Source organism: Rhizophagus irregularis, chromosome 2, assembly GCF_026210795.1.
Source record: "Rhizophagus irregularis chromosome 2, complete sequence".
NCBI classification, from domain to species: Eukaryota; Fungi; Glomeromycota; class Glomeromycetes; order Glomerales; family Glomeraceae; genus Rhizophagus; species Rhizophagus irregularis.
This window is the reverse complement of record NC_089430.1, coordinates 576,945-639,440: the sequence shown is the minus strand read 5'-3', so window position 1 is coordinate 639,440 and position 62,496 is coordinate 576,945. Positions and strand designations below refer to the sequence as shown.

General features: G+C 27.0%; 7 protein-coding genes across 8 annotated transcripts; 3 read left to right on the top strand and 4 right to left on the bottom strand.

The window, feature by feature from the left end:
• Positions 1–22,975: 22,975 nt before the first annotated feature.
• OCT59_011581 (uncharacterized protein) lies at positions 22,976–24,246 on the bottom strand (the record flags this gene model as incomplete). Of its 2 annotated transcripts, XM_066133844.1 has the most annotated exons (7): positions 22,976–22,981; positions 23,050–23,322; positions 23,397–23,426; positions 23,545–23,628; positions 23,701–23,939; positions 24,030–24,107; positions 24,198–24,246. In XM_066133844.1, 7 exons carry the CDS (start codon positions 24,244–24,246, stop codon positions 22,976–22,978), a joined length of 759 nt encoding a protein of 252 aa, XP_065989165.1. The 2 variants fall into 2 exon arrangements, with proteins under 2 accessions (XP_065989165.1, XP_065989164.1); XM_066133843.1 differs by lacking the exons at positions 23,397–23,426; positions 23,545–23,628; positions 23,701–23,939; positions 24,030–24,107; positions 24,198–24,246 and having other exon boundaries at positions 23,050–23,265.
• Positions 24,247–25,357: 1,111 nt separating this feature from the next.
• OCT59_011580 (uncharacterized protein) lies at positions 25,358–25,869 on the top strand (the record flags this gene model as incomplete). Its single annotated transcript, XM_066133842.1, has 2 exons — positions 25,358–25,410; positions 25,722–25,869. 2 exons carry the CDS (start codon positions 25,358–25,360, stop codon positions 25,867–25,869), a joined length of 201 nt encoding a protein of 66 aa, XP_065989163.1.
• An 820-nt stretch (positions 25,870–26,689) lies between these two features.
• OCT59_011579 (uncharacterized protein) lies at positions 26,690–28,872 on the top strand (the record flags this gene model as incomplete). The annotated part of the gene is made up of 5 exons (XM_066133841.1): positions 26,690–27,343; positions 27,422–27,482; positions 27,552–28,004; positions 28,161–28,284; positions 28,368–28,872. The coding sequence occupies 5 exons, from the start codon at positions 26,690–26,692 to the stop codon at positions 28,870–28,872; spliced, it is 1,797 nt and encodes a 598-aa protein (XP_065989162.1).
• A 9,022-nt stretch (positions 28,873–37,894) lies between these two features.
• OCT59_011578 (uncharacterized protein) lies at positions 37,895–38,406 on the bottom strand (the record flags this gene model as incomplete). Its single annotated transcript, XM_066133840.1, has 3 exons — positions 37,895–38,042; positions 38,149–38,259; positions 38,354–38,406. 3 exons carry the CDS (start codon positions 38,404–38,406, stop codon positions 37,895–37,897), a joined length of 312 nt encoding a protein of 103 aa, XP_065989161.1.
• A 2,540-nt stretch (positions 38,407–40,946) lies between these two features.
• OCT59_011577 (uncharacterized protein) lies at positions 40,947–42,112 on the top strand (the record flags this gene model as incomplete). Its single annotated transcript, XM_066133839.1, has 5 exons — positions 40,947–40,995; positions 41,086–41,163; positions 41,248–41,492; positions 41,565–41,797; positions 41,872–42,112. The coding sequence occupies 5 exons, from the start codon at positions 40,947–40,949 to the stop codon at positions 42,110–42,112; spliced, it is 846 nt and encodes a 281-aa protein (XP_065989160.1).
• Positions 42,113–50,006: 7,894 nt separating this feature from the next.
• OCT59_011576 (uncharacterized protein) lies at positions 50,007–50,781 on the bottom strand (the record flags this gene model as incomplete). Its single annotated transcript, XM_066133838.1, has 4 exons — positions 50,007–50,012; positions 50,094–50,364; positions 50,433–50,665; positions 50,734–50,781. The coding sequence occupies 4 exons, from the start codon at positions 50,779–50,781 to the stop codon at positions 50,007–50,009; spliced, it is 558 nt and encodes a 185-aa protein (XP_065989159.1).
• Positions 50,782–50,820: 39 nt separating this feature from the next.
• On the bottom strand, positions 50,821–51,267 carry OCT59_011575 (uncharacterized protein; the record flags this gene model as incomplete). The annotated part of the gene is made up of 2 exons (XM_066133837.1): positions 50,821–51,152; positions 51,252–51,267. The coding sequence occupies 2 exons, from the start codon at positions 51,265–51,267 to the stop codon at positions 50,821–50,823; spliced, it is 348 nt and encodes a 115-aa protein (XP_065989158.1).
• Positions 51,268–62,496: the final 11,229 nt, after the last annotated feature.

Below are 62,496 nucleotides of genomic sequence, written 5' to 3'. Positions count from 1 at the left end.
TCTTAAAGTTGCAGAAAATTTAACTTGGAAATCTTCATCTTCCATGTAGGGTGGCGGTGGAAAATTAATTTCTTCTGAAGTAGTTTGTTGAATATCTTCTAGTATTTCTGAAAAATCCATTTTTCTTCAAGCGGTTTAAACTCTTTTGTCAACTTATCCGCATCTATATATATATTTTAAATTTCTGTAGATCATTTTGCTGATTAGATTTTTGTTTATTTCTGATAAGATTTTTGTATTACTTGTCATGTTTCACCACATCTATCAGTTATTTTTAGCGCTTAAATTATTTAACCGCGTTTTTTTTTTTTCTATTTTAAGATTATTTTTCCTTGTTCTAAAAATATCTTCACATTTTTCTCTAGAACTTTCCAGAAATATTTTCAAAAGTGATTTTTGCGCGTCTTATGCGTCCACATTTTTCATAATTTTTCGCGTCGTGATTTTTCGTGATATTTTTGTTGTGCCTGATTTTAACGTGTTTTCGCGTCGTGCCTATTTCTTATATAAGGTCTAAATTTTTCCCTTTCTCTTTTTCTTATCTTCACGTAAAATCTTTGATATTATCCCAAAATTTTTCCAAAGTTTTCTTTGTCTACCTATCTATCTAACATGACCTGTCGTCGATCTAATACCTCACGTCAGAAATCTCGAGCAAGATTTCAAAGACTTAAAGAAGCGCGTAAAATGAAAGTTCGTCAACTTGAAGGTGGGTATTGTACGCAAGGTTCTTAAGATGTCTCTTGAACGGTATGATTGCCTGTAGACAGGGTTTCGACCTTATATCCGGTTCTTGAAAGGTTGATTTTGCGCAGCTTGTAGACGGGGTACTTGTACTTCTAGGATATTTAAGTCTTGAAAGGCCTCTACCTGTAGAACTTTTTTGTACTATCGACCTTATTCACTTAGTTTTTAACTAACTTGGAGTGACCATAAATCTCCATTTTTATTTCTAATAGAGGACCTTACGAAAGCTAAGGAAGAAAAAGAAGATCTTCAAGAGAAATTTGAAAACTTGCTGGAAATGGGGACCCATAAGAGTCTCGAGATAGAATTCCAAAATAAAATCTGGGCTGGAGAGCAGCGAAAATTATGGGAGGCCCAAAAATTAATTATCGACCAGCAGCGAACAATAGAAGGTCTTGAAGAAGGAGTTTGTCAATTAATTTCACATAATATTAGCTTGCAGAGTAGTAGAGGTCGTGCTGAAGCAGCATTTGAAGAAGCAAAACAAATGCTTTTTGAGGAATGTAATATAATTTTGTCAAACGGTTCTACTTCTAATCCTAGTTATGAAGAAGTTGATTAAAAAAAAATTTCTTCTTTCTGATTTTCCCTATAATTTTCTAATATATTTTTGTAATAAATTTTTCATTAAGTTTTTCACAATAAAATTTCTAAAATTTTTCATCTTTTTAATAAATTTTTCTGGGGCATTGAGTCGCAAATTCATTTTGATCGTCTGTAACACTTGTAAATAAAATTAACTATTTGCCACGAGTTGTAGATCTTAATCGTGACTAATTATACTACAATTATTGGTTCCCAATTTTGTCGATCGTGATACAATTTTAATAAACTTCCATTTACAGGAGTTCGTAAGACTTTTCCATCTATAGTTCGTAATTTGTACGCTCCTTTTTCTCCAACTTGATGAATATAGTATGGTCCTTTCCATTTTGGATTTAGTTTTCCAGTCCATTGCTTTTCTTTTGCTGCGTCATAATATAAGACTTTATCTCCAATAGAAAATTTTATTTGATGACGTAATTTTCTATCATGTCGTTCTTTTTGTTTTTGTTGAGATATTTCAATATTTGTCTTAGCTATTTCGATTTCTTGAGGTAGTTGGTCAACTAAATTTTCTATGTGATTTATTAAAGTTGGATTTCCATTATTTTCTAATGAATCAGTTGGTAGTTTAGCATCTCGTCCATATAATAAAAAGAAAGGTGCGATTTTTGTAGTCGAATGTTTTGTAGTACGATAAGCAAATAAAATTGGTGCAATATAATTATCCCAATTATCAATATGATCTGTTGATAATTTTGCTAAAGATTCTGATAAAGTACGATTAAATCTTTCTACAAGTCCATTTGTTTGAGGGTGGTATGGTGTTGAAAATAAATGTTTTATCTGAAATTTTTCCATTAATTTTTCAATTATTTGATTTCTAAAATGAGTTCCTTGGTCTGATAATATTTTTGCTGGACATCCATGTCGACAAATTATTTCTTCATAAATAAAAAGTGCAGCTTGTTCTGCAGTAGCTTCTTTTACAGGTCGTGCTTCTGGCCATTTTGTTAAATAATTCATTGCTGTAATTATATATTTGTTTCCATTTTTAGTTATAGGTAAAGGTCCTACAAAATCTATTCCTATTTGATGAAAGGACTTTCTACTGGAATAGGATGTAAAGGTAACTTTGTCTTTTGTTTTCCTCTTCGTTGACAAGAGTCACATGACATGACATAAGCTCTGATGTCATTGTACATTTGTGGCCAATAATATCTTGATTGAATTTTGTCAAACATTGTGTCAACTGAAAAATGCACAGCAGTAGGATCGTTGTGGAACATAAAAAGAACTGGTTCCAATTCATGTCTTCTAATTACTCGTAGTAAATTATTTTGTCTCTTTTTATCCTTTTTATAAATGAAATTATTTTTGATAATAAAATATACTGATTGTTTTTGAATTTGTTGTTGTTGTTGGTTATTTAATGTAAAAGGTAATTGATTATATTTTAAATAATTATATATGTTATTGTAATGTTCAATATCCATTTTTGAAAATTTAGGCTGTCTCGTCACGATGCGGACACTTTCGCTTTCACCCTTTGATACTTTGTTAATTATAATATGTAAAAGAGGTGGACTTTTAGTCCAAATTGGCAATGAAAGGTTCCAAAGATGCTTTGTAAACTGGTAAATCATTCATTAATCGTTCGATATATTTAAGATAATTGATATTATTTTCAAGTTGTACTGCTTGAGGTTCTTTCCACCATTGATTATTAATAAGGAATTTGGGATTCATATCTGGCCTAATTTTTCCTAAAGTGAATCCAATGATACAGTCGTGCATAGTAGTTCCATAAAATAGATTCTTCTTGCACATCGTACAATATGTATACACGTGATGATTTTCTGTATCACATTCCATAGTACATCGACTTCCACCATGATTGATTTGTTGACCGGCGATTACTTGTTTAATTTTTATATTTTCCAAATACATATTTTCTAGAGCTTGACGGTTCATACCACACATGGTCCAGGCGATATGTTCTTCAATATTAATCTGATTTTCTTCTGAATAATCAGAGAATGCATCTCCATAAATTTGTCTTTCCCACGAATTATTATATTCTTCTGTATCAATCGAATAGTTATCTTCATTACACTGACAAATAATTTCGTTACAACAACTATATGGTGATGGTGAACGGGCTGGAGGAGGTTGACAAACTTTACAAATACAATCTTCTGGATGAGGTCCATTGGGGTTGTCAAAATCATATCGAATTCCTGAAACAATATTAATAGGAGAGTTATTTTCAGATCGTTCTTCAATGTAGCTTTGCATATCATATATTAGATTATCACAACGATTTAACAAATCAATAGCTCTTTGAGCAGGTCTATCAGTATAATCATCTTCTGAATCTGCATCGTACTCTTCGTGTACTGGAGTAGAACTTTCATTTGCATTAATTTGTCCTTCTTTTTCGATAGAAATCATGAAACAACTAAGAGTTTGGCTATCTTCTTCAAACATTCTAGATAATGCATCTGCATTTGCGTTCGCTTTTCCCGCTCGATGCTTAATATTAAAGTCATACTGTTGAAGGTCCATGACCCATCTCGCACGGCGGCCTTTTGGGATTTTGGATGTCTTTAACCATTTTAGAGCAGAATGGTCAGTAACAATTGTGAAAGGTTTTAATCCTAAGTAGTGTTGGAAATGTTTGATAGCCCACACTATCGCAAGACATTCTTGGTCGGTTATAGGGTAATTGCATTCAGCCTTATTTAAAGATCTGCTGGTATAAGCGACTACATGTTCTTTTCCATCTTCTCTTATTTGTAATAACACAGCACCAAGTCCAGTACCAGATGCGTCTGTATGAATAATGAAGGGTTGTTCAAAGTCAGGGTATGTTAAGATCGGGGATTTAGCTAATCTTTCCTTCAAATAATCAAATGCAGTTTGCTGTTTCTCAGTCCAATGAAAAGGAGTTTCCTTCTTTAAAAGTAATAACATTGGTTTGGCTATTTTTGAGAAATCTTTGATGAACTTTCGATAGTAAGAGAATAAGCCTAATGCTGAGCGAAGTTGTGTTAGATTTGTTGGAACCGGAAAAGTTTTAATTTTCTCAATTTTTTCTGGATCAGGCCGGATACCTTCTCGTCCGACTACATGTCCTAGGAAATGAATATTTCCAAGACAGAAGTAACATTTCTTAAGTTTAATTTTCAAATTTGCTCGTCTAAGAGTTTCAAATACTTGTCTAAGGTGATCCAAGTGCTGTTCTAAGGTTCCTTTTGAGTAAATGATTACATCATCTAAGTATACTGCCACAAACTTTCCTAGATACTCCTGGAGTATTCTATTCATTAGTCATTGAAAAGTTCCAGGCGCATAAGCTAAACCAAAGGGCATTACTAAAAATTCATATAGTCCAAATGGAGTAATAAAAGCAGTCTTTTCAACATCTGCTGAATCCATAGCTACTTGCCAATAACCACTGGCTAAATCTAATGTGGTAAACCATGTTGCATTACTAAAAGATTCAAGCATATCATCAATTCGAGGCAATGGGTAAGCATCTGCTTTGGTGACAGCATTCAATTTACGATAGTCTATGCATAAACGTTTTTCTCCTCCTTTTTTATCAACAATTACCACAGGTGAAGCCCAAGGGCTGGCTGATTTTCGTATAAGACCTTGACTTTCCATTCTTGTGATTTCTCCTTGTAAAAACTCTCTATATTTAGGATTACATCTGTAGGGTGGTTGAAAGATGGGAGTAGCATCTTTTGTAATAATTTTGTGCTTAATTACATTTGTTTTTCCAATTTCTGTTTGGCTTTTAGCACAAATATCTGCATAGTCACTCAAGAGTTGTTGAAATTGGCTTTGTTGATGGTAGTCTAACGGTCCTAAATGTAAGTCTGGATTGACTTTTTCTCCACTATATACTTCTGCTTGAGCTAAATAAATGGCAGGATTTGATTCTTCCAATTCTTCATCTTCATTATTTTGGTGGGCAGGAGATACTTCATTTTCCCATGGGTTAAATTCAAGGGATTCTTCTGTTGAATAACCAGAAAAATCAGATATATAGATTTGAGCTTCTTCTAACTCTTCAGACTCATATTCTTCTTCGTCATCATACTCAAATGATTGCTTCATTTTAATAGGTTTTGGGAGAGTAAAAATCACAGGGACTGTTGTGGATCGTCCATTGTATCTGATAGTTAGTGTCTTCTTGTCCCAGTCAAGAGCAGCATTTACCTTTCTCATCCAGTTATTTCCTAGAATAAAAACACTATCGCTTGATTCTATGATTTGAACATTGGTTTTAATAATTAAATTTCTGACTTTTAGGGGTAAGTTTTGGATTTTTCCCAATGACCTAACTCTAGTTCCATTGGCAGTTTTAATTACATATTCTGAAGGTCCATCGATAGTTAATTTCAAAGTTTTCATCATGGCAGTAGTCATAATACTAACTGCAGCTCCACTATCAATTACTGCAATAACTGGTTGTTGGTTAATATGAAATTCACATTTAGCAGCGGTAGTGGGAGTTTCTTCTTCTGAGTTGGAGTCTCCATAGTAACTTTCTCCAATATAATTATTGTTATCAATCTTTTCACGCTTTCTCCTCATACTTTGAATTAATCCTTTCCTGTAAACAGGAAGTTGGGCTGTTGCTTGACCGATAGATAGACCACAAGGAAGGTCACTAATATATTTAGCTATATCAAATTCATTGACATTTTCAATAGGCGCAGGGACCATTTTGGTTCTTACTTTTCTTTTTGTAGAAGGTTCTGCTGTAGCATCCATTTCCATGGGTGTAGAAGGAGTTACTGGGGGAATAGGTTGGGTACGTAATTGGTCTTCCTTTTGAGATTCTGAAAATCTTGTTCTTTTTCCTCTAGGAGAGGATATCTCATATGGAACAGATCTAGAACGAGTTGTGACATATGCTTCATATTCGTCTTCTTCCTCCCATTCTTCCTCATATTCATTCTCATATTCATCATAGTAAATTTCTGCTTCATCATCTGCATAATTAATAGGTGTAACTGGTGCTCTTTGGCGAGGGCGATTATTATTATTATTATTAATATTTCCATTATTGGTATATCTTCCCATTTGGCAGTTTCTGGAAATATGACCTACATTTCCACACCTGAAACAAGTGATATTTGGATTAAAGGAATTCTGAGTAGGGGCTTGACCATTTTGACGATTTTGATTGTTATTATTATTAGGTCTAGGTCTAGTATTTCGAGGAGTGCTTTGTTGAACCATTAAAACTGATGAAAGATTTGCATAATTAAGAGCGAGTTGTTGCATTTGTTTTGTTAATGCTTCCATTTCATCCACTTGTGGAGTTGGTTTAACAGTAGTAGTAGTTGGAATAGGTTCTGTAGTACTAGTAGTTACAGGTGTTGTAGTTAAAAGAGTAGTATTTACACCTAATTCTACTAACTTGGCTCGGGTAATGGTTGCTTCCAAAGTATTAGTATTTCCAATTACTACCTGTCCAACTAAAAAGGACTTGAGACCATTAATATAGTAGTTAATTTGGTATCTTGCAGCTAAAGCTTCTCCTTGAGTAGCTTTATTTAACAACTTCTTAAAATGTCGGGAGTAGTTTTCTACTGATTCATTGTCTCCTTGTTTAATATTTTGCAGTTCTCTGGTCCACTGATTCCTTCGAGCAGCAGTTGCAAAGTAGTTTATAAGTCGGGTATCAAAGTTATTTGCATTGTCATCTACATGCCATTGGTTGATATTTCCTCTATCCTCTTCATACCAATCTCGGGCAGCTTCCTTAAGAAATCCAGCGGCTAAAGCAATTTTTCGATTATCTGGCCATCCATTAGCTGCAAAGGCAGCTTCAAAGAGTCGACACCATTCGTATGGATCTTCATCATCACGCCCATAGAAAAAGGGAACATCTACAACTTTAGATGTTGTACGATTTTGGTTGGCAGTTGTAAGAGCATTGAGGGCATTAAGATTATTTTGTAACGCAGTAGTAATGGCAGTTGTATTATTATTCAAAGTATTTTCCAAGAGGTTTCCAACATTTCTGGGGTTATTATTATCAGTTGGGTCAGTTCCCCAAACTAACTTCATAAGATCTTTCATCTGACCTTCATTCATGTTGGTGTTATTATTTACTGGTATATTATGAAAAATTTGATATGCGTTGGTCACTTGAGTATTGGTTGGTAAACTCTTGAATCCGTTTGTTAATTCAAATAATTTATGTAAATAAAAAGATAATTCTAATAAAGAAGTATTTATTTGTCGAAACTTTATACTTTGTAGGATCTTAGTAGTTATACCGACAAGTGTATTGAGTTGTGTAGTTATAAAGAATTCAGTTTTTAATACTTTAAAAGCGGCTACTGTTGCTCCAGTATATTGTTTTGCTGTGTACTGAATAGAAATCCAGAGCCAAAATTTCTCAAATCCGTCAGGGATATTGTCAGCTGGAATAGAATCTGTTGGATAACACTGAATACAGTAAACTTCTTTTTGGTTGATTGTTCTTCCTCTACGATGTTTTCTTTGATGTGACTTTAATTCTGCTTTAGATAAATTGTAAAAGAGCATTCAATTTCAAAATTCAAATTGTTGCAAGTACGTCTGCTAATATCTCAAGTACGTCTGAGAAAGTAAATTTCGTTTGCAAGTGCGTCTGCAAATATCTCAAGTTCGTCTGAGAAAAGAATTACATCTGCAAGTTCGTCTGCAAGTATTCTCAAGTTCGTCTGAGAAAAGAAATCACGTCTGCAAGTACGTCTGCAAGTATTCTCAAGTTCGTCTGAGAAAAGAAATCAATTGTTAATTCACAGTATAGCCTTTTACCTGGCAGGAATCACCACTTGTTAACCGATTAGGTACGTTGAATAGATTAACTATGATTTGCAGTCAGGGAGATTAAGTACGTTTAACTATGACTGAAATCCAATCAAACAAGACACGCTTAAAATAGGGAGTTCGTTTATAGTGTAAAAGGTTATACTTTATTATAGAACTTTATAATTACAAGAATAAGAATTATGGAACTAAAGATAAACTAATTCGAACTGAAGGAACTATCTTTTTAACGAAGGAAAATACCAACGTTATTTATATAAAAGTTACTACATATAAAGATATAATAAATATAATAGATATAATAAATATAAGAAATATAACTAATATAATAAATATAACTAATATAATAAATATAATAAATAAATTAAATATAATAAATAAAATAATTATATCGATTATATTAAATATAATTAATATAATAAATATAATAAAAATAATAGGCTAAATAGGCTGCGGCTAGGTCGGCTTGGCACAGTTGGGCACAGTAGATCCTAATTTTCCACATGATCTTCTGGCGTAGTAAATTGTAACTCTACACGTGACTAGGGGTAACAACGTTAATATACATAAAAAAGATAATAATCGATTTAATAATATTTTTATTGTACATAAGTCTGACAGTGAATTACGCGCAGACACTTTTAAAGATTTCAAAATTAGAACAGACCCCTCATTTAGAAATAGAATTATTACTTCACAATCAATTACCCCTCGTTTATATATCCCTTCTAACATTAATCATAGATTAGTGAATGGTTTATTATTACCTAATGATATTTTTAATGAATTTTATATTTTAATTAATAATTTAGCTTCTTTCACAAATCTAGAATTTTATACTGATGGTTCTTTAAAAATAGATGATAATAATCCTCGTATGGGTTTTGGGTGGATATTTACTTCGGATACTAGTTTAAATATAGAATTTTCTGGTGTAACTACACAATGGCCCAGTTCTACTAGAGCTGAAATTATGGCAGTATTAACATGTCTTATAGTTTGTCCACCTAATAGTTTAATTAATATTTTTACAGATAGCCAATGTACAATCGATACTTTCACATCGTTATTGAATTATAAGCTAACACCAAGACGAAAGCAAAAGATTAATAATATTATTCTCTGGCAGGCAGTCCAACAAATCATAATTGAATTGAATTTACAGGTACAATTCACGAAAGTTAGGGCACATTCAGGAGTAGAATATAACGATAAAGCTGATAAATTGGCCAAAGACGGATGTGATTCCAATAGGATAATTTCAATTTCACCAAAGGGCGTCAAAGCACAAAAAGGTTATATCATGTTTAACAATGATACTATCATTGATCGTAATATTAGGAAAACATTAAAGAAACTGATTAACTTCCGTAACTTAGAACGTCACATTTCACTCAAACCCTTGCAAGCACTCAAATCATTCACCATTAATCATATCATCAACTGGGAGTTTTCACAATTATGGATCAATCATAACCCCTTTCAAAAAGTAACAAGTGAATCGTATAGTAAACATGTTGGTTGGCGTATCAAATGTTCAAATTATACTTTACCTACGTTGGACGCTCTCAATCGGAATTATCCAGATATCCTTAATGGATACGACACATGTTTTTTATGTTCCTCTGCTGCAGAATCTAATGAACATTTTTGGACTTGCCCAAAGTCGATAGATATTTTGAAATCCATATTCAGAAACCATGAACAGAAAATTTCGATCATATATTATTAATAACATGGATAAAGAAAAGATCAATATTAACAATATCGACTTTGATATTCCTATATTTACTTCTTTCAATTCCCCTATCAATTCAATTTATGATGCACCAGAATTACATTGCCTCCTGATTAATCTAGTCCCGGATTGTCTCTTATTACCGTTCAAAGACGCAAAAATTCACAAAAAATTAATCAAACATATACTCCTTTCATTTTTAGTTGATTTACATCATAATATTTATGAACAACTATGGAAAGCTCGTAATATTAAATGGAAAGACCATAAGAAAATTAATGGTATTACTAAAAATTCGTTTTTAAAATGACCAAAACAATGAAAGAAATGACGTCAAACCAACAATGATAACTCGACATTCGGTGACAACACTAATTATAATATAACAAATGTTGGATATATTAATCCATTCATGACTTCTATTAGAAATCTTGACGATTCTATATTTTGGATCTATTTAACTAACAGTAATTTCCGTCATAATCTACCATGGATCAATTCTTTATCAATTAATTTCATAGATTCTATTACTTTTGATTACAATTTGTTTTATTACACTATATAACCTCTTCGCTTGTCACATACTGTAGATAAAGTTAGACTATATTACTCGCCCTTAACTTTTCTTTTTTTAGATAGCTGCTAGTCTCTCAGATGGTTTTTATTATGGTTTCCATTTGATTTATTAGCATAGTCCTACTTTATCAAATAGTACAGATCGAAGAGTGGGGTCCCGTAGAGGATGACAAACAAAGGTCTATACATATATATTAGTTTTAAGTCTTCTCGAACTCTTTTTTCTTTTATTTGTAATAGACTGGATTTCAACACTCTTTTAGTAATAAAATAAATAAATAAATAAATAAACAGCTTAAAATTTTAATTGAAGGCATATATAGTCTATCATTGCAGATCACCCATTGTTTATGAAAACCACCCATTATTTGATATTGTTTATATTAGACAAAAAATTAACTGCAAAACACCTGTAGAAGCAGTATACTATTCATGTAAATGTTTAAATACAGAAACTATATGTTACTATTGTGGCGAAAAAGGTGGATTGTTGGAGCCAAATAAAAATTTGATAAAAAATTATCAAAAAATATATTCTTTTTGTGAAGTTTGTAAGGGAAAAAGGTCATAATTGGCCAACAAAAGGAAAAATTAATGTAGGACAAAGAGAAAAAGAAATGAATAAATAATAAAAATTAATTTTTTCTATACATAAATATATATGTTTATTTAATATGTTTGTTTAAATCATACCTTCCCCCTTAATTTTTTCTGACAAAAAGGACGTTAAACTAATTTTTAATTTAGAACAGCCTAAACAAAAAAATAAATATGATGATAACGGTGATGAGATTGCAGTTCTGATACTCATTATGACAACTATCTACATTATTTATGTGATGCATAGCCAGGAATCAATCTAAATATCATCATTTTATTCATAATAAACTCATACAAAAGATGGAAACAATTAAGAGGATTTTAATACCGAAGATAATATTTTTGATGCCAATTTTGAATTTGTATACTGTATATTTTTTTTGATTTATTACGAACAATTGATAATTTTTTTTTACATTTGATTATATTAATAAATATCTCTTTGAATCATTTAATAAAAGAAATAATTTTTTTAAATATACAATATATGAAAGGCATAAATGCCTTTATAAAAGATGTTTGACATATCATTTTAACAATGTCAAAATATTAAATCGCTATTGCAATAAAAAAAACCCTATTCCAGATCCATTGTCGATTTCATTAGCTTTGCATTTGCGCATCAAGGTTGACTCTATCTGCACGGATGCCTACTACCTATATTTTCATCCAGAAACCCTATAAAAAAGAAAAGTAGAAATGTTAGCAATGTTTTTTAAAGAAAATAACAAAAAAACCTTTTCCCCCAGCCCTTTCTTACCTTAATTCCAAAAATTGGTCATAATTTTCATCTGGCAACCCTCTACATGCATTAAGCTAAACATCTAAATATTTGTGTATACTTGCGCCAATGTATCAGGCTGTAATAGGTGGATAAAAAGAAAAAAAATAAATTAGTTAAATTTATTAAAAAAAATTATGAAACCCTTTCCCTAACATTCTTTTACCTTAACTCTAACATCTGGTAATATTTCTTGTCCAGAAACTCTATAAAAAAGAAAAAGTAAATTAGTTACTAATTTATTAAGAAAATGACATCAAAAAAGCTTTCCCTCAGCCCTCCCTTACCTCAATCCAAAAGTCTGGTCATATTTTTCATCTGGTGTAATAGTTAGGAATGGGGTCAGTTCAATTACTTAATTTTGAGCAGTTTTTGGAACTGATCAAAATCTCGTGAGTTTCAAACTTATATGAGCCAAAAATCTTATTGGGAATAGAGAAACACTAATATTTTTACAATAAATAAAAAAAAAGAAAATTTATAAGTCAAATCAATTTTTAATAGCTTTTAAAAATTGAACCAAACCAGTTCTGAACCAGTTCTAAAAACTGGTTCAAAATATGATCAACGTCAAAATTATGATGATCATGAACCAACTATTGATTGTTAACCAATCAAAATTTTTTTAATTTATAATCAATATATGTTCGACTTGTATCTTTAATTTGACACATGTAGCTTATATTTTTCTTAATGGGAACTGACATGGAACCGATGGGGAACCGAAATGGAACTGAACGAACTGTTCCCATCCCTAGTAATAGTAAATATTGGACTTGATCATATGAAATAGATAAGTAGAAAATGGCATATGATTATAAGTCATGTGATAAGATATAATATTTATGATGGGATCACGTGATAAAAGTCACATAATAAAAGTAACATAATAAAAAAGAGCGTCCTTATCCTAGACCTCTGGTTCAGGTTTCTTATTCTAGACCCCCGGGGTTCAGGCTTCTTATCCTAGACCCTCCTTAAATATGATTGGTTTAATCAACCACTGAAATCCATTGGACAAAGACTTATTTTTGCATAACATTTATCTTAGAAAATTTTTCACGATGTTACTGTATACACGCGTAACAACTATAACATTCATCTTAGAAAAATTTTCATAAATTTTTTTATAATATATACATTAATATGCGTGTAATATTTTTATCAGCATAAATTTTTTTTTATAATATATACATTATAAATACGCGTGTAACATTTTTATCTTAGAAATTTTCATAAATTTTTTTATAATACTTATACGCTAATACGCGCGTAACATTTATAGAAATTTTTCAAGATTTTTAAATTAATTTTTTTATTAAAGCAATATTTCACAACGAGATACGAAGTATAAGCATTTTTCTTGGAATATTTTATGACAAAAAATTAAACTAAACCAAAAATTAGAAGTGTTTATCAAATATTTGACAACTAGGTAAAGAATTATCTATTATATTATTATTTATTCTTTCCTTACAAAATAACCTTGTATTAAAAAAATACCATTATTACTTATTAAAGTGAAAATATTTCACAAATTTCCATTGAAATTTTGTAAATACAAGTATTCAAACAATTTTATTTTCAACATACCAACCAAAGCCAATTAATTTAATCAGAATGCTAAAATTATACCATGAAAATCTACAAAAAGCACGTACATGTTAGTAAAATTACAAACTTTAGTTGAAAAAAGTTTCAAACAATACATACCGTAATAATTTAATCTAAAACTCAAAGAAACCAGAATAAACTTACCTATTGCAAGTGTTAAAGCGTAATTATTAGAGAAAGAACACTTTGTATTTATTAGATTTAAAATTTTTGATAAAAAAGATTTTTTATTGTTCTAATAAACACTATTATGAAAATAATGGTAATAAAAAAATATTTATTATAAAAAAAAAGAAAAATAATTTGTGTAGAAAAAAATAATATAAAGAAAAAAACCAAATGAAAGAGCAGGTAAGAGAGAGAGTGAGCATAGCGTTTATTTCATGTGAAAAAAAAAATGGTGGTAAATAAACAAATGAGGCTGATAATGATCAGCTGTGCCACAAGGTCTAAGATAAGAGGTCTGGACCCCCCAGGTCCAGGATAAGAAGCCTAAACCCCCTGGTCTAGGTTAATAATAATAGTAAGTCACGTGATAATTAAGTCACATGATATAATATAAATAGATGGATCACGTGATAGGAAGTAATTAATGAAATCAAATAAATCTAATTGAGAGTTGATCACCTTTATTTAATTGGTAGATCACTGGGATTCCTGATTATAGTAAGATCGTAGGTTTGATTTCACTGATGACCGATCAATGGAAATTAGAAAAATATAAAATTAATACAGAAGGAAAAGAATACTTTACAAAAACCTTGAATTTTTAAACAATACCAAATTGATATAATAATGATGTTAAATAAATATCGTGGCAATATCGATTTGCAAATGATATCATTATGATATTGCAATGATATCATTTCAATATTAATTCAATATATCAAAATAATATCGTAAAGATATTTATTTGAAAAATATCAGATCGATATCATTTCGATATTGTTATAACAACAATGAATTTTTTGAAAAATGGGAAGTAAATACGATATTAATATGATATCGTTCCAACATTAATTCAATATCAATATGATATCGTAAAGATATCACTTTATAATTATCTAATCAACATCATAATAATATTGATGAAACATCAAATCGATATCATATCAATATTTCGATATTGTTATAACAATAATGAAAAATAGAAAGTAAATACGATATTAATATGATATCGTTCCAACATTAATTCAATATCAATATGATATCGTAAAGATATCACTTTATAATTATCTAATCGACATCATAACGATATTGACGAAACATCAAATTGATATCATTTCAATATTGTTATAACAATAATGAAAAATAGAAAGTAAATACGATATTAATATGATATCGTTCCAACATTAATTCAATATCAATATGATATCGTAAAGATATCACTTTATAATTATCTAATCGACATCATAACGATATTGATGAAACATCAAATTGATATCATTTCGATATTGTTATAACAATAATGAAAAATAGAAAGTAAATACGATATTAATATGATATCGTTTTGATATAACGAAACGATATCATTTTGATATTGTTATAACAATAATGATTTTTTTTTTTAATAAATGCAATATCAATACAGTCTAACCTCGATATACCGATATTCGATATACCGATATACTATTAAAAACTTGATATACCGATAAAATTTTATTTTCCCACTATATGTGAGGACATATAAATATCGGTATAACTTTGATATAATGATATTTTCTAAAAATTTCATATATGTCCCGACATATCATTATATAAAGGTTTGACTGTATAATATTATTTTAATATTAATTCAGTATCAAAATAATATCAAAATGATATTATCTATAAATATTGAATTTACCTTTAAAAATATCAAATCAATCAAATATCGTTAAATTCAATTTTATAATATTTTAATAATTTGTAATCTAATTTAAAAGTTAATTTCAATAGATTTAAGTTACCGGTTATTTATTACAATAACAATTTTAATTACAGATAAAGTATAAATGACCAATTCGCTTCAGATGAAATGGAAAGGTTTGGCTAAATTCAAAAAATATCCAGGAATCTACTGTTACTGGATGCGAAGCATTTCCTGGTGAAATGTTAAGACCTACTTCCAAAAATGTAGTATTATCACAATCGTACATTAGTTTAAATATTATATAACAGATAAAAAAAAATATCAATAAATCTATAATAAACTAATTCAATAAATTAGAATTATGAGTTAAATTGGTGATATAAGTCAAAACATTATGCCTTAATACTCCCCTATAAAAAATATGTATACAGTTTTTATACTGTATATACGTATTTTTGATACAGTTTGCATTTTTACATACGGCATATCAGTATAATGTATACTGTTCGCAAAATGTGCTTAGTAAAAAATACAATAAAGTATACGGTAAACATACTGTGTGATACGGTATATTAAATTCATACGTCTATAACGTATATCATTTCTACTGTATATCAATATTTTGTATACGGTTCACAAAAATATTGTAAATAAAGGATACGGTATACGTATTATTCTACAGTATATTAAAATTCATACGTTTATAACATATTTTCTACAGATATACACAGGTCAAATAAATAAAAATCAGATTTTTGCCCTTTTTAATATGGCTGTCTGATTTTTTGGCAATTTTAATATAATATTTCCGATTTTAATAAATATTTTTATAATATTTCTGATTTTTAACATGAAATTGCCAATTTTTGGTTATTTGTAATAGGATTTTTCGATTTTAATATATCTGATATAACATGTGATTATGTATTACGGTTTAATATTTATTTATTAACTTAGATTTTTTTTTTTATTTCAGTTATAATTATTTTTTTGCCTTAAAAACTTTACTAAAATACTTTTTAAATACTTTATAAAATAGAATTAAAATATTTTTTTCTTAAATATAAATACATTTAAATTAAATAACTCATAATTTAAAATATAAACAAATATTATATTTTTTTACATATATTTCAAAGTATGGTTTGAGCATTTTGGCTGAAGTAAATCTTATTCTTTTAATTAAAAGTAGTTTAGTAAGTTTAAAACTGTTAAGATCATAAAAGTACAGTTAATATTTTTGGAATTATTTACATTTTTTATATTATACAATAGTATTAAGTTACAAATTTTTTTACCTTCAGAGCGTATTTTGAGATCTTTAGCCAAAGTAAATCAACTTCTTATATTAATTGTAAGTTGTTCGGCAGGTTAAAATCTACTTGAATATTAATTTTCACGAAGGTACAGTTAATACTTGATGAGTTATTTACAATTTTCACAACAGTACTCATTCACGACTTTTATTTTTTTATTTTGTCACTTCAGAGCGTATTTTGAGCACTTTAGTCAACTTAAATCGACTTCTTTTATTAATTGAAAGTTGTTTAGCATGTCAAAATCTACTTGAATATTAATTTTCACGAAGGTACAGTTAATACTTGATGAGTTATTCACGATTTTCACAATGGTACTCATTTACGAATTTTATTTTTTTCCGTTTTGTCACTTCAGAGCGTATTTTGAGCACTTTAGTCAAAGTAAATCGACTTCTTTTATTAATTGAAAGTTGTTTAGCATGTCAAAATCTACTTGAATATTAATTTTCACGAAGGTAAAGTTAATACTTGATGAGTTATTCACGATTTTCACAATGGTACTCATTTACGAATTTTATTTTTTTCCGTTTTGTCACTTCAGAGCGTATTTTGAGCACTTTAGTCAAAGTAAATCGACTTCTTTTATTAATTGAAAGTTGTTTAGCATGTCAAAATCTACTTGGATATTAATTTTTACGAAGGTACAGTTAATACTTGATGAGTTATTCACGATTTTCACAACAGTACTCATTTACGAATTTTATTTTTTTCCGTTTTGTCACTTCAGAGCGTATTTTGAGCACTTTAGTCAAAGTAAATCGACTTCTTTTATTAATTGAAAGTTGTTTAGCATGTCAAAATCTACTTGGATATTAATTTTTACGAAGGTACAGTTAATACTTGATGAGTTATTCACGATTTTCACAACAGTACTCATTTACGAATTTTATTTTTTTCCGTTTTGTCACTTCAGAGCGTATTTTGAGCACTTTAGTCAAAGTAAATCGACTTCTTTTATTAATTGATAGTTGTTCAGCAGGTCAAAAACTACTTGGATATTAATTTTTACGAAGGTACAGTTAATACTTGATGAGTTATTCACGATTTTCACAACGGTACTCATTTACGAATTTTATTTTTTTCCGTTTTGTCACTTCAGAGCGTATTTTGAGCACTTTAGCCAAAGTAAATCGACTTCTTTTATTAATTAAAAATTGTTCAGCAGCTTAGAATCTACTTGAATATTTATTTTAATGAAGGCACAGTTAATATTTGTGTAGTTATTAATTTTTTATAATTGTGCGTATTACATTAAATTACAAGTAAATTTATATTCTTAATGTATTTTGTTTAAAATTTAATTATTTAAGATTAGTTTTTTATTTAATATTGCTTAATAAAATATTTTTTAAATTTTAATTCAATATTACAATATAATTTTTTATAAAAATATATATTTCATAATGTAATATACAATTTTTTTGTATAGTGAAAAAACTGAAAAATGTGGTTAAGAATTGGTAATACAGCTGTAAAAAGTCACAAATTGGACAAATATAGCTAAAATCAGCCAATTTTTATTTATTTGACGTGTGATAGAGTAAGTTTTTCTACACTTTAAAGCATCAAACAATACTAGTATCTGCTAATATGTACTACCCAAAAACTCACTGATGTAAAATCACAATTATTAAAAAATTCACAAGAATTTTTGTTAATACTGTTTAATTTTTAAGTTCAAAGTCCGATTGATAATACTAAATTCAAAACTCAATTATAAATCATTTTTATAAATTATAATTTAAAAATTAAGCAAGTATTAAGGAAAATTCTCATGAATTTTCCTTAATACTACTTAATTCTAATTTAACTAATTTAGTATTAAGGTTTTAATTTAAAAATTAAGGAAAATTCTTGCGAATTTTTCTTAATACTGCTTAATTCTAATTTAACTAATTTAGTATTAAGGTTTTAATTTAAAAATTAAGCAGTATCAAGGAAAATTCTTGCAAATTTTTCTTAATACTGCTTAATTCTAATTTAACTAATTTAGTATTAAGGCTTTAATTTAAAAATTAAGCAGTATCAAGGAAAATTCTTGCGAATTTTTCTTAATACTGCTTATTGTGCTTAATTCTAATTTAACTAATTTAGTATTAAGGCTTTAATTTAAAAATTAAGCAGTATCAAGGAAAATTCTTGCAAATTTTTCTTAATACTGCTTATATCTGCCAATTCGTGAAATTAGCCAAACATAAAGATTTGCACATTTTAACAAGAATTATGTTTCACAAGCTTAAATTGTATGTGTTACATAATCAGATGATCTAAATCTATCAAAAAATAAAAAAAATTTTTTAACGTTTATTCAAAAATAACAATGGCAACTACTTTCTTTTTCAATCACTTTTCAATCACTTTTCAATCAGATTTTTGTTAGGTGACTTAGAAAAGTTTATAGGCATATACAGCAGGTTTTTTTTAATCAGTAAGTAAGAAAATAAATATTAATAATTTTTATTAATAAGAAAAATCTTTTTTCATTTATTTTTAACCTTATTTCCTTCTTTTTTTTAGTAAAAATATATACAAAATAAAAATGTGAGTTATGATTTAGAGTTTTTGAGATGTTTTTTTTTGTTTTTTACTATACTAATTTTATTCTACTTGTTAATTACTTTTTAAAATTGATTTTATTAATTTATTCAATTTAAAACAGAAATGGCAAATAAAAACTTGTTAAGTAAAGTAAAAAGAGCCCAATAATACCTGTAAAGATCATCTTTTGGTAAGAATTATAATTTTAAAAATTTTTGTGTCAGAGTTTTATTCAATTAACAAAATCGTTAATATCTCGGCGTACATATATGCTAAACACATATATTTATATTCATATGAAAGCCCAGAATCTACTCTACCTGAACGAAAAAAGATTATTCAAATCGAATTACTAGATGTGAAGATATTAACGATCAAAGTCAAAGGTTAAAAATAAATATATTGAACGTAATTATTCAGCAACTTGTGATCCAATTCATGTGATATTTGGTTTATGAATAGCTCTTGATTACCTCTTTCTAATGAATATAAATTCATTCGTCTAGCACACATATACGTTAAGTTATTCAATATTTTGTCATGACAATTATATTTAAATTTTTTAATTTTAATGATATTATTAAAAAAATCAAAAAATAATATAATCAAATCAATTTTATTTATATCAGCGGTGTGAATCTATCATTTTCATGTAAATTGTATTAGCATTTTCTTAATAAAGTTAGTTTTTTGAATATAAAAACTTAATTCCATAAATCAGTCCATATGTTAATTCTAATTTAACTAATTTAGTAGTATTAAGGCTTTAATTTAAAAATTAAGCAGTATCAAGGAAAATTCTTGCGAATTTTTCTTAATATTGCTTAATTCTAATTTAACTAATTTAATATTAAGGCTTTAATTTAAAAATTAAGCAGTATCAAAGAAAATTCTCACAAATTTTTCTTAATTCTAATTTAGCTAATTTAGTATTAAGGCTTTAATTTAAAAATTAAGCAGTATTAAGAAAAATTTTTACAAATTTTCTTGTTAAAAAAAAAGAACTTTTAAATTACTAATTAAACTTTAAAAACAATCTGTATGATTTAAATTTTAAAAAAAATACTTCTGCTTTTTAATTTTCGCATTTCTACATTTAACCAATTAAAATTCAGCTGATCGCTGATCACATGCATTAATAACACGTTATTGTTTATTTTTTGTTTATTTTTTCAAAAATATTCTTTTCTCTTCTTTTTTTTAGAAAAAAAAGACAATAAAAATGAATACCAAAATTATTTTAACATATAATAATAAAAATTAAATAAAAAACTTATTTTGATAATATATAATATATATATTTGTACCAAACTACTAGTTATACAAAAAGTGATATGCACGTATATCAATTAACAATTACTTTCACTAATATCTCTCTGGAATTGTAATGGTGAATTTTAACTAAACAACTATATGTACACCATTTTATGTTTTTATTTTTATATTAATATTATATGTTAACATATATTAATTATATTTTTTTTTACTTTTATGTATTTTATTTAATTTTTTTAATATATTACTAACATTACTACTATCGTTTTATTACTTTTTTATATCTAACTAATATATTAATAATATTACTAACTTTTTATTATTTCTTTTTTATATTTAAAATAATGATAATATTACTAATTAAATTTCTTTTTTTTTACTAACCTTTTATTATTCCTTTTTTATATTTAAAATAATGATAATATTACTAATTAAATTTCTTTTTTTTTACAAACCTTTTATTATTCCTTTTTTATATTTAAAATAATGATAATATTACTAATTAAATTTCTTTTTTTTTGTTTATATTTTGCTAATATTATATTTTTTACAAATAGTATATTATTTTATACTAGTTTTTTATTTATATTATTTATAAAAAAATATTTGTATATTTAATATTATTTAATAAAAATTTTATTGATTATAAATGCATTTTAAATTCTGTTTGCAAATATAAAATATACGATTTAATTGAATAATATATACTATTTATCAGTACAAAATATGCAGTTTAAACTGGAAAAAAGTACTGTTTATCAGTATAAAATATACGGTTTATCCTGGAAAAGTATACTGTTCGCAATATAAAATATAAAACAATATACTGTTTATTGGTATAAAACATACGGTTTTTCTACTGTTTACAAGTATAAAACATACGGGTGAAACTGGAAAAATATACTGTATGCAAACCGTATATATGATACGGTGTGCAGAATACCAAATATATACAGTATGTGAAAATACTGTAATTATACGGTAATAATACTATAAATATACTGTTCGCAAAATACGAAAATACAGTATACTAACTGTATATATATTTTTTATAGGGCTCCAGAATCATAACTCATCAACCCAAAGTTGAGGATTAACCGGGTACCTTGCTTTAGATTCAGTGACACTGCTCAAGTTGGATGGAATGTCACAGGTACGCTTTAAGAAGACTCGCTATGACTCTATTGCAAAAAGGATAAGTATATTCGAAAACACCAGACATAAATTCACCTCAGAAGTTTGGCAGGAAACCCCTGTAAACAACTGCAGTTTCATCATTACCAAAATCATTGAACTTAGGGATACAATGAAAAAGTTCATGAGAATGAAGGCTTTAAAAAAAAAATACAAATATATTCTCAACTTTGACAATTCACCTTTATTCTTTGGCCTGGAATTCTCATATGACTGCATTATTGTTATTTGTAATTTGATCCATTGAATCCACCATAAATTGCCTGGCAAAGTGAACTTTTATTAGACAACCATAGCTTCATCAACAAACGTTGCAATGTGTTTGGACGAATGACATCCTGTTTAATAAATTTTAAATGGGCAAACGTGGACCTAAAACCCATTAAAGATAGGCTGCAAGAAGTGCAAAGCAACCTACCAACCCACGAGTGGGTCTAAGGGTTAGGGAATAAAATATACGCCAAACACACACAAATTGGTATGGAGTTAAAGTCTTACAAACTAAAAATTATTTTTGCCACTTAATTCTCCAATAATCAATGTTATAAAAAAGTTACTTACAACTTAAGCCTACTTAATTATATATAAAACGACACTTTGAACAGACAGAGCTCATGATATATGAGAATATCCCATCATGCCTATTTTAACCCTTGATTAAAGGATTTTTGTTACGTTAATTATATAAGCTTTACGCCTATATAACATAAGCTTACACCTATATAATTCAAGTCCGCCTTTCCCTATAACACACCATGCACGACGGCAAACGGTATAGGAGGCAGACTCTACTTTCAGAAAGAAAGTTTTTTTTTTTCAAAAAAAAAATGTACAAATAAAATAAATAGCGGTTAAATAAAATGGTGGTTGGATTGACTTTTTAGGAATTAATAGGTCTTATACGTGATCATTTAATATACGCGATCATTTAATTACGCGATCATTTAATCAGACAATTTTATAAATTTGGTATTATACGAACTTGATCAACCAATAATTGTTTAGGTAATGCACAGATGAGTTCTTTATAGGTGGATAACTGGATATTACTCAAAATAGAGCCAAATTAACTTTACACAGTTTATACAGATAATTGATTACTTAATGGTAATAAACCCAACAAGTTAAAGAAATTCAAATATGATTGAATCTCAACAGATATTCAAAACTTTTAAAACTTTTTGTGATTTTTCGATTGAAGCTAATTATTATTAAAGTCTATACCATTAAAAGAATAATAATTAAATAAACTAAAAAGAAATACTCAATAAAACTCAATTTTATTTTTTTATTAAAATTTTATAAAATCATTTATTAATGATTCTTCTTCGTCATATAATTTTATAAGAACGCACCTAAATCTATAATTTAATTTTATTAATATATTATTATCAAAAGCGTAATATGTGAAATAAATAAAATAACTTACTTGTTTTAGGGTATTTACTATATCACTTCCACTTCGGGAAGGGTTAATTAAATTTTTAGTCATGGTATATAACTCCTTTATACCAGATAAGTTTTTACCGTCCCAAGAAATGCAGACGGCTTCCTTAACAAACTCAACTAACGTATCAGTTCCTCCATTATTTGTTAATTCCAAAATATTGACAGCTGCGAGTTGACAGTTTAAAAGTTTTTGCATCACGTTTTCATCAACGTATTCTTTAATTTCTTTTGTGAAAGATTTCCAGTCGTACCCCTATAATTAATTAATTAATAATTATACAAATAGCACTATTTTGTTGACTATAAAACAATAAAATAAATAAATACCTGCTCTTTCTTATTTTTTGTATTCCTCCACTAAATTTAGAATATTTTGGTTGAATTTATTTCGAAAGTCAATTAAAGACTTACGAGTTTTTTCTAAATAGCTTCTAGCTTCACTAGTATAAATTTTAAACTGAAAAATTTTCACAACCAAATCATCGAGTGCTTCACTACTCAGATTCTTCGCTCGTAAAAATAAGCACTTTATCGACTCATCCCAGAGTCGTATTTTATCCTAAAATATTATGAGATACGTTATTTAAAGATTTAGACATAATAAATATTACCATATTGTATTAATACTAACTTCAGTATTCTTTGAACTAATGACATAAGATGATTCATTCATCTCATTTGCTAATCGTAAAATGTCTGGATTTTTTAGAAGCCAGTTACATATATCTAATTTTGTACAAAACTGAAATGGATCCAGAACTGTTTTAGTCATGCCTAACTTGTCGTTATCATTATCATCATCTTCATCATCTTCATCTTCTTTATCTTCATCTTCACTTTTATCCCTTACATCATCTTCTACTATTACTTCTTTTTCCATATAATATATCATTTCAATTATTTCAATTAAAATTAATAGAATAATATCAAAGAGCTAAAGCCTATATAATTAATATTTACCTAATAATAATTGATTAGTTTCTTCGATATTCATTTCTCTCCTCTTTTTCGATAAAGTCCTTGGATTTTTTTTCATTTCTATCATACATATTTTTGGTATTTTACTATTTATTTTTCTTACATATAAGCAAAAAATATAATTATATTTACAAAAAGTTATATAAATACCTGTTTCAACTTCTACTTGATTATTATAAACTGCTTTACGTTTAGACATAATATAAAATATTAGTGAAAAAAAATATAGAAAAATTCGATTAAGAAAAATAAGCGAAAAAAAAGTAAAATAAATATGTTTACCGAATTAAAGTTCTTTATATTAATTTTGAAACCGGACATTCTCATCTCGTGAGATCACACATTCACACAGTACATAATGTATGTATTCCAATTTTATACTGTAATCATAATTCTAAATTCTAATAACTGAGTTCTCGTGCTCCATCTCCTATTTTTTGATCCAATGTCTCATTTTTGAAGAATGCTACATAACAATGGAATTTATTATCTATTGTCAAAATATAAAATGACTATCATAAGATAAAAATAAATGTTATGAATTTCTGTTTAAAGAAATGAATGATGAAACAATAATGTTAAACTTCCTTTTACGATTAAGCACAGCCTTTTACAGCCACAATTGCTATATTATTCTGACACTGTATGACATATCAACTCACATGGTCAAAGAAAAAATCAAAATTTAATGATATCGGTATTATTTATGTTTCACAATTAAACATAAGTAAGGGTAATATTAATATAATTGGCATATACAAATGTAGTTAGATTATTATATCCAGCAAATTTAATCGTTTCGAAACTCGTCAAACTCGAGTTGAATTTGAGTTTGAATTTGCGTTGATGAAATTGTTAATTTTTGTTAGATTTGACTTGATTAAATATGATTTAATTTTACAATTAGAAAAAATAAACTAAACAATTAAAATTGTAAATAAAAAATAGTATAATAAATTCATAATATCTAGTGAAATAAGTTAGTTCGTGTGAACTCAAATTGAACTTGAGTTGAACTCATATTTGACGTGATTGAATTCGTTTGATATTTTAGATAATAACTTATTATTTGTAATTGTCTGATATAAATATATTGCAAGGGCATCTTAATCTTATTGCCTGCATATATTATTTTTAATTTTTAAATAAAAAAGAAATTTATTTTTGCAGATATCTTAAATATATTACTTGCATATATTATTTTGAATGTTAAGTAAAATAAACAGAATTTCAAACTAGAGAAAATATTTATAAGGGAAGTATACGTCTTTTTTTTAAAAAAAATAATCATTTCTCAACAAATTTTAATCATGCCTATAGAATGGACCCGTGCGGCTACTGACCATTTGATAAGACAAAGAAGGTAAAATAAAATATCTTTCTAGATGTCTTCTTTCTTTTATGTTACTTACATTATTCTTTTATCTAATAATTCAATAAATAACAATAATGTAAAAACGTGGTAATGAGTGCTACCATGATATGGATGGTAGAAGTAGGGTTTCCTTCTGGGAAACAACCGCAAGATGACTCTACCAGGACCTACGATTTCATTGCTCTGCAAGACAGTGTAAGCAATGATTCTGAAATTTAATTCGGAATTTCAATGTTAGTAAAGCAATAACAAAATAAAGATAATAAAAAAAAATGTATTAACTGTGTTGATATTTTTAGGATTTTGTTGAGTGGAGAAATGGAGGAAGTAGAGGTCACTGGACCAGAACAGGCTAGCGTTACTATCGGTCTTTCAGAAGCAGATTCTGGGAGCAGCCCGGTAATTATTAGAGATCTTTTAATTAATTCTTATATTTATTTATATTAAATTATTTTATTTACATTATTAGAAACGCGGTATAGTAGGAGACGCCAACGTAACAGGAGGCACCTACGGCGACTTCGAGCTTGAGATTAATTTATATTTTTTTTTATTTTATATTTTTTTTATTTTATATTTTTTATTTTTATGTTTTATTTTTATATATTTTAATTTTATATTTTTTAATTTTATATTTTAATTTTATATTTTTATATTTTTATATTTTAATTTTATATTTTTTAATTTTATATTTTTATTTTTATTTTTATATATTTTATTTTTAATTTTATAATTTTTATATTTTCCCTTTCCCTTTCATCTTCTCCCTTTCCTTCATCTTTTTCTTTCCCCTTTTCTTTGTTTTTTTTTTCTCTTTTGTTTCCCCCTTCCCCTTCATCTTTTTCTTTCCTCTTTCCCTTTTCCTTTCATTTTCCCCTCACCCCGATCAATGTTGCTGCACCTCAACGTGGTGATCAGGTGACAACAAGTTTTTTTAAATGACTTGGCAACAAATTGTGGCTGTAATAAATTATATTACTCAATTTGACGCATTTAAATCATATAGTCATTATCATTAAAATAAAGTAAATAATTTTTTATGAAAGGTGCTGTACAGTTTAATTTCATAAATTCCATAAAGTTCTTGCTAAATTGATTTTTTAATTTAAATTGAATAATTGAATAAAGTTTTTTAATTATGAGACAATGATATACTCATTCTAATTCTATAAAACCATTTCGAATTCACAATCGGTTTTCTCATGACAGTCATAATGAGGCATTACCTGATAATGTTTTCAATAACGTATTATCCAAACATGTTAACATGGAAAACATTAATCATGGTGATAATGATAATAATGAGTTGATATTATTGGAAGATGGTGTGGTTACCGAATCATCAGATGATGATAATGAAGAGGAAAGTAGTGGCGAAGAGGAAGATAATAACGACAAAGAGGAAGGTAGTAGTTATGAAAAGGAAGGTAACAATGATGAAGAGAAAGGTAATAACAGCGAAGATGACTGTAACAATGATGAAGAGGAAGGTAATAACAACAAAGATGACTGTAACAATGATGAAGAGGAACATAATTATGATAAAGAGAAGGGTGATGGCAACGAAGAGGAAGCAATACATCAAATTGTTGAAGCTTTGGATGAAGATAAGATACCATCCTGTGATGGCAAATTTGCTCCTTACTTTGATAATTATACAACTACAGCACTGTTCTGTTGGCTTCAAAAACATAATGTTTCTACAAAAGCATATGAAGATCTTGTTGATATCATTCACAATCCTCAATTCGAACCTACTCATGTAGTAAAAAATATCCGTAGATTCCAATCATGGAGAAAACGTCTTCCTCTCCTACCAATAATAACAAATCCTATTCAAATTTTACCAAAAAAAACTCCGTCAACTTCACGAAGTTCGAAGCTTTCATATCAACTTTCAATTAGTGATATTATATGGCATGTTTTCAACAATCCAATGCTGATGAAGCATATGTATTTCGGACCCGGTGTTAATTCTGAAACAAAATCAGAATATTAGCATAGAACTTTATGGGGAGAATCACCACTTTTTGGACAACATGAAATAATAATATCAGAAGGTAATAGGACAATATACTTTGATATAATTATGATTTGTTAACATTAAAATATTTATTTTAATAAAATAGTAATATATCAGTCTGGTGATTTTGTCTACTATTATGATAATGGTCTTCAAAAACTTGGAAAGTTGAGAGCAATTCTGAAAGATGAAAATGGAAACTATGAGTTACGAGTTCAACTAATTTTAAATTATGATGATTTACCTGGAAATCTAAAAGGGCTATCAAGACGACGTCGTTCTCTAACTGGGGAAGTATGGTTTCAGGATGAACCATTTATAACCATAATGACCTCTCAAATTTTAGAGAAAGTAACTATAATGATGACGTATCAACACCAAATTATTCCAGAAGGTTCATTACGAATTACTGAAATAATTTATAAATGTAATGACCGTTGGCACATTCGTGATGCAAAGCTTTCATACCAACATCCTTCAGATTACATTTCTGTCAGAAATCCACCATCGTCTATGCCAGTTTATAAGCTGTTTTTAGATCTTTACTATGATGATTTTGGTACATTTAGAAATGTATACCATTCCTTAGGTGGCGTCTATATACAGTTTGGTAACATGCCAATGCATCAAAAAAAGCTAATCAAGAACCATTTTGTTCTTGGATTTATTCCATTTGGCGGAAATTTTAATGAGTTTATGGTACCATTTGTTTCAGAAATAAAAAAATTTGAGAAAGGAAAGATTATGACTGTTCAAGAACAAGATGCATGGATAATTGCTGGGTTGGTCCTTGTTACAGCAGATCTACCTCAAGGTAATGATATGGCAGGAGTACTAAGGTATTTTTCAATTTAATTATTAATCTTAATAATATATTTTCATAACAACTATTAAAATGATTTAAATTTAAAAATCAATTTAGATATAATGCAAATAAAGGTTGCCGTACTTGTACAACTAAAAAGGAATTATTGAGTACCTATAATCAGGATAGTGTGACAATATTACGTTATCATCATATCACAGATGAAGAAATTTCAAAAATTTCTCAAGAATCTGTAAGTTCAAAAAGAGGACAACTTTGTACAGAATATGGTTTAAGATCATTACCTAGTATTTTGGATAAATTAAAATGTGAGAGACATTTACAGACGCCACAGGATATTTATCATGCCACCGCAGGAAAGATTAGGCGGCTACTAAAACTAACCTGTGAATTATTTTCACAAGAAGGAGAGGATGATTTTGTTAAAATTTGGAAAAATTTTGTAATTCCAAAAAAGTGGTCTCGTCTACTAAATTCAATTAGTCATTACAATAGCTTTATGATGTCTGATCTTCTTAGACTAGCTATGATTATGCCATTTTTATTAAATCGATTTTTAAAGGAATCAAGCCTCAAAAATAATGAAGCAGCCACTATTTGATAAAGGATTGATGTGGCTCGAATTAGCTTAGTGCTAAAAGCTATTATATCTTGTTGGGTACAAGTTGCAAAGACTATGAAAGCAGTTTTTAATAAGGAATTTACATTAGATAGCTATGAGGAATTACAGCTATATCTTAAAGAAGAGTTTTTAATTCTTCCAAAGGTATAATTATAAATTTGAAATTCAGAACATGGAATAATTCAATAATTAACAATATTTTGTTTTTTTATAGGTTTTTGCAAGTTTTGTTAACTTACCAAATATACATATTAATATGCATTTTTTGATGCATGCTAAAACTTTTGGTACACTTGTCAACTCTCAGGTTGGTATAAAAGAGATGGTTCATCGTATCTTTAAAGGAATGATACCAAAAACTAATTGCAAAACTATAGACCTGGATTTATTAAAATGTTACAATACTTTATTTGCAATTCGATATTTAGCAGATGGAGGTATAGATCCAAGATTAAATAGATCTTGTACTGGGTTCACAAGTTCAAATTTTGATCAATTATTTTCGAATTGGTATGTTACAGAAGATAAATATTTAATTGAGGAACAAATTCAAATGATGACGTAAAAGGTAAGATAGCAAAATATTATAGTACTTCATATTTATTTTTTCACATATGCATTACTGGTAAAAAAATGGTCTATCCTACACATATCCTACATATATTTTACATATATCAGGTACTCAAAATGTAGAAAATCATACACAAATAATACACATATCATATACATATCGGGTACTTATATATATAATATACCTATCAGGTACCTGATATATGTATGATATATATATTAGTACCCGATATGTGTATGATATGTGTATTATTTGTGTATGATTTTCTACATTTTGAGTACCCAATATGTGTAAGATATGTGTAGGATAAATCATTTTTTTACCAGTGCATAATATTTACTAATCTTTTAATTTAGTTGCTTTACCAGTAAATTTTATTTCCAATATTTCCTTAAAAAAAAGAATGTCAAAGCAGGAACATGATAAACTTCTCTTGACTTTGCATAATTTTAAAATTGAATTGTTTTTATCTTATGTGGATATAAAGTTTGAGGTGGCACTTATAAATTCTTCAATTAGTTGGTACAAATTAGCATCATATACAATTGAAGAAAAAATGGTATTCTTTCAAAAGTTCACCTACATCTCGGTGATTTTATCACAATTTATGAAGAAGATCATGAAGAATCTTATGCAATAATCAAAAGTATCTTTCAACATAAGGGTAATAATAACAAATATTATGCATTTATTGTTGTAGATTGGTTTGAAGATACTATGGTTGAACATTCAGTATTAAAATGTCCACTTTACCGTCTTCAAGCAACAGGAGATAAATGGAGACATATTTTTCCAATTACTGTAATAGATAATGTTCAAAAAGTACACTTTATTCATAATTGTAATTCAGAAAGGTGCCAACTACCAAATCATGATACTACAAATAGAATTTGGATAAAAAATAATTTTTATTTTACAGCCATATAATTATATTAATTATATAAATATAATAAAATAATTATTTAATTTGTATCGTATAAAATTTTGGTTAAAATTAACCAATAAAATCATATGCATGATGTAATAATAAATTAAAATTAACCAATTAAAATCACTTTAATTACATGCATGTGATATCTAAAAATAGCTAAAATTCACGTTTATTAATGAGATTTTTTTTGTTTATTTTCAAAAATACACTTTTCTCTTGTCTTTTATATTAACACTTTATGGTATTTTGTTTGTCTCTTCTTTTCTCTTTTTAAAGTATACTTTAATTATCTTTTTACAATATTAACAATACTTTGGGACACTTTAGTTTATATAAGGGGTCTTCACAAAAAACGTGATTGAGATTGAGATTGAGATTTCATATAGAATTTTCAATCTTAATATATTAGTAAGATTGAAATTCTATACTAAATTTCAATCTCAATCTCAATCATGTTTTTTGTGAAGACCCCATATTCAACATAGTAAAACATCTACATACGAAAAGCAAGAATAAAAAAAGAATAAAGAACAGAAAATGTACCCACCACTCACATACAAAATAAAAGAATAAAAGAAAGGAAAAATGTACCCACCTAACCACATACAAAAGAGAAAAAAGCCATTTTTTAAATAAATAGTGAAGCTGTTAAGCAAGGTATGAAAATAGGATATATGCGTATTTTTCATATTTTTTTTACAATATGTTGTGGTTTGAGTATTTTTTTGTTAGACTGTGGTATAAATGTGAATATATTTTTCAACGGCCATGTATCTATTGCTTGTTAAATATATTTGCAATTTCTTTGTTAAACTGTGGTATTACAATATGAAGTGTGAATATATTTTTCAATGGCCATATATCTATTGCTTGTTAAATATATTTGCAATTTCTTTTGTAATATTTGCTTTAGCCTGGAAGAAAATGTTGTAAAATAGGGCTGGATATTTATGGCATTTTCCGCCTTTCAATTACTTTGTCCGGGGTAGCCTGACAATTTGTCATTGTCCGTCAGTCGTAGCAACCAGCATTTTTTTACAATATTATGATTTTAAGAAACAAAACACTCAAAAAAATTTAAAGAAAGAACTAACTTAAAAATATTATCATTTTTATTATTCTTTACAAAATCCCAGAATTACCTGCTCTAACTATTATCCCAAGGTTATGTACTATTAAATTTTAAATATATTTTACAAATACATTTTATTAATCATGATTGTTTTTTTTATATATATATATATTTTAAAATTGAAAATGACGTATCCATCTACTCACATATGAAAAGAAAAGAATAAAAAAGAGAAGAAAAGAATAAAAAAAAAGGAAGAAAAGAAATGTACTCCATGCCACTCACCCATAATAATCCACTAATAAAAAATTATTATTATTAATGTGTAATAAATAATAAACATATATTACAATAAAAATATTTTTGTGATGTTAATTCAGTGCTAATATAATATCATTACGATGTAGTTACGATATTAAATAAATGTAAAACATTTTTTGTAATATTAATTCGATATTAATATGATATTATTATGATGTAGTTACGATATCAAATAAAATTGTAATATTAATTCAATGTTAATACAACATCACTACGATGTGGCTACGATATCAAACAGATGTAAAATATTTTTGCAATATTAATTTGATGTTAATATGATATCACTACGATGTGGTTACGATATCAAATAAAATTTAAAATATTTTGTAATATTAATTCAATGTTAATACAACATCACTATGATGTGGTTACGATATCAAATAGATGTAAAATATTTTTGCAATATTAATTCGATATTAATATGATATCACTACGATGTGGTTACAATATCAAATAAAATGTTAAATATTTTGTAATATTAATTCAATGTTAATACAATATCACTACGACATGGTTACGATATCAAATAAAATGTCAAATATTTTGTAATATTAATTCAATGTTAATATGACATCACTATGATGTGGTTACGATATCAAATAAAATGTCAAATATCTTTGCAATATTAATTCGATGTTAATATGGACATTTTATTTGATATCGTAACCATGTCATAGTGATATTGTATTAACATTGAATTAATATTGCAAAGATATTTGACATTTTATTTGTTATCGTAACCACATCATAGTGATGTCATATTAACATTGAATTAATATTACAAAATATTTGACATTTTATTTGATATCATAACCATGTCGTAGTGATATTGTATTAACATTGAATTAATATTACAAAATATTTGACATTTTATTTGATATCGTAACCACATCATAGTGATATCATATTAACATCGAATTAATATTGCAAAAATATTTTACATCTGTTTGATATCGTAGCCACATCGTAGTGATGTCGTATTAACATTGAATTAATATTACAATTTTATTTGATATCGTAACTACATCATAATAATATCATATTAATATCGAATTATTATTACAAAAAATGTTTTACATTTATTTAATATCGTAACTACATCGTAATGATATTATATTAACACTGAATTAACATCACAAAAATATTTTTATTGTAATATAATGTTTATTATTTATTATACATTAATAATAATAATTTTTTATTAGTGGATTATTATGGGTGAGTGGAGTACGTTTCTTTTCTTCCTTTTTTTTTATTCTTTTCTTCTCTTTTTTATTCTTTTCTTTTCATATGTGAGTGGATGGATACGTCATTTTCAATTTTAAAAAAAATATATATATATAAAAAACAATCATGATTAATAAAATGTATTCTTTGTAAAATATATTTAAAATTTAATACATAACCTTGGGATAATAGTTAGAGTAGGTAATTCTGGGATTTTGTAAAGAATAATAAAAATGATAATATTTTTAAGTTAGTTCTTTCTTTAAATTTTTTTGAGAGTGTTTTGTTTCTTAAAATCATAATATTGTAAAAAAATGCTGGTTGCTATGACTGACAGACAACGACAAATTGTCAGGCTACCCCCGGACAAAGTAATTGGAAGGCGGAAAATGCCATAAATATCCAGCCCTATTTTACAACATTTTCTTCCAGGCTAAAGCAAATATTACAAAAGAAATTGCAAATATATTTAATAAGCAATAGATATATGGCCATTGAAAAATATATTCACACTTCATATTGTAATACCACAGTCTAACAAAGAAATTGCAAATATATTTAACAAGCAATAGATACATGGCCGTTGAAAAATATATTCACATTTATACCACAATCTAACAAAAAAATACTCAAACCACAACATATTGTAAAAAAAATATGAAAAATATGCGTATATCCTATTTTCATACCTTGCTTAACAGCTCCACTATTTATTTAAAAAATGGCTTTTTTCTCTTTTGTATGTGGTTAGGTGGGTACATTTTTCCTTTCTTTTATTCTTTTCTTTCGTATGTGAGTGGTGGGTACATTCTCTGTTCTTTATTCTTTTTTTATTCTTGCTTTTCGTATGTGGATGTTTTACTATGTTGAATATGGGGGTCTTCACAAAAAACATGATTGAGATTGAGATTGAAATTTAGTATAGAATTTCAATCTTACTAACATATTAAGATTGAAAATTCTATATGAAATCTCAATCTCAATCTCAATCACGTTTTTTGTGAAGACCCCTTATATAAACTAAAGTGTCCCAAAGTATTATTAATATTGTAAAAAGATAATTAAAGTATACTTTAAAAAGAGAAAAAAAGAGACAAACAAAATACCGTAAAGTGTTAATATAAAAGACAAGAGAAAAGTGTATTTTTGAAAATAAACAAAAAAATCTCATTAATAAACGTGAATTTTAGCTATTTTTAGATATCACATGCATGTAATTAAAGTGATTTTAATTGGTTAATTTTAATTTATTATTACATCATGCATATGATTTTATTGGTTAATTTTAACCAAAATTTTATACGATACAAATTAAATAATTATTTTATTATATTTATATAATTAATATAATTATATGGCTGTAAAATAAAAAATATTTTTTATCCAAATTCTATTTTTAGTATCATGATTTGGTAGTTGGCACCTTTCTGAATTACAATTATGAATAAAGTGTACTTTTTGAACATTATCTATTACAGTAATTGGAAAAATACGTCTCCATTTATCTCCTGTTGCTTGAAGACGGTAAAGCAGACATTTTAATACTGAATGTTCAACCATAGTATTTTCAAACCAATCTACAACAATAAATGCATAATATTTGTTATTATTACTCTTATGTTGAAAGATACCTTTGATTATTGCATAAGATTCTTCATGATCTTCTTCATAAATTGTGATAAAATCACTGAGATGTAGGTGAACTTTTGAAAAAATACCATTTTTTTCTTCAATTGTATATGATGCTAATTTGTACCAACTAATTGAAGAATTTATAAGTGCCGCCTCAAACTTCATATCCACATAAGATAAAAACAATTCAATTTTAAAATTATGCAAAGTCAAGAGAAGTTTATCATGTTCCTGCTTTGACATTCTTTTTTTTAAGGAAATATTGGAAATAAAATTTACTGGTGAAGTAACTATGATTCAAATGCGTCAAATTAGGTAATATAATTTATCACAGCCACAATTTGTTGCCAAGTCATTTAAAAAAACTTGTTGTCACCTGATCACCACGTTGAGGCAGTGTTCGGAAATGACCTGGTCATTTGACCATTTTTCGGATTAGGAGTCATTTGGTCAAATGACACCCCATCATTTGGCATTTGGCATTTGAATTATTCGTGAAATGACAAATGCCAAATGATTGGGTATCATTTGAATGTCATTTGCGTCCTTTGTCATTTGGTCATTTGTCATTAAAATATTTAAAGATTATTGGACAATTTATAATCACGTGATGTATAAAAAAGGAAGGACGTAATCGAAATAATCACAAACAGAATCAATTTCACAAAATTATTTATTTTTTACTGTAATCTGAAAATAATAAATAATACAACCATAATTATTAAAGTGATAATAATATTTGATATGTTATTTATTATATATAATTTTATTATATAATTATATGCATAAATAAATGTTATGGCCATCTTATGATTAAATAAAGACAACAATTATATATATCGGATCCACTACATGTGTTACAATTAAATATTTTATTGCATAATTAATTAACTTTTATCTGTATGGATAAAATGATCATTAGTGAAATAATTATAAGTGAAATAATCCTGTCTATAATAATATTATTAACAAATAATAACCTGTAAAAATAATGACAAATCACGTGATTAAAAAATCTTTACTACTATTGAAACTTTTTTGATTATATATATTAAACCAATTTTGTTTTAATATTTTTGTTTTCTTAATTAAAATAAATAAAATAATTAATAAGAATTCTCAGAATATTTAATATTTTTCAAATGACTTAAATGACAGGTCATTTGAGTTGCAAATGACAAATGACAAATGACTTGTCATTTGAGTCATTTGTTCATTTCAAGTCATTTGCCAAACACTGCGTTGAGGTGCAGCAACATTGATCGGGGGGAAAAAACGAAAGGGAAAGAAAAAGGGGAAAGAAAAAGACGAAGGGAAGGGGAAACAAAAGAGAAAGAAAAAAACAAAGAAAAGGGGAAAGAAAAAGATGAAGGGAAGGGAGAAGATGAAAGGGAAAAGGAAAATATAAAAATTATAAAATTAAAAATAAAATATATAAAAATATAAAAATATAAAATTAAAAAATATAAAATTAAAATATAAAAATATGAAAATATAAAATTAAAATATAAAATTAAAAAATATAAAATTAAATATATAAAAATAAATCCTATAAAAAAATCGGATACGTTTTTTATAAAGTTTTTATACAATTTTTTTTCCTTAGAAATAACGTATCATGAAAGGATACGGAAAAATGCACAATTCCGTATCACTAAAAATATGGTTTGGATACGGAATTTACACGGGATTCATATGGAATTTACATGATTTGATCACTGATTTTATCATGAAATTTATACGATTTGTTACTGAATTTACCATTATATTACAGTTTATTATAGTTGTATTTACATAAATTTAATTCTACTTTATTAAATTAAATATAAATTAAAAATTAAACAAATACAAATATATTAAATACATTATTAAAATTCCCTTCCTTATCAAAACCACCTATTGCAACCCAAATTATCTATAATATGTTAAGGTTCATTCAGAGTCAAAAAACCTAAAAAGAAAAAAGAAACATGAGAATGTTTAACTTAACCGGAAACCAAAACACCTCATATAGTATCTGCAATCGTCCAAGTCACCAAGGGTCAGTATTCCTACAAAAAAGAAAAAGAACTCCAAAATGTCTGACCTACATAAAAGAAAAGAATCATAAAACATCTGATGAAAAGAAACCAAAACAACTTACAAGAAAAAAATCCAGAATCTGAACCAAACTTACAAAGAAAAAAGAAAATATGAACTGACCTAAAAAAGAAAAAAAATCCTGTACCATCCTACAAAAAGAAAAGGACTCCCAAACTAATTTACAAAAAAAGAAAAAAGAAACTTTCAAAAAAAATCTGTTGGCCTATGAAAAAAAAGAGATAATATAAATAAAAAAGAAAGGGTAGTGAGTAGGGAATAAAAGAACAAATCAAAAAATATTTTTCTTTAAAAAGAGGGGTGACAAAGTTAGGAAAGTTAAAAAAATTTTTTTTTAAAAAAAAAGGGAGGATGTCAATGTTAGAAAAATAAAAAATTTTTTATAAAGAATAGAAAGAAAATTTTTTTTTTAAAAAAAAAAGGAAAGAGTGGTGAGTGGGGAATAAAAAAAATAAAGTCAAAAAAAAAATTTTTTTAAAGGAGTGACGAAAAAAAATTTTTTTTTTAAAGGAGAGTGATGAAAAAAAATTTTTTAAAGGAGTGACGAAAAAAAAATCTCTTTTTAAAGGGAGGTGACGAAGAAAGAAGAAAGAAAAATTTTTTAAAATATAAAAAAAAAAACAAAATAACAAAAGACAAAAGAAAGGAAAGACCAAAAGGAAGATCAAAGTAATTGTTAAGGGTTTATATAAAAAACAAAAAAACGTATCATAACAAAACAATAAACAATCACGTGATCACGTGTAATGATTGTAAAATTATTTTCTAAAATATTAAGCTTAAAAATTCCGTATACATTCCGCATTATTGATTTTTTCCGTATACATTTTGTATACGTTAGTTTTTTAAAAAAATGTTCAAAAATAAATTTCTTATTAAATATACGGAATTTGTATACGGAATCTATAGAAATGTACATAAAATGTATACAAAACGTATCCATTCCATATACAGATTTCTTATAGGGAAAACATAAAAATAAAACATAAAAATAAAAAATATAAAATAAAAAAAAATATAAAATAAAAAAAATATAAAATAAAAAAAAAATATAAATTAATCTCAAGCTCGAAGTCACCGTAGGTGCCTCCTGTTACGTTGGCATCTCCTACTATACTGTGTTTCTAATAATGTAAATAAAATAAATTTAATATAAATAAATATAAGAATTAATTAAAAGAACTCTAATAATTACCGGGCTGCTCCCAGAATCTGCTTCTGAAAGACTGATAGTAACGCTGGCCTGTTCTGGTCCAGCGACTTCTACTTCCTCCATTTCTCCACTTAACAAAATCCTAAAAATATCAACACAGTTAATACATTTTTTTTTATTATCTTTATTTTATTATTGCTTTACTAACATTGAAATTCCGAATTAAATTTCAGAATCGTTGCTCACACTGTCTTGCAGAGCAACGAAATCGTAGGTCCTGGTAGAGTCGTCTTGCAGTTGTCTCCCAGAAGGAGACCCTACTTCTACCATCCATATCGTGGTAGCGCTCATTACCACGTCTTTACATTATTGTTATTTATTGAATTATTAGATAAAAGAATAATATAAGTAACATAAAAGAAAGAAGACATCTAGAAAGATATTTTATTTTACCTTCTTTGTCTTATCAAATGGTCAGTAGCCACACGGGTCCATTCTATAGGCATGATTAAAATTTGTTGAGAAATGATTATTTTTTTTAAAAAAAAGACGTATACTTCTCTTATAAATATTTTCTCTAGTTTGAAATTCTGTTTATTTTAGTTAACATTCAAAATAATATATGCAAGTAATATGTTTAAGATATCTGCAAAAATAAATTTTTTTTTTATTTAAAAATTAAAAATAATATATGCAGGCAATAAGATTAAGATGCCCTTGCAATATATTTATATCAGACAATTACAAATAATAAGTTATTATCTAAAATATCGAACGAATTCAATCGCATCAAATATGAGTTCAACTTGTGTTCAATTTGAGTTCACACGAACTAATTTATTTCACTAGATATTATGAATTTATTATACTATTTTTTATTTACAATTTTAATCGTTTAGTTTATTTTTTCTAATTGTAAAATTAAATCATATTTAATCAAGTCAAATCTAACAAAAATTAACAATTTCATCAACGCAAATTCAAACTCAAATTCAACTCGAGTTCGACGAGTTTCGAAACGATTAAATTCGCTGGATATAATAATCTAACTACATTTGTACATGCCAATTATATTAATATTATAATATTAACCCTTACTTATGTTTAATTGTGAAACATAAATAATACCGATATCATTAAATTTTGATTTTTTCTTTGACCATGCGAGTTGATATGTCGTACAGTATCAGAATAATATAGCAATTGTGGCTGTAAAAGGCTGTGCTTAATCGTAAAAGGAAGTTTAACATTATTGTTTCATCATTCATTTCTTTAAACAGAAATTCATAACATTTATTTTTATCTTATGATAGTCATTTTATATTTTGACAATAGATAATAAATTCCATTGTTACCCTATGAAAAAAAATCATCCAATTTTTGTACGATATTTGTTCAAGTCCGTGTGGAAATTGTACAATTATTGCAGATTTTTGGATAAAAATAGCTATGAAGTTTTTCAAAGCATATTAAAAGTATGCAATTTTTGTACAACTTAAATTTAGAATATAGAAAATGTTCAATTTTTGTGTGATCTTTATACAACTTAAATTTAGGATACAGAAAACATTCAATTTTTGTACAATAAAAATTGTGATTATTGTACAACTTGAAAATAGACTTAAATTTAGGATACAGAAATCAATTTTTGAGTTATCCTACTATACTACTTTCCATCTTACCTGTATGGTTACATTTGACCACTTTTAGGGTCAAATAGACCACTTTTAACCATTACAAATAGATTTTCCTAAGTAAAGTGATTTATGCAGTAAGGTTACACAAATTTCAACTGCATATTTGCTTATAAACGGGCATCTTTCAGACCCATTGGTGAAATTTTTGTATTATCTTGTAACTAAAAAAAAGTCAAAAACTTTTTATTAGGTTACACAATTAGTTCTGACTGGAATTATAATTTGGCCAGAATTATGTGGTAAAAATTAACTCTTAAATTATATATGTTGATCACGTGATCTGATCGTCAAAATAAATATGATGACACGAAATGTTTTTGTTTATGTTTTTTTAACCTTTTAACTTTTCTTCAACTTTCTTTTAAAATATCAGGTAAGAAAAACTTGTGTTCTTTATCTTTTTATTTTCCTAACTTTTTACATTTTAATGTTACTAACTTGCTTTCTTCACTAACTTCATACTTTTTTTTTATTACTAACACTAATAATTTACTTTTTAACACACTAATTTGCTTTCTTCACTAACTTCATACTTTTTTATTACTAACACTAATAATTTACTTTTTAACACTACTAATTTGCTTTCTTCACTAACTTCATACTTTTTTATTTATTTAATACTAATAATTTACTTACACTAATAATTTACTTTCTTCTTTGATACTACTAATTTACTTTCATGTTATTAACATACTTTATTTTATTTTATTTTCTTACAAATTTTTATATTTATGATTATATTAAATTTAGTATTTTATTTATAAAATATTGTGTATATTTTTTATATTTTAAGTCAATAAAAATTCATAATTTCACTTTATAAATTGCCTGTTATTACTGTAAAATTTAACCTATAATTCCTAAAATATGGCCTAAAATTTGGCTCAGAAATCACACAATAATTGTATAAATTCAGGTCAAAAATAGGATAATTATTGAATGAATTACCATGCAATAATTGTGTGATTTATTGCAATTTTTAGCACAATTATTGTATGGTCAAATATACAGAAATCGTAGTGAATTTAATTGAATGATTTTTCAACAAAAATCACACAGACTTTTTTCATAGGGTTATGTAACATTCTTCAAAAATGAGACATTGGATCAAAAAATAGGAGATGGAACACGAGAACTCAGTTATTAGAATTTAGAATTATGATTACAGTATAAAATTGGAATACATACATTATGTACTGTGTGAATGTGTGATCTCGCGAGATGAGAATGTCCGGTTTCAAAATTAATATAAAGAACTTTAATTCGGTAAACATATTTATTTTACTTTTTTTTCACTTATTTTTCTTAATCGAATTTTTCTATATTTTTTTTCACTAATATTTTATATTATGTCTAAACGTAAAGCAGTTTATAATAATCAAGTAGAAGTTGAAACAGGTATTTATATAACTTTTTGTAAATATAATTATATTTTTTGCTTATATGTAAGGAAAATAAATAGTAAAATACCAAAAATATGTATGATAGGAACGAAAAAAAATCCAAGGACTTTAACGAAAAAGAGGAGAGAAATGAATATCGAAGAAACTAATCAATTATTATTAGGTAAATATTAATTATATAGGCTTTAGCTCTTTGATATTATTCTATTAATTTTAATTGAAATAATTGAAATGATATATTATATAGAAAAAGAAGTAATAGTAGAAGATGATGTAAGGAATAAAAGTGAAGATGAAGATGAAGAAGATGAAGAAGATGAAGATGATGATAATGATAATGACAAGTTAGGTGCGGCTAAAACAGTTCTGGATCCATTTCAGTTTTGTAAAAAATTAGATATATGTAACTGGCTTCTAAAAAATCCAGACATTTTACGATTAGCAAATGAGATGAATGAATCATCTTATGTCATTAGTTCAAAGAATACTGAAGTTAGTATTAATACAATATGGTAACATTTATTATGTCTAAATCTTTAAATAACGTATCTCATAATATTTTAGGATAAAATACGACTCTGGGATGAGTTGGTAAAGTGCTTATTTTTACGAGCGAGGAATCCGAGTAGTGAAGCACTCGATGATTTGGTTGTGAAAATTTTTCAGTTTAAAATTTATACTAGTGAAGCCAGAAGCTATTTAAAAAAAACTCGTAAATCTTTAATTGACTTTCAAAATAAATTCAACCAAAATATTCTAAATTTAGTGGAGGAATACAAAAAAATAAGAAAGAGCAGGTATTTATTTATTTCATTGTTTTATAGTCAACAAAATAGTGCTATTTGTATAATTATTAATTAATTAATTATAGGGGTACGACTGGAAATCTTTCACAAAAAGAAATTAAAGAATACTTTGATGAAAACGTAATGCAAAAACTTTTAAACCGTCAACTCGCAGCTGTCAATATTTTGGAATTAACAAATAATGGAGGAACTGATATGTTAGTTGAGTTTGTTAAAGAAGCCATCCGCGTTTCTTGGGATGGTAAAAACTTATCTGGTATAAAGGAGTTGTATACTATGACTAAAAATTTAATTATCCCTTCCTGAAGTAGAAGTGATATAGTAAATACCCTAAAACAAGTAAGTTATTTTATTTATTTCGCACATTACGCTTTTGATAATAATATATTAATAAAATTAAATTATAGATTTAGGTGCGTTCTTATAAAATTATATGACGAAGAAAAATCATTAATAAATGATTTTATAAAATTTTAATAAAAAAATAAAATTGAGTTTTATTGAGTATTTCTTTTTAGTTTATTTAATTATTATTCTTTTAATGGTATAGACTTTAATAATAATTAGCTTCAATCGAAAAATCACATAAAGTTTTAAAAGTTTTGAATATCTGTTGAGATTCAATCATATTTGAATTTCTTTAACTTGTTGTGTTATTACCATTAAGTAATCAATTATCTGTATAAACTGTGTAAAGTTAATTTGGCTCTATTTTGAGTAATATCCACCTATAAAGAACTCATCCATGTATTACCTAAACAATTATTGGTTGATCAAGTTCGTATAATACCAAATTTATAAAATTGTCTGATTAAATGATCGCGTAATTAAATGATCGCGTATATTAAATGATCACGTATAAGACCTATTAATTCCTAAAAAGTCAATTCAACCACCATTTTATTTAACCGCTATTTATTTGTACGTTTTTTTTTGAAAAAAAAAACTTTCTTTCTGAAAGTAGAGTCTGCCTCCTATACCGTTTGCTGTCATGCATATATAGTGTGTTATAGGAAAAGGCGGACTTGAATTATATAGGTGTAAGCTTATGTTATATAGGCGTAAAGCTTATATAATTAACGCAACAAAAATCCTTTAATCAAGAGTTAAAATAGGCATGATGGGATATTCTCATATATCATGAGCTCTATCTGTTCAAAGTGTCGTTTTATATATAATTAAGTAGGCTTAAGTCGTAAGTAACTTTTTTATAACATTGATTATTGGAGAATTAAGTGGCAAAAATAATTTTTAGTTTGTAAGACTTTAACTCCATACCAACTTGTGTGTGTTTGGCATATATTTTATTCCCTAACCTTTAGACCCACTCGTGGGTTGGTAGGTTGCTTTGCACTTCTTGCAGCCTATCTTTAATGGGTTTTAGGTCCACGTTTACCCATTTAAAATTTATTAAACAGGATGTCATTCATCCAAACACATTGCAACGTTTGTTGATGAAGCTATGGTTGTCTAATAAAAGTTCGCTTTGCCAGGCAATTTATGGTGGATTCAATGGATCAAATTACAAACAACAATAATGCAGTCATATGAGAATTCCAGGCCAAAGAATAAGGGTGAATTGTCAAAGTTGAGAATCACTGGTAAAAAAATGATTTATCCTACACATATCTTACATATATTAGGTACTCAAAATGTAGAAAATCATACACAAATAATACACATATCATACACATATCAGGTACTAATATATATATCATACATATATCAGGTACCTGATAGGTATACTATATATATAAGTACCTGATATGTATATGATATGTGTATTATTTGTGTATGATTTTCTACATTTTGAGTACCCGATATATGTAAGATATGTGTAGGATATGTGTAGGATAGACCATTTTTTTACCAGTGAATATATTTGTATTTTTTTTTTAAAGCCGTCATTCTCATGAACTTTTTCATTGTATCCCTAAGTTCAATGATTTTGGTAATGATGAAACTGCAGTTGTTTACAGGGGTTTTCCGCCAAACTTCTGAGGTGAATTTATGTCTGGTGTTTTTGAATATACTTATCCTTTTTGCAATAGAGTTATAGCGAGTCTTCTTAAAGCATACCTGTGACATCCCATCCAACTTGGGCAGTGTCACTGAATCTAAAGCAAGGTACCCGGTTAATCCTCAACTTTGGGTTGATGAGTTATGATTCTGGAGTATTAAGGCATAATGTTTTGACTTACATCACCAATTTAACTCATAATTCTAATTTATTGAATTAGTTTATTATAGATTTATTGATATTTTTTTTATCTGTTATATAATATTTAAACTAATGTATACTTTATCTGTAATTAAAATTGTTATTGTAATAAATAACTGGTAACTTAAATCTATTGAAATTAACTTTTTTTTTTTTTTTTTTTTTTAAATGTTGAATCATGTACCATTTTATTAGAATATATTCGGATTACATAATAATCACAAATATTCTATGAATGATACTTCCAGCACCAGGCCAGTCCGATCAAACATTAGATGTTATACTACTAGTAGAATTAAGAATAAAAGTAATTAAAAGCAAACCAAAATAACCTACTATAAACTATAAACATAATAATTAAAATAAAAATAATAAACACCAACAAATACAAAAATAAAAACAAAAATAAATATAAAAATAAAAATATTAATAAAATAAAATTAGTAATAGAATATATATCTGAAATTATAAATATAATTGAGAACAGAATAAGAATATTATTTTGGAACTATCAATCCAGTAATTTCTTGCTCATGTATAATGTAACCTTATCAACTTTCTTTTTTATTGGAATCCAATCCTCACATATGTATTTCCTTACAAAGGTATCCATTGATTTCTTTACCAAGGAGACTGACCTCTGTAATTGATCTATTTTTCCTGTTTGTAGATTTTTGACTTTATTTGAAAGTTTATTTGAATTATCTTTTACTTTGGATTCTGAAGGTTGATTTGAATTGTCCTTTCCCTTGGATTCTGAAGTAATTTTATCTGTCCTGGAAATGCCTCTTCTTTTTTCCCATAAAATAACTTGTTCACATCTTGGTTTCCATATTAATTCTTTAAATGCTAAGATAAATCTAATTAAAATATTAGCCATAAGTGTCTGTGCCTCTGTAAGAGATATTTTAAAATCTTTTTGTAATTTTGTTGTTAAAAGAGTTTCAACTTTCACTTCTAATGCCAACTGTTGAAACTTTTGAAATTTTTCTGATTTTGCTGTAACTCCTAATATATTTTGTAATACTTTTTTAATAAAATCTTCACCTTGTCCTCTAATTTGTTTTTGTTTCAAGCATATAATTATAGATTCTTTTGTTGTAATCTCCAATATTTTTTTCCAAGCCACCTCATATGCCTGACATTCAAATAAATGATTCCAATTTTCTTTTTTATTACACTTCATAATACATTTCATTTCCTTGTAGAGTCTTGGTTTTCTAATTGCTAGAATAGATCCTAAAGGAAGGATTTTGTGAAATAATTTTGCTATAAAAGTCCATAAATAGTTAAGTCGCATGCTAATGCAGTGAAATCCCTTGCAATAATGGAAAATAAGCCAAGTAACTTTCCAGTCTATCTGATTAACATTCCCATAACATAATTCCTGATTATTTTTTAATAATGACCATTCAGTAGCTTCACCTGTAGCTGATATTTTCAAAATGAATCTTTTAATATTAACTTCAATAGGATTATCTATAAAAACAGGAAAGTAAGATATTATATTATTAATAAAATCTACATTATTCCTGAATAAATTGTTTCCACATTGGCCTTTCTTTGCTAATTTATCAGCTATATCAATTGAAATTAACTTTTAAATTAGATTACAAATTATTAAAATATTATAAAATTGAATTTAACGATATTTAATTGATTTGATATTTTTAAAGGTAAATTCAATATTTATAGATAATATCATTTTGATATTATTTTGATACTGAATTAATATTAAAATAATATTATATTGATATTGCATTTATTAAAAAAAAAATCATTATTGTTATAACAATATCAAAATGATATCGTTTCGTTATATCAAAACGATATCATATTAATATCGTATTTACTTTCTATTTTTCATTATTGTTATAACAATATCGAAATATCAATATGATATTGATTTGATGTTTCGTCAATATCATTATGATGTTGATTAGATAATTATAAAGTGATATCTTTACGATATCATATTGATATTGAATTAATGTTGGAACGATATCATATTAATATCGTATTTACTTCCCATTTTTCAAAAAATTCATTGTTGTTATAACAATATCGAAATGATATCGATCTGATATTTTTTCAAACAAATATCTTTACGATATCATTTCGATATATTGAATTAATATTGAAATGATATCATTGCGATATCATAATGATATCATTTGCAAATCGATATCACCACGATATTTATTTAACATCATTATTATATCAATTCGGTATTGTTTAAAAATTCAAGGTTTCTGTAAAGTTAGCTCAACATAAATTTTTTATAAAAGTATTATATTTAAAAAAAAGGTATTTAAATAAGTAAAATAGTTCCTAAAGAACAAAAATATATAAAGTTTTTATAATATATAACTTAAGAAAATTTATGTTAATATAAATACAAAAAATTACTATTTATTAGTAATTATAAGAGAAATGAAATGACCACTGACTGATACATTTTCCAATGAAGTAAACTCGCGTCTTGAGTTGTATCTGGCTACACACCATCCTTCCATATCTTCACTCTCTGCTCTTCCTTTGGACAAACTTTGACACGCTCTTAAACATTCTATTCTTAGTGGTGCCATTGATTCTTTACCATTTCAACATGTATCCAATACTCATCACCATAAATATCCTCCTGAGCTTACAATGCTTATTGCTATCAACAAATTCTTGGATAAATTATTGTTCAAATTGACCACGTCTTGGCCTAGTCGACCTGCTCAAATTTCACAAATGATTAATTCTCTGCCTATACAATTAACTCTTCTTAAATTCCTTTTAAAAGATTATACTATACCTATTTATAGTACAACACCACTTCCTGCTTTTGTTAAATTTTTGCATTCACAAAAAGCTTTGGTCTCCGCTTATCTCTCTACACAATTTCATTAACATCGTACAGACTCTATTGAGTATTAAACTGCTCTTAAAGATGAACATTTCTCTATGTCACTGGGCTCTTTCATTTCTTCAGCCCTGTTAGTAGAACATCGCTCTATCGTTCTTGATAGAGTTTTGGTTGTAATTGACTCCAAACCTACTCTACTTACTGATCCTTCAGATATTAAACAAGCTGCTATCAAACATTTCCAATCGGTCATTACTCCTCCTTTGATTCAATATTATTACATAGATTCATTTCCTTCACGCTGGCAAAGAGACTATACTCCTATTTCTGATATTGACTCGTCTTTATATAACTCAGTCATGTCTCCTATTTTGGAAGAAGAATGGAAAAATATTATCAAGTCTACTTTACAGAAACCTTGAATTTTTAAACAATACCGAATTGATATAATAATGATGTTAAATAAATATCGTGGCGATATCAATTTGCAAATGATATCATTATGATATCGCAATGATATCATTTCAATATTAATTCAATATATCGAAATGATATCGTAAAGATATTTGTTTGAAAAAATATCAGATCGATATCATTTCAATATTGTTATAACAACAATAAATTTTTTGAAAAATGGGAAGTAAATACGATATTAATATGATATCGTTCTAACATTAATTCAATATCAATATGATATCGTAAAGATATCACTTTATAATTGTCTAATCGACATCATAACGATATTGATGAAACATCAAATTGATATCATTTCGATATTGTTAATTGTTATAACAATAATGAAAAATAGAAAGTAAATACGATATTAATATGATATCGTTCTAACATTAATTCAATATCAATATGATATCGTAAAGATATCACTTTATAATTATCTAATCGACATCATAATGATATTGACGAAACATCAAATTGATATCATTTCGATATTGTTATAACAATAATGAAAAATAGAAAGTAAATACGATATTAATATGATATCATTTTGATATTATGTCAATGTCAATATAATATCATAAAGATATCACTTTATAATTATCTAATCGATATTGACAAATAACGAAACAATATTATTTTGATATTGTTATAACAATAATGATTTTTTTTTAATAAATGCAATATCGATATAATATTAATTCAGTATCAAAATAATAATATCAAAATGATATTATCTATAAATATTGAATTTACCTTTAAAAATATCAAATCAATCAAATATCGTTTTATAATATTTTAATAATTTGTAATCTAATTTAAAAGTTAATTTCAATAGATTTAAGTTACCGGTTATTTATTACAATAACAATTTTAATTACAGATAAAGTATACATTAGTTTAAATATTATATAACAGATAAAAAAAATATCAATAAATCTATAATAAACTAATTCAATAAATTAGAATTATGAGTTAAATTGGTGATGTAAGTCAAAACATTATGCCTTAATACTCCAGAATCATAACTCATCAACCCAAAGTTGAGGATTAACCAGGTACCTTGCTTTAGATTCAGCGACACTGCCCAAGTTGGATGGGGTGTCACAGGTACGCTTTAAGAAGACTCACTACGACTCTATTGCAAAAAGGATAAGTATATTCGAAAACACCAGACATAAATTCACCTCAGAAGTTTGGTGGGAAACCCCTATAAACAACTGCAGTTTCATCATTACCAAAATCATTGAATTTAGGGATACAATGAAAAAGTTCATGAGAATGACGGCTTTAAAAAAAAAATACAAATATATTCTCAACTTTGACAATTCACCCTTATTCTTTGGCCTGGAATTCTCATATGACTGCATTATTGTTGTTTGTAATTTGATCCATTGAATCCACCATAAATTGCCTGGCAAAGCGAACTTTTATTAGACAACTATAGCTTCATCAACAAACATTGCAATGTGTTTGGACGAATGACATCCTGTTTAATAAATTTTAAATGGGCAAACGTGGACCTAAAACCCATTATAAGGTAGGCTGCAAGAAGTGCAAAGCAACCTACCTAACCCACGAGTGGGTCTAAGGGTTAGGGAATTAATTACACGCTAAACACACACAAGTTGGTATGGAGTTAAAAGTCTTACAAACTAAAAATTATTTTTGCCACTTAATTCTCCAATAATCAATGTTATAAAAAAGTTACTTACAACTTAAGCCTACTTAATTATATATAAAATGACACTTCAAACAGACAGAGCTCATGATATATGAGAATATCCATCATGCCTATTTTAACCTTTGATTAAAGGATTTTCGTTGCATTAATTATATAAGCTTTACGCCTATATAACATAAGCTTATACCTATATAATTCAAGTCCGCCTTTTCCTATAACACACTATGCACGACGGCAAACGGTATAGGAGGAAGACTCTACTTTCAGAAAGAAAGTTTTTTTTTTTCAAAAAAAAAAAATGTACAAATAAATAGCGGTTAAATAAAATAGTGGTTAAATTGACTTTTTAGGAATTAATAGGCCTTATAGCCTTATAATATACGTGATCATTTAATATATGCGATCATTTAATCAGACAATTTATTAAATTTGGTATTACACGAACTTGATCAACCTGATAATTGTTTAGTCTCTTTATAGGTGGATATTTCTTAAATTATCACCTGAACTTTTCAATTTTTTGCAGAATCGAAGATGGAAACCGGAAAAGTATTCTGATTCAGAATTTTTTTTTAAGAAATGTGTTTGTTATTTTGTAAATTACCAGTCAGAATTGGCTTAAACTTTAAAGTTCTTACTTTACGTAAATGTTACGCAAATGTATTCTTTTTGATCTGTATAAGAACGTCAAATATATAGAGATATTTAGGCTGTATATACTAAAGAAGAAACGTCATATAATAACCATTCCATTTTTAACAAAACAACAATTACTTTTTAAACTTGAAAATGTTATATCTTAGACAAACATTTTATAGTTTTATACATCCATTTTATTTTATATTATTATCACTCGACATTATGGTATAATGTTTAGAATAATGATGTTTCATATTATCATTTGCTTGTAAAATTTACTAAATTTATTCAATGTAATATCGTTATAAAATGCATAATTTTATAAAAAAATTAGAGCGTTTGCTAAGATTTATAACTATGTATAATTTAATATTATTATTAATAATTATGATTAAAGGATATGAAGTATCAGTACAGTATAAATAAAATAACTTACTGATAAAGAATCAACGATCTTATTTCCGCTCCTAGAAGGGATCGTTAATTTTTTGGTCATATTATCTAATTCTTTAACGGCGGACAAATTTTTTCTGTTCCACGAAACCTTAAAGGTTTCTCTTACGAAATCAACCAAAGTATTGAATCCTCCATTTCTTGTTAATTCTGAAATATTAACAGCTACAAGCTGTCGGCTTAAAATCTTTTGGACAAATTCTTCATCAACGTAATCTATAAGTTCCTTTTGAGATAAACTTCCAGTAGATGCTCTATAATTAAATTAATAATTAATACAAACAGTACTATTTGGTTAGCTACGAAACAATTAAATAAATACCTGTTTTTTCTTATTTCTTTAAATTCTTCTACAGAAGTTAAAATAATTTGGTTAAACTTATTTCTGAAATCGATAAAAAATTTTCGGGTTTTTTTGAGGTAGCTTTTAGCTTCATTCGAATGTATTTTTATTTTGAAAATTTTTGTTATCAACTCATCAAAAACTTCACCACGCGGACTTCTTGCACGTAAAAAAAGACACTTGACACTTTCGTCCCATAGACGAATTTTATCCTAAAATATTAAAAATACATTATTTAAAAGATTTAAACATAATAAAATCATGTTAATTTAATACTTACGTCCGTAATTTTACTAGATGATGAGATAGCAACATCTGTATTGTTCATTTCTAGTGCCAATCTTAAAATTTCCGGATGGTCGACGAGCTAAGCAACTATTTCTAAATTTGACTTTGATTGAAATACTTCGGGTTTTTTATGATCTTCCGTCTTACTCTCATCATCATCATCATTATCATCATCATCATCATCATCATCATCATCATCATCATCATCATCATCATCATCATCATCATCATCATCATCATCATCATCATCATCATCATCATCATTACTTCTTTTTTCATTTACTACTATAACTTCTTTATCAGCAGATTCGGCAGCTTCTTTATTACTATTTTTACTTTTTTTCATCAACTGATTGGCTTTCTCAATGTCAATATCTCTTCTTTTTTTCGTAATTTGTTTTCTTTTCGATCCTATTATACATATTTTTGGTATTTATTAATTATTCTTCTTACATATAACTATATAAGCAAAACTTACTATAAATTTACAAAAGAGTTATATCTACATACCTCCTTCAACTTCCATTTCTTAATTATCATCAGACGATTTATTAGGTAATTTACGTTTAGTCGTCATAATATAAAAAAAATATGAGCGAAAAAAAAAGTGGAACAACCTTTTTGTTTAAAAGTAGGTGATATTTATCGAGAAAATATGAATGAATAAAAAATGTAGAGCAACTTTCTTGCTCAAAAAAGTAGATGATAAATATTGAATGAACAAAAAAAAGGGCGAGGTTATCATGATATAATTTTGAGATTTTAGCTATTGTAATTATGATTGTAGTATTTAATTGGAAAATATACATGATCTTAATATCATTGTGTATCGTGTAGAATGCAGGATCAGTTAAAAATATCAGGAGATGGGAAAACTAAAAATTATGATTTCTAGAAGATCGAAAATTAAATTTAATTAATATAAATAAATTATTACAATATCGAATTTCATTCAGTGAACTTTTTTTTTACATGGAAAATTACCTCAAATCGATTTTACGGTTTCAAATTTATTATATTTTTCAGGCTATACGTGGAATGAGAAGAAAAATAATGGAAAAGTGAGAAGAAAAATGATCGGTAGAAGAAAAGGAGTGAGAAGAAATTAATGGAATATTACGTTTTGAATTTCCATTTTTATGTGTGTGATACGATGACATGCAAGAAAAAAAAATTTATAAGATCCTGGTACTCTTGACAGAAAAATAACTGAGCCAATGAACCATGTGATGATCCTATCTAACTAAGCCATATCTATTTAGTGTAAGCCTCTGGATTGATTACATAAAAAATAGATGGGATCTACAGTAGTCGACTTACAACGATATTTGAAAAATACCGATATATTGATTGAAATTATGAAATTACTGATAGGAAAGAGTTTTAATACATATTGGTGTAATCAAATATCGGTATATAAAGTATCAACTATTCAAATAATACAAGTCATGTGCAACTAATCATTTGTTTAATTGTTCGATAATATTCCTAAAATGGAGTAAATTAAGATCGAATTAAGTTCCTTACGGTGTAAATTAAGGTTAGCTTAAAATTCAGTATAATTGTAATATATCATCGCAGTGTAATATGAAATATAATCAAGGAAGGACATGCGTGATTTAAAATATTATATTTTATAATTATAAAGTATAAAGATAACATTTTAACTCATTTTTTATTAATAGAATTTGTTTATTTATTTTTATTTATATATATTAATTAATGCAGTATTACTATAATTATATTTTTAAAATAAATTGATAAATCAAAAAATTGAGTGTATTCAATGTTAAATAAATTAATTAAAGATGATTGCATTAGAACTAAAAAATTTAGGCAAGATCGTAAAAATAAACTCAAAGAAATCAAAAAAAAATTATGTGTGTATTCATTGTTAAATAAATTAATTAAGAATGATTGCATTAGAACTAAAAAATTTAGACAAGATCGTAAAAATAAACTCAAAGAAATCAAAAAAAAATTATGTGTGTATTCAATGTTAAATAAATTAATTAAGGATGATTGCATTAGAACTAAAAAATTTAGACAAGATCGTAAAAATAAACTCAAAGAAATCATAATAAATTTATTATAAATATAGAGCCTTTTCTTGACATTTTCCCCATCAAACTAATAATATTTAATAATGGCAGCATTAAACTTAAACGCAAATCTTCCAGTATACATTCAATGGCCCGATGACGCTACTTTGACCTTAATTCAGCGTCGTTGGGCCTATCAGCCCTTATTCACCACAATGAGGTTACATGACCAAAACCAATTATGGCGTGGAATTGCTCGTGATATATGAAACAACCACATATTCAGGCCAACTAGAAAACAATGTAGAGAGAAATGGAATGCGCTAAAGTCAGGGAGGACCCCGGATATCTAATATAAAGGTCATAATGGACTTTGGCCAAAAACACCCCTTTTTGCTGAAACTCAAAAAATCGTTTTTTGTAAATATCTCAGCATCCAGTAATTCAATTTTAATGAACTTTTTTTATTTTGTAGCCCTCATTTAGCTCTACAATTTAAAAAAAAGTTCATCAAAATTGGACCACTGGATGCCGAGATATTTACAAAAAACGATTTTTTGAGCCCCTGAAAAATGGGCCAATCTGCCGAAAGTGTGACTTATGACCTGTTTTGGAGATATCCGGGGTCCTGTTGCCACTGACGTGTTGAGTTCGTATAATATTTATGCTTGGTTTTAAAAATAAAAATTAGTTACAAAAATTACAAAACATTATTTTTTACCAAAATTTTAAATTACGATAGTTTCTCTATATTTTCGATAAACCATTAATTAAAATAAAATAATTAATGTGGCACTTTTTACTCATAAGAAAAAGGCTAAAAGAATGTGTTTGTTTATTATTAAGGACGAAATAAAATTTTTATTTTTCAAAAAATTGAACTCTGGAATTTCCTATCGAAATCCACTTGTATTTATACATTTTTAAGAAAAATATTTCTAATATTTCTAATATTTCTAATAAAATTTGAAGATCTATTATCATATGACTATCTCGTTACACTGAACTAAACTTTTATTGGCTAAATATTTATCCGTCACTTACTGCGCCATGTGACTTGTCACGTGACTTTGTATTCCCAATTATTTCTTCTTGTGTAACCATATCATGTGACTTACTGCACCACAGGATTTACTGCGTTATTTATCTATTATATTTTCAGTTATTACAATGTCCACTTTACCGTCTCCAAGCAACAGGAGATAAATGGAGACGTATTTTTCCAATTACTGTAATAGATAATGTTCAAAAAGTACATTTTATTCATAATTGTAATTCAGAAAGGTGCCAACTACCAAATCATGATACTACAAATAGAATTTGGATAAAAAATAATTATTATTTTACAGCCATATAATTATATTAATTATATAAATATAATAAAATAATTATTTTAATTTGTATCGTATAAAATTTTAACCAATAAAATCATATGCATGATGTAATAATAAATTAAAATTAACCAATTAAAATCACTTTAATTACATGCATGTGATATCATGCATGTGATATCTAAAAATAGCTAAAATTCGCGTTTATTAATGAGATTTTTTTTGTTTATTTTCAAAAATACGCTTTTCTCTTATCTTTTATATTAATACTTTACGGTATTTTAGTTCGTCTCTTCTTTTTTCTTTTTAAAGTATACTTTAATTATCTTTTTACAATATTAACAATACTTTGGGACACTTTAGTTTATATATTCAACATAGTAAGACACCTACATACGAAAAGCAAGAATAAAAGCAAAAATAAAGAAAAGAAAATGTACCTGCCACTCACATACGAAAGAAAAGAATAAAAGAAAGGAAAAATGTACCCACCTACCCACATACAAAAGAGAAAAAAGCCGTTTTTTAAATAAATAGTGGAGCTGTTAAGCAAGGTATGAAAATAGGATATACGCTTATTTTTCATATTTTTTTTACAATATGTTGTGGTTTGAGTATTTTTTTGTTAGACTGTGGTATAAATGTGAATATATTTTTCAACGGCCATGTATCTATTGCTTGTTAAATATATTTGCAATTTCTTTGTTAGACTGTGGTATTACAATATGAAGTGTGAATATATTTTTCAACAGCCATGTATCTATTGCTTGTTAAATATATTTGCAATTTCTTTTGTAATATTTGCTTTAGCCTGGAAGAAAATGTTGTAAAATAGAGCTGGATATTTATGGCATTTTCCGCCTTCCAATTACTTTGTCCGGGGGTAGCCTGACAATTTGTCGTTGTCCGTCAGTCGTAGCAACCAGCATTTTTTTACAATATTATGATTTTAAGAAACAAAACACTTTCAAAAAAATTTAAAGAAAGAACTAACTTAAAAATATTATCATTTTTATTATTCTTTACAAAATCCCGGAATTACCTGCTCTAACTATTATCCCAAGGTTATGTATTAAATTTTAAATATATTTTACAAAGAGTACATTTTATTAATCATGATTATTTTTTTTATTTTTTATATATATATATATATATTTTAAAATTGAAAATGACGTATCCATCCACTCACATACGAGAAGATAAGAATAAAAAAGAGAAGAAAAGAATAAAAAAGAGAAGAAAAGAATAAAAAAGAGAAGAAAAGAATAAAAAAGAGAAGAAAAGAATAAAAAAGAGAAGAAAAGAATAAAAAAGAGAAGAAAAGAATAAAAAAGAGAAGAAAAGAATAAAAAAGAGAAGAAAAGAATAAAAAAAAAAGGAAGAAAAGAAACGTACTCCACTCACCCATAATAATCCACTAATAAAAAATTATTATTATTAATGTATAATAAATAATAAACATATATTACAATAAAAATATTTTTGTGATGTTAATTTGGTGTTAATATAATATCATTACGATGTAGTTACGATATTAAATAAATGTAAAACATTTTTTGTAATATTAATTCGATATTAATATGATATTATTATGATGTAGTTACGATATCAAATAAAATTGTAATATTAATTCAATGTTAATACGACATCACTACGATGTGGCTACGATATCAAATAGATGTAAAATATTTTTAATATTTTTGCAATATTAATTCGATGTTAATATGATATCACTACAATATGGCTACGATGTGGTTACGATATCAAATAAAATGTCAAATATTTTGCAATATTAATTCGATGTTAATATGATATCACTACGATGTGGTTACGATATCAAATAAAATGTCAAATATTTTGTAATATTAATTCAAAGTTTAATACGACATCACTACGATGTGGTTACGATATCAAATAAAATGTCAAATATTTTTGCAATATTAATTCGATGTTAATATGATATCACTACGATGTGGTTACGATATCAAATAAAATGTCAAATATTTTGTCAATGTTAATACAATATCACTACAGGACCCCGGATATCTCCAAAACAGGTCATAAGTCACACTTTCGGCAGATTGGCCCATTTTTCAGGGGTTCAAAAAATCGTTTTTTGTAAATATCTCGGCATCCAGTGGTCCAATATTGATGAACATTTTTTTAAATTGTAGAGCTAAATGAGGGCTACAAAATAAAAAAAAAGTTCATTAAAATTGAATTACTGGATGCTGAGATATTTACAAAAAACGATTTTTTGAGTTTCAGCAAAAAGGGGTGTTTTTGGCCAAAAGTCCATTATGACCTTTATATTAGATATCCGGGGTCCTATCACTACGACATGGTTACGATATCAAATAAATGTCAAATATTTTTGTAATATTAATTCAATGTTAATACGACATCACTACGATGTGGTTACGTGATAATATTTACATCGCATAATGATCGCAGCGATATCGCAGAGATATAGAACTAATCAATGTCGATTAAATACAGATACGACTAACTTAACGATGTTGAATCTATTTTTTATCAAAATATCGTAATGATATCGTAATGATATCATTGCGATATCTAATCAATATCGATTGTAAACTCCAAGTTTCAGCAAAGTATGTCTAATAATAAAGCCTCTGGCCCTTCTAAGATCTCTTATGAGATGCTCAAACACTTAACTGGAGAAGCTTTCAATTTGTCCCCTGTTTTAGCTAATGCTTGTCTAATTCATCATGGTGATATTCCTGCTGATTGGCGTGAAGTATTTGTTTATTCTATTCCAAGGCCTCATGAATTTGACGCTTAATTAAAGAATACGTGACCTATCACTTTGTTAGAACTATACGAAAATGTGTGGTTAAGGTCATTACAACTTGACTTTCAAAAATCCTAACTGATAATCAAGTGCTCTAAAGTGGTAATTTTGCTGGATTGCCAGGCGGTTGTACTGACATTCCTATTAAGATGCTTGATGCTATTGTTCACCAGCGCCATTTTAATAAAATTGATGACCAAGAATTATGGATTGTTTCTCAAGACATTTCTAAGGCCTTTAATTCGATCATCAGTAAATTTTTTGGAATATGGATCCTTAAAGATTCCATAAATTGCTTTAGAATCCTTAAGGATCTGTAATTTTATGGATTCTTTAAAAATCTATACTGATTTGTAAAATACCCTTAAGGAATCTATAAGTTTACAGATCCTTAAAGATTCTTTAAAGATTCCATATAAAAAATCCTTATATATTCAAGGATAAGCATATTATATTTTAAAAATAGTGCAATTTAATTAAGGAATAAGGATAAGCATATTATATTAGAATCAATAAGTTTTAAGGACTTCGTTAATTAAATTTATTACATTAGATCAATAAATTTTAAGAACTGCGTTACAAAAAAAAATTTAGAACTGCGTTAATTAAATTTATTACATTAGAATCAAAACTGTGTTTATTTTGTTACAAATACTTTAATTATGTAAAATGTTATTATTTTCATCAGTTCATGTTTTAAACATTATAACGAATTTTAAAATTATTATAAATATTATGAAATTTGAATTTCTTTTTCGCAATTCAAAACCAAATTGTATTTTAATTTTCAAATTGTATTTAATTTTCAAGTTACGAAAAAATTATAAAAATAAAAAATAGCAGCATTAGTACCTTTTGTCCCACCGCCACCACCAGTATTCCAATGGACGATTAACGCAGCTAGGCAATTAATCATGGAACGAAGAAACTTACATTAGCAATTCGAAAGAATTGCAAACCGTCATCATGTAAATGCATGAACAATAATAGCAAATAGGATGTTTGTTGCAACAGGATTTGCAGCGACACCCAGGCAATGCCAAACAAAATGGAATGCCCTCAAACGAGGTTATGAAAATTTCAGTAGGATAATAAATAATAATAATGACGACATTCCTATTATAAGCCCAAATAGTTTTGATAGAGCGTGTTTTGCTGATATGAACGATAAATTCTGGTTACAAACCAGTAATTATTATTAATTATTATTTTAAATTAATTTTATTTAGGCAATTCATTCAATTCATTAATATTTTTATTGGATTTTAGATCTGTTTAGATGAGAGTATCGACGGAAGTATGCTGCGCATGATCGACATTGATATGAATATAGATTGTGAAGGGAAAGAAGAAGGTCGCGATCTAGGTCTCGATCAAGAAGTAAATCAAGAAGTAGAGATAGAAGACGAGATAGAAGTAGAGATAGAAGACGGAACAGAAGTAGAGATAGAAGAAGAGGTAGAAGCAGGTCCCTACATAGAAGATAAAGATATTATTAAATTTTAATTTTTATTATATTTTTAATCGTATATTTTATTAGTTTAATATTAAATATTATAAAATAAATATTTACATACAAAAAATCACATTGTCTTTATTCTTATAAATTGTTTAAATGCCGAAACTCTAATTAAATCATATAGAAAGTATTGCCGAAACGCTGAAACAGTTTTGGCAAGTTACAGCAGTTTCACGATTTTGATAGGTTTCGCAATTTCGGCATTTCTTGATGATTTTGTGAAACTAGTTTTGGCAGTTTCACGTACGCCATTCTGCCAAAACCCTCTAGTTTCGGCAAGCAACCTTAATATCGATCAATGCACATGATGGTTACATGACAATATTTTGGAATTTTCTTGTGTTTTTAATACAGATTTTTACATCACTAAATTATTAGGTAGTCCAGTGACTATTCCCGGTCAAAATCGTAAATTTTACATTAAGATTTTTATGTAAAATTAATGAAAAATGTGTCCAATAACTGTTAATGGACTATTAACTTATTAATCAGTATAATTATCATGATTTCGCACAGTAACCAGACAATACTGTCTTATAACCGAAATTTTAAAGGGATCATCATTTTTATTAGTATTAGCTTAATGGTTTCAACTTAAATAAGTCAAAAACATATATATTATAAATTAAAAGTTTAAATAGTTTAAGTGATTAGATAACAAAAAATAAGTACCTCAGGTTTTAGGTTCGATTCCTAAGGTAAGTATAAGTTTATATATATTAAATATGAGTAGGGTTGTAAAATTACGGTATCTTAAAAAATTTTGATGTAAGTTACATTTTAAGTTTTGTAAGTTACATGTAACTTACATCGGAAGGTTTTGGAAAAAATATCGGAATAATTCGGAATCTTAAGCTTGTAAGTAAAATTATAACAATTATAACATTAGATTGATTCTGAATTTCTGATTTTTAAATTGATTTAATGATTTACTAAAATGTGATTTGAATAATAAAAAGTGATCAAATTGATCATCAATTGAGCAACGCTACACGAAATCTTTTTTCTTCAAGTTTAACCCATTTTATTATGCCGAAAATAAGAGGAAATTTTTGGTCTGAGTATGAAGTTACTGTTGATTCTAATGAAAAAGAAAAATATGCATGTAAAACTTGTTCTGGTACATGGTCTAAAAATACTTCTCGTCTTAAAGAACATATCAAAAAATGCAAAGATATAAATGTAGAAACTGAAACTTTACAACCTCAAGGTACTAAATGTAAAAGACAGCAAACATTTGACGAATACAAATTTGCTTTTACTTCCAAAGATCAGATTATTTTAGAAAGTCTTCTTATACGGGCTTTTTGCTCAGTGGGTATTTCATTTAATGTAATTGAAAATGAAGATTTTATTTTATTCTTAAAAAAAGCCTGCCCTTCTTTTAAGATTCCTTCACATTTTACTCTTTCAAACACTCTTTTAGATCAAGAATTTGAACATTTAGAATTAGTTGTTAATTCAGCATTATCTGAAAGTCCTACATATTGTTTAATTAGCGATGGATGGTCAAATATTCAAAAAACTTCTATTGTAAACTGTATGATCTCAACGCCAAAACCATTATTTTTTAAAGCAACTGCTTTTAAGGAAGAACGTCATACTGCAGAGAATATTGCACTAGGACTTGAAACTACTATGAAAGATGCTGGTATTAATAAATTTGGTGCAATAATCACAGACAATGCGTCAAACATGAAGGCTGCTTGGAAGATCTTAAAACAAAAATATCCCAAAAAAATCTTTCTTGGCTGTTGGGCGCATGGTATTCATTTATGGATGAAAGATATTATAAGTATTGAATGGATAAAGGAAATAATAGAAAAAGCCAAAAAATTATCAATTTACTTTCGTAATCACCAAGTAATACTTGCTGCACTTTGACGCTTACAAAAAGAAAAATATGGAAAGGAAATCGCATTGATTTTACCTTGCGATACACGATAGAGATCTTCATATTCTTGTATTAACCAGTTATTCCTTACAAAATCAGCTATTCGATCTACTATTGCTGAGGATCATCTTAATCTTGATGATAGAATGAAGTCACTTATTTCTAGTGATACTTTTTGGAATAATCTTGGGAAAATTCAAAATTTTTTAGAAAATTTTGCTATTTTTATTAAAAAATTAGAAGGAGATGAAACATTTCTTTCTACTGCATATTTTGAATATCAGCAACTTAAAGCACATGTGCGAAATAATACTGATTTACCTGAAAATATTCGTGAAGAAGTTAAAAAATTTGGCACAAATCGGTGGCAAAACTTCTTATACAATCCAGTTGTCATTGTTGCTTATAAATTAGATCTACGATATTGTGGTAGTCGGCTTAATGCACGCATATTTGATCCTATTATTGAAAAGGAAATTTTAAGTTTAGTAGGGGAAGAATATAAGGATATAGTTTTAACAGAACTTGCTGAATATGTTAGGAAAACAGGAAGTTTTGCGCATAGCCATTTGTGGGGAGATGTAATTCAAAAATCCGTTAACTGGTGGAATTTAATGAAAGGAAGATATCCAATTCTTAGTGATATAGCCATTCAGATACTTTTCATACCTGCAACTTCAGCAGCCAGTGAGAGAAATTGGTCTACATTTGGATTTATTCATTCAAAGTTACGAAATAAATTGCATAAAAAGCGGGTAGAAAAAATTGTTTATATGTTTTGGAATCTGCGGATATTACGTTCATTAGAAAAGGCACTTACTATAGAGAGCTGGGTTGAGAAAGTATTGCAAAAGAAAGCTATAAGAGAAGCTGCCAAAGGTAATAATGAACAAGAAATTAGAGGTTAGAACCGACCAAAAAAACCTTAATCGATTAATAATCGATTAACCAAGGGCCCTAATCGATTAATAATCGATTAATATTAAAATATTAAAAAATTTTTTTTTTTTGACCGCAGATTGCCCCAAATTGTTTTTGATCATACATTTAGTTATAGGAAAGTCTTATTTATTATTATTATCATTAAAAAATTAATACAAATTCTTCCAAGTTCGGAGAACACGTGACCAAAATTCACAGCTCTGGGCCGCATTAGATAATTTGACCAGAATTATGGGTTGATAATTTTAATTGATTAACCGATTTTTGAGATACCTTAATCGATTAACCGTCTTAGTCGATTAATTAATCGATTAACCTTAATCAATTTCAAACTCTACAAGAAATTGATGTTAAATCTGATTTTTCTGATTTAGATTTTCAATCCTATTCAGATTTGGAAGGATTATTGGATGAAGAATTAAATGAATTTCAAGATTAATTTTTTAAATATAATATTGTAAATGTAATTAATTTCTTGAAAAAATAAATAAAGTAGATAAAGTGTTTCGTTTCATGAATTTTATTTAGGAAATTTTGATCACATGATATGCTAATTTTGTACCAATAGGAATCGATTTTATAATATTATATAAGATGTAAGTTATAAGGGGTCGATGTAATTTACAACATAAGTTACATGTATTGTAACCTATGTAATGTAACTCTCACAACCCTAAATATGAGTTTTGCTAACTTGCCCCCGGGTTAAATCACTCCTCATTATAAAAAAATTTTTTATTTTATATTAAAATTTAACTTGCCCGGGTTAAATAACCCAGGTTAAATCACCACCCCATTTTTAATTGGATGAATTTATTTCAATTAATGCTGGTTATTTCTCATCCTAAATTAAATCGTGATTGTGTGATTGGCTAATTAGCAAAATTTATATTCCATCGTATTATAACTGATAATCTTTTTTTAAAAAAAAAAGTTGAATAAAAATTTCTTTCTTTTATTTCTTTTAAAAATGATTTATTTTTACAATAAAATGTAGATTTTTAACAATAAAGATTTCTTTCATAAGTTATTAAGAAACACAAATAAAAATCTAGAAATACATTAAGAATAATTAAGCTTCAATAATAACAAAAATCAAGAAACATGAATTTGAGACAAAAAGACTGTTAATATGAATTTACACAAATATAAGATCCAGGAATATTTATTTGAAGTAGGTAAAACCAGTTTTTTTTTACAGAATTTGGTTTA